The sequence below is a fragment of the Oryctolagus cuniculus genome, chromosome 4 (genome assembly GCF_964237555.1).
Source record: "Oryctolagus cuniculus chromosome 4, mOryCun1.1, whole genome shotgun sequence".
In the NCBI taxonomy this organism is placed as follows: domain Eukaryota; kingdom Metazoa; phylum Chordata; class Mammalia; order Lagomorpha; family Leporidae; genus Oryctolagus; species Oryctolagus cuniculus.
In genome coordinates, this window is record NC_091435.1 from 10,634,500 (window position 1) to 10,704,402 (window position 69,903).

The 69,903-nt window shown below is 52.2% G+C and overlaps 3 protein-coding genes across 5 annotated transcripts; 1 reads left to right on the forward strand and 2 right to left on the reverse strand.

Moving 5' to 3' along the window:
• The first annotated feature begins 4,296 nt into the window (after positions 1-4,296).
• C4H21orf140 (chromosome 4 C21orf140 homolog) lies at positions 4,297-5,267 on the forward strand. Its single transcript, XM_002721298.5, has one exon. It carries the CDS (start codon positions 4,369-4,371, stop codon positions 5,128-5,130), a length of 762 nt encoding a protein of 253 aa, XP_002721344.2. The 5' UTR covers positions 4,297-4,368; the 3' UTR covers positions 5,131-5,267.
• A 9,467-nt stretch (positions 5,268-14,734) lies between these two features.
• Positions 14,735-26,276, reverse strand: SMIM11 (small integral membrane protein 11). 2 transcript variants are annotated; one of them, XM_008274943.4, is made up of 5 exons: positions 26,163-26,276; positions 22,584-22,649; positions 21,890-21,969; positions 17,409-17,603; positions 14,735-14,909 (listed from the first exon to the last, which is right to left on the reverse strand). In XM_008274943.4, the coding sequence occupies exons 3-4, from the start codon at positions 21,899-21,901 to the stop codon at positions 17,439-17,441; spliced, it is 177 nt and encodes a 58-aa protein (XP_008273165.1). In that variant the 5' UTR covers positions 21,902-21,969; positions 22,584-22,649; positions 26,163-26,276; the 3' UTR covers positions 14,735-14,909; positions 17,409-17,438. The 2 variants fall into 2 exon arrangements, with proteins under 2 accessions (XP_008273165.1, XP_002721334.1); XM_002721288.5 differs by lacking the exon at positions 22,584-22,649 and having other exon boundaries at positions 26,163-26,258.
• A 3,849-nt stretch (positions 26,277-30,125) lies between these two features.
• On the reverse strand, positions 30,126-37,225 carry KCNE2 (potassium voltage-gated channel subfamily E regulatory subunit 2). Of its 2 annotated transcripts, XM_008274920.4 has the most exons (2): positions 36,943-37,225; positions 30,126-31,337 (listed from the first exon to the last, which is right to left on the reverse strand). In XM_008274920.4, the coding sequence occupies exon 2, from the start codon at positions 31,323-31,325 to the stop codon at positions 30,954-30,956; it is 372 nt and encodes a 123-aa protein (XP_008273142.1). In that variant the 5' UTR covers positions 31,326-31,337; positions 36,943-37,225; the 3' UTR covers positions 30,126-30,953. The 2 variants fall into 2 exon arrangements, with proteins under 2 accessions (XP_008273142.1, NP_001185866.1); NM_001198937.2 differs by lacking the exon at positions 36,943-37,225 and having other exon boundaries at positions 30,954-31,325.
• Positions 37,226-69,903: the final 32,678 nt, after the last annotated feature.

Genomic DNA, 69,903 nt, shown 5'->3' on the forward strand with positions numbered 1-69,903 from the left:
ATACAACCCCAAGGGTGGTTCCGGTGAAGCGCCCATCACTCCTGCCCCATCACCAACAGAGAATCCTAGTGGAATCGTCGAAAGTCAGGGCCAAGTAGTGGATGGGTTCAAGTGGACAGTTAGGGGTCAGTTTGGTGTTTTCTTATTGGTTAAGCTCGAGTTTTCTTTTACCGTCTACACTGAGGGTCAATTTCTTTACGTAGAAGCCCAAGGCACTGGAGCTCCTAACACTAAACTAAAATACCAGGAAGTCGCCTCACCCCACACAGGTCTCAAGAGGCTTAACGAGCAGAGCGTGTAGCAGACCGGAAGTGTGTGACCTCATGTAAGCACAGAGGCTGCCCAGTGCCTCCCTCTCAAATGCCCTTCCTCTCTCACAGCCACTGCAGCCACATCTTTGTATCTGAGCTCAGCCCGTGCACCCCCTCCACGGAGAACGAAGCCTTCTGGTTTGCCGACGGTGAGCACTTCTGAAAAGACCCTCAGCTGTGTTCTCACACTAGCGCAAGGTCACTCAAGGGCACTTGGAAAGCACCGGAAGGAAGGCTTTATGCAAAGGGAGCATAGAGGGGTAGGCATGGGGCCTCTGAGTGGGCTCTGTGCAGTGCAGACACGGAATGGAACTCTGAATACAGCGTGGGCAAGGGGGATGCATAGCAAGCATCAGGGGAGGGCACCTGTGGATGGGAAATTTCTGCGAGGAACATCATGGGTAGGAAGGTAAGTGTCCCAGTGGGTTCTTCCTGAGACAGCCTGGGGCCATCAGGCATCCCCTGGGGGACCAAGGAGGAACCCAATCACCCAGTGGACTTGTCAGCGTTCTTTGCTCAACCTGAATTTTTACCAGGAAGTGCCCGGGCAGGCCAGGAGAATCTTCGAGAATCTCACTATGAGTTTGTTCTGGCCAGACTCCTGGCCAGCAGCTCACCCTTCCTGTGCCAGGCCTTGAAGGGTGAGCAGGGGAACCACCCTGGAGGATTTGTCTCAGCTGAGAAACCGGCGGCTCTTCACCGCTCTCCCAGCTCCAGGCATTTCCTCCAGGGCCCACACGGCCTCCATCCCATGGTTTGCTCTGGTTTCTTGCTCTTCTGTCCTACGACTTTTCTATTTCTCTCCCAAGTCACTTGCTTGTTAGCAATGACAGCAGCCCTTTGAGCCCCATGCAGGCAGCTCGGGCACGCCACCTCGGTCATCCTCACCCTGGGACTTCACGTATACTATTCCTAGTATTCGACGGAACGCGAGCTGCAGAGGCCTGGGCATGAGATTCGGCCCTGCCTTGGTCTGTGCCAGGGCCTCTGCACACGGCCCCACTGCCCCGACCTCCTCTGCTCCACTCCATGGCCCAGCGGGTCACCTGCACGTCCCCCACCTTGACCTGCCATTGGCTTGGACGCTCCATTCTGGCATTTTCTGCTCTGACATCGAATCCATGAGAAGAAAGGCAAATAAGCGTTTGCTCCTCCTATTTCTTAATTGGTAAAGCGACAGTGTCTTCCAAAGGCAATTAGTGATTGCTTCTTTGATACAGTTTGTTTAGATCATGATGGACCCACAGACTTTTGTACATTGGTTCTGCATGGGTGATTACGGTCACTATGTATTTATTTGTTGCCCCTCAAACGCTTCCATCTCTGGCCAACAGGGGTCCCTTCTCATTGGCTCGTGGGGCCTCTGGTGGGATCAGGGGTCTTTGCCTTGAGCTCCTCTCCTCTCCTCCCCTTCCCAGATCCAGAACCAAAGGAGCCCCAGCTCCCTTAGTGGGAAATGCCAGTCCAACAGCGTGGTCTGGGGGAGGAGTCTGCATCACCCTTGGGTTGTGGGTGTTTCTAGATGTTTTCAGCAGTCCAAGGTATGAAATAGGTCATTTTTAAAAAGAGAAAACTAAACCATTTATGCACACGGATATCTTCAAATCCTTTATATTTGCATTTTACACTGAAAATCTTGGCTACTAGCAATATTAACATACTTGTCGTAAGTAATTTCCTTTATCATAAAATGGACATGAGTTTCAAAATAATGATACCAATATTATTGGTAACAGTAAGGGTTCCTGTGTTTTTCTTTGTCCTCAGAGTCTCTAGGGAATATACATGTGAAAGCCTGAGTTGTAGGTTGTTTGAAATAAATTCACGTCTCTGCAATTTTGTTACTGACACAATAACCAGCTGTGCTCGTTGGTTCCTGCCTTGTTTGTACTTTTTAAAAAAGATGTATTGACTTGAAATGCACAGTGTCAGAGAGAGAGAGAGAGGCTCTTCCATCTGCTGGCTCACTCCCCAGATGACCACAATGGCCAGGTTTGGGCAAAGAGGAAACCAGGAGCCGGGAACGCCATCCGGGTCTCCCACGTGGGTAGCAGGGGCCCAAGCTCTTGGACTGTTGTCCACTGCCTCCCCAGGCTCATTATCAGGAAGCTGGATTGGAAGCAGAGCACCAAGGACTCAAACTGGCGCTCCAGTATAGGGTGCCCGTGTCACAAACGGTGCCTCCACCTGCTGTGGCCAGCCCTTGCTTGTATTTTTGAGAGATCATTTTATTTTTCTGCTAATTTTCTTTTTCACATGAAAAATGTCTACATTTTTCTGAGTTCAAACTCTAAAACAAACTACATTCAGAGAAGTCTAGAGTTCTTGGTTCTTGCCTCTCGCACCCATACTACCCCAGCCCCCCCCCCCCCATTCTCTCTCTTCTTACAAGGAAGCTTTTTTTTTTTTTTTTATTTTTTGACAGGCAGAGTGGACAGTGAGAGAGAGAGACAGAGAGAAAGGTCTTCCTTTTGCTGTTGGTTCACCCTCCCATGGCCGCCACGGCCGGCGCGCTGCAGCCAGTGCTGATCCGAAGCCAGGAGCCAGGTGCTTCTCCTGGTCTCCCATGCAGGTGCAGGGTCCAAGCACTCAGGCCATCCTCCACTGCACTCCCTGGCCACAGCAGAGAGCTGACCTGGAAGAGGGGCAACCGGGACAGAATCCGGTGCCCCGACCGGGACTAGAACCCGGTGTGCCGGCGCCACAGGCGGAGGATTAGCCTAGTGAGCCGCGGCGCCGGCCTATAAGGAAGCTTTTAAAATTAGTGTTTGGCTTATTTTATTTAATCTAAATGAAACTGTAAGCAAATACACGTACACATCATATTTACGCATGCGTGTATAGAGGCTTCCTTTGCATGTTCCTCTACACTGCTGGGCACGTTTCTCATGCCTGCACTGGAACACTGGATGAGAAAGGCAAGGATAGGGGTTCAGGACACGGCACTGCCCACTGGCACGCCAGGCCATGGGGGAGGGAGGGAGTGGGTGAGCAGGGGATGCTAGGACCACCACCCCACTGCACTACAGTGGCCATTCTTCCGTTCTATGTGCCCGGCATCCACATCTAACTCGGTCTGAAAAATGGTTTCTACCACTAAAAAAAAAAAAAAAAAAAAAAAAAAATCTAAGAGAAAGTGACCAGGAGCCAATCATCCCCCAGAGCTGGGCCCTGGCCTTTGGTGAGGCCTGCGTGGTGACCCGGTGACACACGCTGACTTTTCTACGATGGCTGTCTGTCTGAAGTCGAGCTCCAAGGAGACCCCGGGATGGGGGATGGGGACCCACATCTTTTCTCAACAGTAGAGCAAAGCAACGGAGCACTCTGTCCGTGTCTTCGTATGCACATTTCTAAAACATCTGTAGCTCTGATTAAGGGGCTCTAAGAATTTTAAGATGGGCCAGCACTGTGGCATAGTAGGTAGAGCCACTGCCTGCAGTGCCGGCATCCCATATGGGTGCCGGTTCAAGTCCTGGCTGCTCCACTTCCAATCCAGCTCCCTGCTATGGCCTGGGAAAGCAGTAGAAGATGGCCAAAGTCCTTGGGTCCCCGCACCTGCATGGGAGACCAGGAGGAGGCTCCTGGCTCCTGCCTTCAGATCAGCCGTTGCGGCCAACTGGGGAGTGAACCATCAGATGGAAGACTCTCTCTCCCTCTCTCTCTCTCTCTCTGCATCTCCTTCTCCCTGTGTATCTCTGACTTTCAAATAAATTAATAAATAAATCTTTTTAAAAAAAGAATTTTAAGAAAATACAGACGAAGGAAGTCGCAGAGGCTGCCGGAGACGGAAGGAAAGTGTCATTGTTCCCGGATCTATAAAATTGGAAGCACTTTCCTGATGGGCTGGTGCATCCGCTCCAGAGCTGGCCACCCCCAGATTCCCCACATCGGCCGCAGGGAGCTGTCCCGAGCTTGCATTGCATGGTGCTTTGAAATCTGAGGGTATCTATGGCACTGGCTCACTGCAAGAAAGCCCTTTATGAGGTCATCATCCCACACCCGCCATCTCTCCCCAGAAGGAGACATGTGAGCCTTCAAACACGCTGGAGACGCCACCATGCGCCACTTTGCAAACCCTCTTTTAAAAACCATCATCGCCAGGAGCCCGTTTGATAGCATCAGGAGGAAGCAGTGTCTCCAGTATCTGAAAGCCCTGCGGCTGCTGCAGTGCGATGGATTTAGGACTGTGTACTTTGGGGAGACTGATATTCCGGAAAGCCTGGTCACTGGCGAAGACTTCAGCGACGGTTACTTCATGCAAACTCCGACTTGGTGCATTGTGCATGCCGGTGGCGGTCAAGGCTGGGTGCCCTGGAGGTACCGGATGTTCCTGAGAGACGAGCTGTGTGTCAAACAGGAAGACAGCGTCTTCTTTGAGTTCTGTGACATGCTGAAGAAGGCCTATGGGAAGTGTGCCATCGTGGTCAAAGAGAGAAGGCAGCAGGATGAGCTGAGGCCACAGGGCAGCAGAGACGCCGAGGTTCAGACTCACGTGCCCAAAGCCAGCCACCTAACGAGCATCGCTTGTTGCCCCAACGTGGCCAAGTCCTGTGGCCATGAGCTGCTCTCTCTGCCCTCTCCTTACAATTACCTGAACCCTCTGGACTCAGCCTGGTCTTCTCTGAAATGGTTCATCATCAATAACAGGAAAGAGTTTTGTCTGGAGTCCAATGACCATGTCTATTCTTACCAGTATATACTGTTCAGTGACTTAATCAGCAAAGGGATCGAAAGGATGAGCCCAAGCAAATGGAAAACACTAACTACCAAAGTACGGAGGTGGGAAAACTACTACCTGGGGAAATATTCCCAAGGGTGATTCCCCCAGCAAGCAGCGAGACCCTGCTCCACGCATGGTCCTTACCGCTAACCTTGTCGGGCTCCGTTCTGAGCCACTGCCACCAAAGGTACCGCAATAGGGACCTCGCAGGGATGCTGTGAGGACGGGGAGGGGCCTCAGGATGTCAACAAGGTACTTGGAATCTACCTGAGGTTTCATTAAAGCTTCTTGGTAAAATAGGGGTCTTGGATCTCATTAAGGCCGTGCTGAAGACTGGGTGGGCTATGTCAACAAGAGGAGCAGGGCTAACCCAGTCTACACGAGGATGGTGAGGAGCAAGGGTGAGCAGACTGAATGGCTGTGTGGGCAAACCTAGGTCCCGGGCAGGCGTCATGGTGCAGCAGGTTAAGCTGCTCTTGTCACGCCACCATCCCATATGGAAGTGATGGCTCAAGTCCTTTCTGCTCCGCTTCCAATCCAGCTCCCTGCTAATGCACCCGGGAAAGCAGCGGAGGATGGCCCAAGCACCCAGCACCCATGTGGGAGACCTGGAAGAAGCTCCTGGCTCCTGGCTTTGGAGTAGCCCAGCTCCAGCCGTTGTGGCCATTTGAGGAGCGAACCAGCATATGGAAGGCGCGCGCTCTCTCTCTCGCTCGCTCTCTCTCTCTCTCTCTCTGCCTCTCTGTAACTCTGCCTTTCAAATAAATAAATAAATAAATCTTTAAAAAAATAAAAGACTAGGTCTGAGAAGAAAAACGAAATTTTAGTGCCCACACAGAAAAAGTTAAAATTCAGCGGTGTGTCCATGAGTTTCAGCCCGCCAGACTGACCCCAAGGGAGCCACTGCCGTCAAGAAGAGACAGCGCCTGGTCACAGGCCAAGCCCGACGCTCTCCTACTCATTCTCCTGCACTTGGCGTCAGTGACGAGGTGGCGAGAGAGCACCAGGCATCCAGACAAACCCTCCAAGACAAGCTGGCGCTCCTATAAGGGGCCCAGGGAGCTGTCAGTGACGGGTTCAAGGGCAACTTGGGACAGCAGATGGCAGGAAGGGGACCTGCAGAGCCCCGCCTTCCAAGAACCCCAAGCAGAGGCCAGGGAGCCCCTTGTGCCGCCTGCCGCCGCTCCACGCCCTATGCAAGCTAGGGCCGCTGCTGGCATCGGCTGCAGGGATTTGTGTTGGACCTTTGCACTCTCAGAGCAAAAGGGCTGGTGCCTGTTAAGCGTGTCACACACTGGCTCTGGCTTCTGTATGTTAGGCATGGCTTTGCAATTACAAGTCATCATTCGGAGGTGTGGAAAAAATAACTTAAGATATTGGCAGTGAGGGAGGCTGGTGGGGAGGGGATGTGTGGGAACGCTGTAGTTTTTGATCAGCTTTGCTGTGACCCTGTGGCTCAGCGGGCTAAGCTGCCACGTGCCACCCTGGCCCCCCATATCAGAGCCGCCGGTCCCAGCCCTGGCTACTCTGCTACCCAGCGTCCTGGGAAAACAACAGCAGGTGATCCAAGGACCTGGGTTCCCGACACCCACACGGGAGAGCTCAATGGGCTCTGGGACCCTGACTTCAGGCTCAACCAGCCCCAACACTTGTCTCTCCTTCTTGCTCTCTGCCTTTCAAATCAATCAATCAATGGATATTTATTTTAAAAATAAAGCTTCTTTAAATAACATAATCCTCACAACACCCAAATTTCTACCCAACTCTTTTTTTTTTTTGGACAGGCAGAGTTAGGCAGTGAGAGACAGAGAGAAAGGTCTTCCTTCCGTTGGTTCACCCCCCAAATGGCCACTAAGGCTGGCGCGCTGCGCCGATCCGAAGCCAGGAGCCAGGTGCTTCTCCTGGTCTCCCAAGCGGGTGCAGGGCCCAAGCACTTGGGCCATCCTCCACTGCACTCCTGGGCCACAGCAGAGAGCTGGCCTGGAAGAGGAGCGACCAGGACAGAACCCGGCGCCCCGACCGGGACTAGAACCCAGTGTGCCGGCGCCACAGGCGGAGGATTAGCCTAGTGAGCCGCAGTGCAGGCTCTACCCAACTCTTGACAGACTGGACTGTGCAGACAGGGTCCTAACAGCCAAAGGCAGACACCAGCATCATCATCTGGACTTTCCTTCCAGAACTTTCTATTCAGACAGACTCGGTCGGGGGAGACTGGGTGCTCTGTGCTCCTCAGTGAGTAGGATGCAGCATGCTGTCATTGCTGCAGGATTCCTGGTGTGCATCTCACCTGGGCGTGAACCGCCCGCTCAGCACCAGGAGTACCGGCTGCTGTAGATGGCCCTGGCTCTGCCTTCCCTTCCTGTGGCTGCTGCGGCAGATTACCAGAGACTTCGCGGCTTGGAGCAGCAGGTCCTCGTTCTGGAGTTCTTGTTTCTTGGAGGCTGAAGCCAGTCCTCAGTTCCCAGGGGCAAGATCGGGGGTTGGCTGTGGTGCTCCCCCTGGAGGCGCTGGGGGGAACTGCTCTCTGACTCTCCCAGCAAGCTCTTTGGTTTGGGGCGGCATCACTTCCTCCCCTCTTCCTCCCTCTTATAACGACGCTTGCGACCACCAGGGTGATCAAGAATCCCATCACATTTCAAAATACTCAACTTGATCGTGTCCGAAATGATTCTTCTTTTCCCATATAAAATCACATTCACCCAGGTCCCAGGGGGTGGGACCTGGGTACCTCTGGGGACCGTTATTCAGTCAACCACGGGTGCCACGTAAGCTGGCTCAGCCGACTGAAACATGGCGCTTTCCAGTGAACCCGGCGAGACAACTCAGACTGTAGTAAACACCCTGGGGTGCTCTTCTGCCCTATCTCACGTGTTTTAGGATCTCAGTTCCTTGAGAGTAAGCACGGAGCTTCAAGCATCCTTGGTCACTTCAATGTGTTGTCACAGTGCGGGCACAGGTGCACAGGAGTCTTGGGATGTGAGCGGGTTTTGCCCGCACATCACACTTACTACACACCCACTTGGGGTTCAGGAGGAACAAGCACTTATAGCCACAGAGGCGTAACTCAGTTAGTCCTCATAACACCCAGTGCTGTAGGACCTGTGGTCTCCATTTTACAGATGGGAAAGACTGAGGCAGATCATGTGAGTCGCTCTTATTTGGAAGAGCGAAGACTCCAATCCAGGGACCCATTTCATGCCCTGTATTCGCAGCCGCCTCTCGACCAGCCAGAGCGTGTGCAATCTTCAAGCAGCCATATCAGGAAAGTGCAGAGAGTTGGGACATCACTAGGGCATCAGACTCTTTTTTTGCTTGTTTTTTTTAAAAAAAAACTTTATTTTATTGATCTGAGAGGCAGAGTGGCAGGGAGGAGGACAAAGAGAGAAAGAGATCTTTCATCCACTGGTTCACTCCTCAAAAGGCCTCAACAGCCAGGGCTGGGCCAGGCTAAAGTCAGGAGCCAGGAACTCCATCCAGGTCTCCCACATGGATGGCAGGGATGAAATACACCATGTGTGTGGCAGGTGGCGGGGCACAGCAGGTTAAGCCACTGCCTGCGCGAGGCTGGCATCCCGTATGTGAGCACTGGTTCTAGTCCCAGCTGCTCTACTTCCAATCTGGCTCCCTGCTAATGAGCCGGGGAAAGCAGCAGAGGAAGGCCCAAATACTGGGGCCCTGCCACCAGCGGACGAGACCTGGATGGAATTCTAGGTTCCTGGCTTCAACCTGGCTGTTGTGGCCATTTGGGGAATGATGGAAGCTCGCTCTCTCTCTCTCACTGCCTTTCAAGTAAACAGGAAGGAAGGAAGGAAGGAAGGAAGGAAGGAAGGAAGGAAGGAAGGAAGGAAGGAAGGAAGGGAGAGAGGGAAGGAGGGAGGGAGGCCCTCTTTCTTCCGGTGGCCCAGGGAGGTGACGTGCTAGAGAATGGCACTGCCCCCAGACTGAGCCACGAGGGGAAGACACAGATGGAGCTCAAGCCCATGGGAGGGGTGGCATGCCCCACCTGCGCCAGCCGGGGGCGTGGCCCACCCATGGGTCACAGTCCTTCCACTCGTGATTGCTCTGCGTTGTGCGTGCCATTCTTCCATTGACCTCACTGGGTGCAGAGAGCCAATTGCCTGGGAGCAGGGCAGCGGTCAGCAAGCTCGGCTTACAATGGAAATTGAGATGAGGCCGGTGACTAACTCACCAGACACACGCACTACTAGTGATGGCAGGGCTGGGACCAGAACCCAGGTCTGCCTACTGGGAAGCCCCGAGGCCGTCTCCAGGCAGCTCCACAGAAATGGCCACAAATAGAAGGCTCACCACACCCACCCCCTAAAATGCCAGGTGTGCCAGGGCAGCAGGTTGGGGGTGACAGGATGCACTCCTGGACAGCAGGAGCCCAGGGCCCTGTCTGTTTAGCTCCATTATCCTAGACTTGGTTCAGGCTTCACAGTGCCTTCCTGGTCCAAAAGGGCTGCTGAACAAGCCATTACATGAACATCCCAGATAGCAAAGATGGAGAGAGGGAGGAAAGGAGCTGGTGTTGTGGCACCATGGGTTAAGCCATGGCCTGCAGTGCTGGCAGCCCATATGGCTGCTGGTTTGTGTCCTGGCTGCTCCACTTCCCATCCAGCCTCTTGCTAATGCGCCTGGGAAAGCAGCAGAAGACGGCCCAAGTGCCTGGGCCCCTGCAGCCACATGGGAAACTCAGGTGAAGCTCCTGGCTCCTGGCTTTAGCCTGGCCCAGCTGCAGCTGTTTCGGCCATTTGGGGAGTGAACCAGCAGATGGAAGATTCTCTCTCTCTGTCTCTCTGTAACTCTACCTTTCAAATAAATAAATAAACAAATCTTTAAAAATAGAGAATGAGAGAGAGAGAGAGAGAGAGAATGTTTCATCCCCTCCCTTTGAAGGAGACTTCCATGGAGTTCCAGCATAACTCTTCCCTTAAATCTGGTTAGCTGACTTGGTCTGGGAACTGTGGTCTTTGATTCTGGGTGGCAACAGGGCCAGATTGAAGAGAGGATTCTACCAGTATGGAGACGCAGACCACTCACGGTCTCGGCTGCTGGCTCCCCTTCCTGTGCAGTTACCAGCCACACCCTCACCAAGCATCGCAGACCCCCCACGCAGCCGGCAGTGTGTGCCAGTGAGCCTGCACACCGAGGTGTGGACGGGGCCTCTGGGCAGCGAGGGCTCAGGGGCGGTGCTGCTGTGTTATGGACAGAGGAGGAGTGGGGGATTCATCGTAGGACAGAGGGGGACAGAGAGGAAAGCCAGCCCCAGGCAGAATGCCATGTGTACCATGCCCACGGCCGACCCCGTGTGAAACAAAAGCCAAGCAAGGCTGCTGTTTAGACCGCGCTCTTGCACGAGGCCCCAACAGAGCAGACTGAACCAAAATGGAGTCACTCATGCTAAACACCCCCTCCCCAAATTGGAACTTTTGGGAAGCAGGTGGAGCCCTGCATCAGGCACCTGCTTGTTACTTTTAAATCCCCCAGAGGCGCTTCTAGGGAGGGACACCACCCCTTTGTGGTTTGCAGTCTGGAGTTCACAGTTCAGGACAGGACAGCCCCATTAGTCTGGCGTCTGGTGGAAGCTGGCCGTGGCTGAGCAGGTGCAGAGGAACCGTCACGTGGCGAGCCAGGAGGCAGCAAGAGGGAGGCCGGCCGAAGCTGGCTGTGAATAGCCCACGTTCTCCAAAGAACCACCTTCTGCAGGCAGCCCCCTTCCCCCCACCTCTGGGCCTACCTCCCGGCCACCGCAATCAGATCCGGTCTCCACCCCAACCCTCAAGCAATAAACAAGACTTTGAGGTTTAAGCCTCTGCATGGGGTTTCCTGTCCAATGCATACACAGCAAGCTCCAAACCAACCAGTTTTTCCTGCAAACAGAAGGAAAGAAGTCCCTCTGTCTGACCCGCTCAGAAAGTAGCCCGGCCCTCACCAGTCGGCTGTTCCCTGTTGTTCTGCTTCCTTGTCCCCAGGTGGCGCCCCCACCCTACTATTCAGGAATTGCACCTGCACTCACAAGCCAATGTGACTGGAACGAAACTAAACAGCTTATCTTTGTTTCAACACTGGACATAGGGTATGTGAGTGGGGTGTGTGTGCGTGTGTGTGTGTGTGTGTGTGTGAGAGAGAGAGAGAGAGAGAGAGAGAGAGAGAGAGAGAGAGAAGAGAGAGAAAGGGAGGTTGTAGGAGCTAGGGCTGTGGTGTAGCAGGTTAAGCCTCCACCTGTGGCGCTGGCATCCCATATGGGCTGGATTAGAACTAGTGGGATTGGATCAGTACTAGTTGTGGGACTGGATTAGAACCAGTTGTGGGATTGGATTAATCCAAGTTGTGGGACTAAGTTAGTACTAGTTGTAGGACTGGATTACTAGTTGCAGGACCGGATTAGTACCAGTAGAACTGAACTAGTACTAGTTGTGGGGCTGGATTAGTGCCAGTAAGAGTAGGATGCTATATGCCAGCACCTCCCCTTGACGCCCCTCCCGCTACATGACATCTGCCATTGTCGCAGCACAAGGCCCCTGATCTTGGACTTTTGGCTTCCACAGCTGTAAGCTAAATTAAACTCCTCTTTTGATAAAGCCAGTCTCCAGTGTTTTGCTATTGCCACAGAAGACAAACAGCTGGTGCCGGCGCTGTAGTGTAGCAGGCAAAGCTGCCCCCTTTGATGCTGGCATCCCAAATGGGCACTGGTTTGTGTCCCAGCTGCTGTTTTCAGTCCAGCTCCCTGCTAATGGCCTGGGAAAGCAGTGGAAGATGGTCCAGGTGTTTGGGCCCCTGTACCCACGTGGGAGACCTAGAGGAGGCTCCAGGCTCCTGGCTCCTGGCTTTGGCCTCGCCCAGCCATGGCCAGTGTGGCCATCTGGGGAGTGATCCAGTGGAGAAAGGCCTCTCTCTCTCTGTCTATCCCTCTCTATGTATCACTTTGACTTTAAAATGAATAAATAAAACTTTTTAAAAAAGACACGTGGCTGAGAACTTTGTCTCCTGCCTCTGTAGATGCCTCTCTCTCCCTCTCCCTCTCCCTCTCTCTCTCACATACACACACACACCCCACATATGGGCCCCCTTTAGTAACTCGGACCCCACAGCACAGCAGGGAACATGCAGACCCCTGAGGTGGACCACGGGGGGTCTAACTCCTGTCTCTCCTTCCCTCTAGCTGGGGAGCCTTAGAAAAGGAGACTTACCTCTCTGTGCCCCACTTTGCTGATCTGTGCAATGGGCACGATGCAAAGCTCGCCCTCCAGGGGCTGTTGTAACAGAAAGTGCTTGGAAACGGAGGGCTCAATCCCCTGCTGCTCACCCTCCCTCTGCTGCTGGCCCATCCCCCTCCACCCAGGGTTTCAAGCAAAGAAGGGCCCAGGCCTGCCTGGCGAGACTCCCCTGGGGACATTCAAATCCCAAACTCCCCGGCTCTCTCCCACACGTCTGTGCAGTGGATCTGGAACGCAGCCCAGGAGTGGGGGTGCCCAGAGCAGTGGGTGTGCTGGCTGGTGCACTGGGAGCAGTGCCTGATCCTAAGAGCAGCGGCAGGCAGACCCAGCCCCTAGCGTGGGCTCAGACATCAGAGCACGCAGGAGGCCCAGCAGCCCATGGAATGCAAGGGTCTTGCACCTCTGCTCTGCTCATCTGTTCATGCTCCAGCAGGACCCCAGGCCACAGTGGGGCTCCCAGGCAAAGGTGGGGTGGGGGTGGGTGGGAGGCCCAGCCCTCTCCAGGGACTGAGGTAAGAACTGAACTATTTTGAAATCTGTAGCTGGTAGGGGCCGGTCTGTCTTGGTTCTGTTCCTATAACCGAATACTTGAGGCTGGGTAACATACAAAGAAAAGAGGTGTATTGAGCTCACAGTTTGGGGGTGAAGTCCCTGGACATGACAGCTGCACTGGGGAGGGCCTCGTGGTGGACAGCATCACAGTGGGGAGGGAGCGCCCATGACAGACAGGAAGAGGAGGCAGGCTTCAGGTGGCTCCTCCCACTCCTCTGGATCCTTTGAAGGGCGGCACTCCCACTTCCCCACTTCCTGTGCACTAAGCTCCGCCTCTTACAGGCTCCACCACCTCCCTCACATCACCACACTGGGGACCCAGCTTCTAGTACCTGAAACCTTGGGGGGCAAATCACATCCATCCCAGAGCAGGGTCTACTCTGTGCTTTGACTTTGGTCCTATATTCCTTCCTCTTCCTAGATCGTGATTCACAGCATCCCGCAGACACAGAAATATTTAATCCTTTACTCCTCACATGGAAACCGCAAGGACCTACCAGCCTGGGCCAGTGTAGGCCAGACATCTGTTAGAAACTTGCCGTGTGGCCATCGGCAATGAGACCAAGCACTCCCCCATATTTAAAGCCCTGGTTACTACTTCCTGACTCCCCACCCACTCTGGTAACTTGAGAAAAGTGACAGGACAGAACTGCTTCCTTATATTTATTTTTATTTGAGAGACAGAGACAGAGAAAGAGGACGTGCTTCCATCTGCTGGCTCAACTCCCGAATGCCTGCAACCCGGACGGGCTGAGGTGGGCACAAGAACACAACCCCAGTCTCCCACGTGGGTGGCAGGGACCCAAGTACTCGAGTCATCATCTGCTGCCCCCACCCCACCCCCAACCCCCATGTGCACATCAGCAGGAAGCTGGAATCTGGAACAGAGTCAAACTCAAATCCAGGCAACCCAACACGGACCTGGGGCTCCCAAGCAGCAGCCTCTACACGGCCAGATCGCGTGCCTGCCCTACCAATCTTATTTTAACAGAGAACCCAAACTGCCAGGTTCTGAGACTCTCCCCGCTGCCCTCACACACCTGACAGTCTCCCGGCATGCCCCGCCGCATCCCAGACCAGTGAACTCAGCAAGCAGACTGTTCAGAAAAGCACAACGTATGCCTCCCCGTGTTCTCTCGGGGCGGGAGTCCACGGAGCGAGCTCTGCCCAGACTTGGTGCGCATGCGGTCAACGGCTCTCATCCTGCAATTCCTCCCTCTGAGGGCCCTCCCGGCTGAGCTGGGAAGCCAGCTCTCATGCACAGCCCCTGGCTGAGCGTACAGCCTCTCTCTTCCCCAACAATGAAAACACACACACACTTGTAGGAAAGTGGGGGAGGGCTGCAGGGGTGGGGGAGGGGAGTGGCTCTGGCTTCCACTGCTTAGGATCCCATGTGTCCCGCAGATGCTACGTGTGTGGACCAACTTCAGTGGACATGGACCTACTACCTGGGCCCCACAGCTAGGAAGGGCTGGGTGAGGAGAAGGGTGAGGAGAGACGTTACGTTATTGCTTGAATATGATTGGTCTACTCCAAAACTCACGTTGAAAGTGGGTTCCCAGGGATCGGCAGTGGGAGTGGGTGGGCCCTTTCAAAGGTGATTAAGGTCAAGAGGGCTCAGTGCCCTTCTCCTGGGAGTGGGTACGTCTCGTGACAGCAGTTGTGACAGAGCAAGGCCGCCCTCTTGTTTCACTCTGCACACGCCCACCTCTCCTTCCCTTTCCCCGCCACGAGTGGAAGCAGCACGTGGCCCTCACCAGACCCAGATGCCTAGTCTTGCACTTTCCCACTTCCACCACTGTGAGCCAAACTACACCACCTTTCTTTGTAAGTCACCGGGTCACGCGTGCTGTTACAGCAGTAAGCAGTAAGCAGACCATGGCAGGGCAAGACACACTCGCTTAGATCCGTCCAAAGACCAGAGACGCCCCTGTTACGAAGGTACTTTATTTAGTAAACAAAATACTAGCTCCTTTTTAAGAGCGTATAAAAGTCCGCATTATTTAAAGCTGCAGGTGTGGGCTGGCAGCCATCCTCTGACACGTGATTGAACGTCCTTCTTCTGCTTCTCGGCTGGAATCCGTTCAAGCTGAGCGACACAGCACGCTAGAAAGGAAGACCAAAGGGGTAAGAAGGAAACTTTGATGAAACAGGAGCCAGGCTTTCACCTGCTCAGCGTTAACCTTCGCGTCCAGTCACTCAGACTTAAAGCGGAAACCACCGAACTTTTTCTATTAGTGATGGTATTCTTGGCCTCACAATTTCCCTTCTGTCTGAAAACTGCTTCTGTTTAAAACAAGGCTCCCATCCCTGATCAGCCGCCACCACACACAAGAAGATGGATCCGCGCAGTCAAGCCTCCATCCCTTAATTATGACACGTGTCTGCGGTTGCCTGTGGCAGGGAACAAGCACTTACGGCCCACATCCAGTCTTCCCTTCTTCTCAGCTTAAAACACAAAACACTGACTCTGCCTGGGATATATACATGCAGCCAACAGCACTTCAATTAAAATGGCCTCCGTCACCCTCTGTAATTTCTAAGTGCCCCCTCTCCCATCCTAATTCCTACCCTGAGTGTTTGTTAGTCAATAATATAGCTTAAAAGAAAAAACGACACAGCTTTGATGCAGGAACTCTGCGGGCAAAAGGCTACAGCCCACGGATGACCAGCTAGTGGTGGGCGGATGCCAGGGGGTGCAGCAGAGAGAGAAGTGCGCGCTTCTGCGAGCTCACTCACACACTGGGGAAGCGGCACAGCCCAGGGCTGGGCACAGTGGCCGCATGTGTCTGGCCTGGGTGCGGATCCTGGTTCTGATTTGCACCACACGCAGCGTGAGCCACTCGTCCACTGGAACATACCTCAGAGAGCTGGCAGAGGACTGAGTAAGACAGTGTGTATGCAAAGCTTAGCAAAATGCCTGGCATGGAGGAAGCACTCAGTAAGCATCGCTGCATGTCTCCAACACCAACAAGGCTGGCATCGCTGGGAGGGAGTCCCTACTGACCGAAGCACGCAGTGCCAGACGGGCGGGCTTTGGAAGTCACCCAGCCCTGGGGGTCCCACAGTGACCTGCTGTGAGGACCACAGAACAATCACTTCTGGGATTTTTGTTCTTAAATTTTCATTTTATTTGAAAGGCAGAGGGGCTGGTGTTGTGGTGCAGCAGGAGAAACCACCCCCTGTGACACTGGCATCCTGTAAGAGTGATGGTTTGAGTCCCAGCTGCTCCAATTCTGATCCAGCTTCCTGCTAATGCGGGGGGGGGGGGGGGGAGGGAGAAAATGGAAGAGAGAGAGAGAGAGAGGGAGGGAAGGAGGGAAGGAGGGAGGGAAGGAAGGTGAGAGGAAGGGAGGGAGGGAGGAAGGGAGGGAGGAAGGGAGGGGGAGAGAGACAGAGAGAGAGGTTTCCACTCACTGGATTCCTCCCCAAATGCTCACAAGAGCTGAGGCTGGGGCAGGGTGAAGCCCAGAGCCTGGATCTCCATCCAAGTCTCCCACGTGGGTGGCAGACACTCCAGTACTTGGGCCATCACGTGCTGCCTCCTGTGCGTTAGCAGGAAGCTAGAATCGGGAGCGGAGCTGGGACTTGGACCCAGGCGGTCTGATAGGTGACTTGGGCATCCTAAGCAGCATCTTAACTACTGTGCCAAATGCCCACCCTCGCCTCCGGAACTTTCAGAAGAGCAGATGCCCAGACCCAACCACAGCCTAACAGACTGCCCACGGCTGGGCCTGGAAGGCTGTGTTGTCAACCAGCACCCCTGACAACTATGGTCCTTTGCCAGGTTTTGGAACCACAGACCCAGACTCTCCTGCCACCATATTGGAATCTGCTGTGTTTCAGAGAAGCACACAGTCAACAAGATAAATGGAAACACTGGACCGACACACCAGAATCAAGGAGGCTGCTCATCATCCTGTGTTCAATCTGTGACAGGCTTAACACCAGCTCCCTGCACAGAACCCCACGCCATCTCCTGGACCCGGGCTGCTCCTCGTCATATGTTATCTGTGACAGGCTTAGTGCCAGCTTCCTGCATGGAACCCCACACCATCTCCTGGACCCTCCTATGTGCACAGTGATGGTGACAGGGGCACGGAGCACCAAGAGTGAGGGGTGTGAGTCTACTGTCACCCAGAAGGGCCTGCAGGAGCACCGGCAGTGTGCAGGGGACTGAGCGGGTTCGGGACAGACTGGGACAGGACTGACACACCATGTCAGGGAGCCACACTCTCGAAGATAACAGGGTCTCTTCTTAACCTCGAGGTTTCAGATGACACGGACTCCTCACTTCCTCCTCACTTCCTCCTTCCCCTCCCAGGTCTCCGAGCTGAGACACAACTGCAGGTGCTCCTCCGGGGAGAAAGGCCACAGCTGTGGTTACACCCTCTAGAGTCCTGGGACCCGACACCTGCGAGGAGCCACGGCGGGGTCAGGGCAGGCAGGACCGAGGACCAGGAGCTGCACACTCTGCCCCACACAGGGCTGCTCTGCGAAGGCCGGGTGGGGCCGTGTGCCCTCATGCAGCCCTTCAGACGGAGGGACGCGGAATTCCCAGCACTCCCACGGTCAGGCCGCCCCCGCGCGTCCAACCCGGTGCACCTGCAAAGCCTGAGTCCCTGCGGCCTCCCTTCAGTCATCCTTCTTCTCTGATGGCTTCCTCTTCTCAGCCTCCAGCCTCTGCTGCTTTGCTTCCAGCCTCTTCCTCTGGTATACTTTCACCCCAGCAAACGCCAGGCAGAGAATCAACGTTTTGGCTGCCAAGATATACAGCAGGAGGGGCACGTGCTCGAGAACCTTAGAGAGAACAGAAACCGCTCCAGTCGCTCCGTCGGTGATACGGCATGCCTCTTTAATGTTCCCTCGCCTGGCAAATATTTACTGAGCGCCTACTGTATAGCAGGCACGAGGCTGGGTTCTGGGGTTGCACAGGAGACCAAGCAGACAAGGTCCCTGGGCCGGGTCACCCGTCACCAGCAGTGCTGTTACAGCTCCGTCCTTCTTCAGTCCCTTGCTACTGGCCTCACAGAGAGGAGAGGAACCCCGGTCAGCTACAGATGTAGTACCCAGGGGACTGGCTGCTCACCCAAGCCCCCTGCTGCTTTTTATTCCATTATTTATTTATTTGAGAGGCAGAGACAGACAGAGGAGGTTTCCATTTGTTGGTTCCCTCCCCAAATGTCCACAATATTTGGGGCCAGGCTGAAGCCACAGCCAGGAGCCAAGAACTCAATCCTGGTCTTCCACATCGTCAGCAGTTACGTGCTAGTCCACCAGCGCTGTTGCATTCTCAAGGGCCCTGTGACCCGCTGCCTGCTATGTTCCGGGCAGGGGGAACTTTCCGTCCGCTGCCTCCCTGAGTCTGCACTGTCAGCATGCAGAGTCAAGAGCTGCCACCAGGAAAGGAGCCCAGCTGCTCCGACGCGGGCTGCCAGGGCCCACTCTCTCCCCTGCTCCTGACGAAGCGTCACGGGCCAGCGCGAGGGAGGAGCTGGGCCGGGAAGCCTGGGTTCCGCCTCTGTACTGCCACTCGCGTGACCTGGACATTCCTGAGCTTCTGCCTCCCTAGTGATTTCATGGGGCACACGTCACAGAGCGTGCTTCCGCGTGGTTACAACATCCCTGGCGACAGCGCCTCTGGGGCCCGCCACCGACTGTGTGATCCCCCAGTGCATAACTGCACGATACACACGAGGCTCACACAACCCTCCTCCGTTTCACCGTTAAGTTACGCAAACACACGACAGCTGGGCGGTTGACTGAACTGACCAAAGGCACCCGGACTCCGTGCCTCTGAAATGCGGCTGGCGACATACAGCTACATGGGGAGACAACGGTGCCCCGGGACCAGCGGGACTCCACTCTGTTTTAATTTAAATAAAACAGCAAGAACACATGACTGCTTGGTAACTGGGTTAAGTTTGGTAATCACGAAGTCATTTTAACAATAAAAAATAAGTAAAACACAATATCACTTTATGGAAAGTATAGAAGACTAAAAAAGCTATACAGTAAAGCTGTAACTTTTCAGGCTGATAAACAAGCAGCTTAGACTACTGATTTCCTGGCTCTCCCTCCCTGGGATGATGGCTACCCCCCCCCCCCATAACGATCCTCTACTTGGACTACCCTGCAGGCTCACATCCCAGGCAGGGGAAGGTCTGACTCCCTGCCCCGCACCCCGCCTGGCCGAGCCCCGGCTCCCGCGATGACCGGGCCTGTGTGACGGCCCATGGTTCTCCGTGAGCTCACACACTTCGCCACAGTGGCGCAGGCACATGTATCTCAAGCAGCAGGCAGACACCCCGTTGAAACGGAAGCCATCACGGGACAAACCCAGCCGAGTGGTTTCGGAAGCCGCTCTCCCGTCACAGGTGGCAGAGGGAGGAGGCAGTTTCAGGACTGAGAGGCAGGTGCAGGGAGGGAACCAGGGCTCAAGGACACTCGTGGGCTGACCTGAAGAGCTCGGGGCCCCTTGGCTGGCGCTCTGCAGGGTACTGAGATCCCACTGTGCTAACTCTCTTCCTCTAATTTCTTCCTAACAAACCCTTCCTCTCTCTCAACTGGACTGTCTCTACCCTGATTTTTAAAAATAAAATCCCAATCCCTGTGAAATGGCAGTGGCTAATTTTTTAAATGACGAGGCCGTACTTGTTCCTAACCACAGGGTGGCGCTGACTGTGGTCCCTGCCAGCCAGGGGGGCTGGGTGGGGTGCTCTATAACTCCTGCAATCTCCCGGGGCTCTCCCAGCCGGCCGGAGGAGCGAACGTTCCTTTCCGATGCCACGTGGAAGGGGCCCGTGCTAAATGTGAGGCTGCCCCCGGGAGCCAGGGCGCTGTGGCTGCCTGGAGCCAGGAAGGCCTGGGCAGAATTTGCCCCCGACATAGAAACCGACTCCCTTCCTCGCAAGCAGGCCTGGTGTGCCAGGCCCACCGCACGATGAGGCAGCAACAGCCGCCCACGCCTCCGCTAGGGCAGCAGCAGCAGCAGCGGTGAACCTGTTAGAAACGCTCACTCGGGCCCCCTGCCAGACCAACACCACCAGAACTGGGGGCGAGGCGGGCAGTCCACGCTGGAACTGGTCCTCAAGGTGACTGTGCCACCGCCTTGGAGCGCTGAACGCAACGCCTAGAGCTTGTTGACAAGGCCTCTGGTGCCAGTCACCGCCTCTCGCCCCACCGACTTAGCCACTGCGGCAGGTAAAGTCCTTCCCAGCCCCCACCCACTCCGCCTGGCATCTCCACCCCCTCTCTCCTCCTCAGCTCTCCACTGTGAGCTCCGGCCCCCACGCACACTAAACAAACCCTCCTGCCTCTTCAGCCCTTCCCAGAGTCCTCATTCCACTTCCTCCACTTCAGCCAGCGCTTCTGGAGAGGAGAACCCTGGCCTCCTGCAGGGCCCCCGGGCTCAGGACCCACAGAGCTGGGGAGGCAGAGGCCAGCCTGTGCGCTCCCCTCCTGCTCCCACAGCCTTCCAAGCCCTGGAGGTCGCAAACAAGCCAATGCTTCCAGCAACTGAACGAATCCCAGGATCCTACGTTTGAAAATAAACACACTGGCCGGCGCCGCGGCTCACTAGGCTAATCCTCCGCCTTGCGGCGCCGGCACACCGGGTTCTAGTCCCTGTCGGGGCGCCGGATTCTGTCCCGGTTGCCCCTCTTCCAGGCCAGCTCTCTGCTGTGGCCGGGGAGTGCAGTGGAGGATGGCCCAAGTGCTTGGGCCCTGCACCCCATGGGAGACCAGGATAAGTACCTGGCTCCTGCCATCGGATCAGCGCGGTGCGCCGCCTGCAGCACGCCGGCCGCGGCAGCCATTGGAGGGTGAACCAACGGCAAAAGGAAGACCTTTCTCTCTGTCTCTCTCTCTCTCTCACTGTCCACTCTGCCTGTCAAAAAAATAAAACTTATCTCTCTCTCTCTCTCTGCCTCTGGCTCTCTGTAACTCTGCCTTTCAAAATAAATAAATAAATCTTTTAAAAAAATAAAATGACATTTAAGAAACATGATGTGTAAAGAAAAAGTTTAGGTTATTCCCACACAAACTAAGTGAATGCTTTTTCAAAGACTCAAGTTTGATTTAGAAAAAGCAAAGCTGTTGACAACTGTGAAAGGTGAGAGAAGGGGCGCGTATCTGGAGTAAGGGTTAAAGTGCCGCAGCCCATCTCCAGGTGGCTGAGTTCAAGTCCTGGCTCCCCTGCTAACTCCAGCTCCCGGCTCCTGCAGACCCCAGGAAGCAGCAGCTGACGGCTCAAGCAGCTGGGTCCCTGCCACCCACTTGGGAGACCCCAAGAGGGTCCTGGGCTCCTGGCTTCGGCCTGGCCCACCCCCAGCTATGTGGGCATCTGGCGAGTGAACAAGAGGATGGCAGTAAATGCTCCTTGCTCTCTCCCTCTGCTTTTTAAGTCCATTTTTAAAATTAAACAAAAAAAACAGAGAAGAAAAGCACAGAAACCTGGGAAGATTTTCTGCGTAGCCTGCTCCACAAGATCTCAGTTTATCACAAGGCACCATGCACAGGGCCACTTAGCTACAACAGGCGTGCGTTCTCACTGCAGTCCAAGATCAGAGTGAGCACAGCTCGGTTCTGGCAGGGGCTCTCCTCCAGGTTCCAGCCACTGACTCAGTGGATCCTCAGAAAGCAGAAAGCAGGTGAGAGCCCTCCGGGGTCCCCTCTGCTCGGGCACTAATCCCATTCACAGGGCTCGGCCTTCGTGACCTCACCTCCCACAAGTTCCACCCCCATCCAGGGTTGCACCGTATGGACGTGAGCAGGGTACAGACATTCAGTCCACTACATCGACCTTCAAAAAAACAAATGCACAACCGTAGGACAAGCTTTAAAGGCCTGTGTTTTTCAAGTGGGGCAAATCTGAGTTAGTGGACGCATACTCAAAGTAAAGGCCTGGCCTTCTTCCAGAAGTCGAGAATAAATGCACATTTATGTTTTAACATGAATGTTAATGCATGAAATGTCATTCTGCTGTCATTTCACTTTTTTTTCTTGTAGTCAGCCTATGTATGTCCCATTTTTACAATCAGAAGAAAAGCAAAACCCAAGTGGTAACCGTTTATAACTCTCCTCACCTTCCAGTTCATGGTGGGCCAACAGTGAACGCACTCCTGACCAAGGCAGGGCCCCCACACAAGCACATGAGGTAAGGGAGCTGGAATGAAAAAAAAAAAAAAAAACAAAACAAAACAGGGTCAGTTCGTGGCTTCCAGGGCAGCGCTGGGAGCAGACGTGTGAGCAGAGACAGCAAGCTCTTCAGAGGCGGGCGAACTTCCTGAATGAGGCAACCTTGGGCCTGGGGGGAGCAGACGGCCGGGGGTGGCTGGGACTCGCCTGGCTTTGTGGAGTGGAAAGCACCCCTCAGCACACCCCGCAGCCCCCAGCACAGGTGGCCTTGCCACTCCAAGGGGCCACGGGCTCCCATTCACTCCATCTGTGGACCCAAGAGCCTGAGACCAAAAGCTGTCCCTCCAGCCCCCTCGTGCCCTGGAACGGGCTGGTTTAGGGAGGGGCGTTGTTTGGTTTCCCAGGTCTCCTGAGTAGCAACTGAGTTAATCTTGGTTTTTAAACGTTTTCTGGAGGGAAAGGAGTAAATGACAGGGGGGTACAACTGTCCAAAGAAAGCAACGGATAGGTGGAATCCCCTCTTGGACCCAAGGGAGAGCCAGTGGGAGGTGGGGCGCGGAGTGACAAGGCAGGGACCCCGTGGGGGCACAGACCTTGCCCCAGAGCCCCCCCGCCTCACTACTGTTAGACTACGACACATACCCCAGGGGCAGCAGACGGAGCTCTGGCTGAAGGACTGCGACTTCCCTCTCAGGGCCTTGGTCCCATCTGTGAGTGAAGAAAGGCCGTGTCAACCCCAAGGTCTTGTTCTGAAGGTCAGTGCCTCACGGCACAGCAACCGTAGCTGAACCCTACTGTGCCGGCCCGCGCTCCGGAGCCTGGGTGCACGGACTCAGCCCTCGCAACTGTCCCAGCAGGTGTGGTTTCTTATGTCCACTTCAGAGGTGGAGAAGCTAAGTTTAAGTCAAGCACCCGGGCTCTCAGGCAGGACTGCGATGCAAACCCACGAAGTCTGCCTCGGAGCCTGACCTTTAGGGGCCTTCGAAAAGTTCATGGAAAATGTGTCTGAAGAAAAAAAAGATTATGCAGAGATTCCAAAAATTTTTGGATCCAAATATGACTTCCAATTCCATCTCCCACATACTTTTTGAAGTACCATTGTATGCTAAGAGTGCCTCTCTAGCTTTGCAGTAAAAAAAAATCACAGGAAAAGTTTTCTTTTAATGAATTTAGAATCAAGAAAAGCAGCAGAAAATGTCGCGGGCCCTTACCATGGGGATAAGATGAACTTCAGGAGGATGTTTTCGAGAACTTTTCAACTATAAAAGCATCTAGATTGAAAAAGTTCACGCTTCTCTATCCAAGACCATAACAGCTTGCAAACAAGCTGGCAGTTGGCACAAGATAGGCCGCTTTTCCCCACGATAAAAGGCAGATAAGCTAATGCTAACAACTTCAGCAGCAAATCTGTTTAAATGGGTAGCGGTGACTGAAGGTGCTCACTACCCTTGGGTAGAAATGACTCGCTTCTCTTAAGTAGCAGCGGATTCTGATCCGCAGTGGAGAAATCCGACCCTACCTGTTACAACCTGTCTCTAGGATTTCCACTCCCAAGTCATCTCCAGTAATCGGAGGGATTAGCCATGTTGCATATTTTAGAAATGTTTCAGGCTTTTTGAGATGATTGTATTCAACCTTTGTCTATAGTCTTGAGGAACAGCGGTTTTTCTACTTACTACTTGTTGAATTCTATATTTGTGGAGGGTTAAGCTTGTGATCATAAGATAAATTGAGAGTATATCACTGTACAAATTAGAAGAAAAAATAGGAAAGGAAGGAGGCGGGGGGATGGACCGTGGGTGGGAGGGAGGATAGGGCGGGGAGTATCATTATGCTCTTAAAACCTGTATAGATGAAATACAGAAATTTGTTCACATTATGTCAATTTTAAAGTCCATGATTTAAAAAAATGTAAATTTTACTTTCACAATCCCTGCTTTAACTGAGTCACGTACAAATACAGCAGAGGAGTTTGATTCCGTACAAATTTTCTAAGACCTGATGACATACCCACTGGTATAAAAAATATTGATTCCGGCCAGCGCCGCGGCTCACTAGGCTAATCCTTGGCCTGTGGCACCGGCATCCCAGGTTCTAGTCCCAGTCAGGGCACTGGATTCTGTCCCAGTTGCTCCTCTTCCAGGCCAGCTCTCTGCTGTGGCCCGGGAGTGCAGTGGAGGATGGCCCAAGTGCTTGGGCCCTGCACCTGCATGGGAGACCAGGAGGAAGCACCTGGCTCCTGGCTTCGGATCGGCGCAATGTGATGGTCGCAGTGCGCCAGCCGTAGCGGCCATTTTGGGGGTGAACCAACGGAAGGAAGACCTTTCTCTCTCTCTCTCTCTCTCTCACTGTCTAACTCTGCCTGTCAAAAATATATATATATTGATTCCCAAACTTAAGGACAACAAACAGATGCAAAAAGCCTGCAGCTGGAAACAAATGAAAACGTGCATTGCTATTCTGCCCTCTGGCAGTCACACTGCGGCCGCGAGCAGAGTGACCCTGGACAGGCACTTGGCCTCCCTAAGCCTCAACTCCCATCTGTCCATTCTCCTCCAGAGGGTGCACTGTAAAACACTATGCCCTACATGAGCACACAGAAAGCAGAGATAAAAGGCAACCGCTACTGTAACAATAAACCTCTCTCCTTCGGCTGGTGGCCGTGTCAAGTTGAAAGTCATAAACAACGGCAGCCAAGACAAGAGCAGTCATTGCCGGAGAGCAATGCGTGGAACAGAGAACCCCAACCTGGAGGCCACGCTCTACTCCTGGTGGCACCCACGGCCGAGCACAGGGCCCCGGGGTACATCATCAACCCTCTGAACCCAAGCGCTCTCCTTTTTCAAATCAGAACCCCAAGACAATTCTACAGCTCTGGAACCCCCAACCTTCCACCCGATCTGCCACAACACCAGGAGGGGTGGGGTGAGGGTGGGAGACAGGAGGGAGAGCAGCTCCGTCATTCCCACCCAAGGCCTCTGAGTTACAACTTTCCCACCTCCCTCCAATCCCGGGACCCAAGTCAGCCATTTGCAAGCACTCTGCAGGCCTGTGGCAAAGGAGAACTCAGACAGCTAAAAATACCAGCAAGCCATTTGCAACTCTATCAAATGCACCTCTGATGCAACATTGAAACAAGCGGCAGCCGGGGGCCCTGAGGGCTGACCTGCAGAAGCCACGGAGACAGAAACAACTTTGAGGGGCGCAAAACCCAGGGGCAGCTGGGAATTCTAACCCCCTCTGGAACTACCCGCAGTCTCTGCGCTTTGGCCTCAGAAGCAGCAAACGGCTTAGATGCAGCTGCAAATACTGGTATTTTCTCCTTTGCCAGTTTTTCCTGGAAACAAAAACCCTACGCGTTTGCATTGGTTTTGCCAATGAAAGCAGTAGGGACGACGCACTGTCCACAGCGACGCTTCCTTTTGGGCGCATCTAGCCAGCTCAGCCTATCTCTCTCATTCCAGCCACTAAACAGCCCATGTCCTTTGTCCGAACTTCCCAAAGGAAGCTAATCCAGGTCTGGTCTCTTCCTTTACTGCTCCCGGCCATTTGTGGCGGGGGGAGGTCCGGGCAGGGGGCTCCCGGGGGAACCCTGGGCATCACGTGGCCCTCCCTCTTCCTCCTGGACTCAGACTTTAAACAAAACCAGCCCACGCCACCCCGGTGGGGCCGGCTCCCACCCCCACCGCTGATGGGCGGTCGAGGAGCGACGGCGGGGGCTTTGGGTGCCCCCATCTCGGTGGCTTCTGCAGTTCAGCCCCCTGTACCCGCTGGAACCCCACGCCCTGAGGGGCAAAGCTGGGGCCAAGGCGAGCGCGGGACCCCCCGCCTCTGGGCCTCAGCGCCTTGGGCACAGGGGGCCAGACCCTGTTCCCCTCCACAAGTGTTCGGCCCCCGACACCTGCTCACTCAGACCCGAGGACCAGGGCCAGGGACTGTCACAGCTTCCCCCGCTCGCCCATCTGTCCCGAACCAGCCCTGGGCACCCCCTCCCCCGGGAGCGCGCGCCACCCTGGACGCGCGGGTCCGCGAGCTTCGCAGCGCCTGGGCGGCCAGACCAGAGGTGGACGTGCGCGGGTGGGGACCGGAGGCCGGACACCCGCTGGCGCTCATCCCGGAAGGGAAACGCGAACACAGAGCCGGCAGCCAGATCTCCCTGTGCCCCAGGGCTTTCGGCTTTCGAGTCAGGCTTCCGTCACCGACCCGGCGGCCCACACTTACACCTCCGTGCCGCGGAGCCCCGGGTCTGGGGGTCGGTGCACAAACCACGACTCTCACAGTCCCGCCGGAAAACTACGCGTCCCGAAATGCACCGCTCAGCGCGCAGGCGCAGTCGGCCCCGGGGCCAGTCCATGCGCAGGCGCAATAGCCCCTCGCCGAGGCGAGCCATGTTCTATCTCTGAGCGTGCAGGAGCTGAATTGGGAGTGAGGAGGGACCAGATGTGGCGAAGCTTCCTCGCTCTCAGATTCTTGATTTTTAGTGTGATTGACAACCCTATCTTGGTTAAACCTGACTCAGCGCATGCACTCTCTCTGTAAGAAAAGTATGAACCCTGTAACCAGGCGGGAGCTGGGGGAGGCAGCCAATTCATTCTCCCTCTGTCCGGGCTTAAATCCTCCATCTACAGGCTCCGAACTCCCAACGGTGATTCTCCAGCCAGACTGGGATTATCTCAGTGGAGGGTTGTCCTCTGGGTGACAGAGGATGGCCGGTACTGGGTTCCCGGATTCCTCCAGAGTTGTTGGGCCCTTTTAGGGACAGAGTTGGGCCACGTGGGGAGGCACAAACTGAACACTCATAGGAGCGGGCCTGCAGAAGTTCGTGGAAAATGGGATTAAAGGTTAATTAGAAGAAAAGTCTATTGCTTGTTATAGCTAATCTCTTCATGCCATTGTTTTTATGGACTTTTTGAAGTCCCCTGGTATAAGGATAAGGAGATGGAATGTCCATAGCGTTTTCTTTTTCTTTTTTTTAAAGATTTATTTACTTGAAAGAGAGAAAGGTCTTCCACCCGCTGGTTCACTCCCCAGATGGCCACACGGCCGGAGCTGCGCTGATCCAAAGCCAGGAGCTTCTTCCAGGTCTCCCACATGGGTGCAGGGGCCCAAGGTCTCGGGCCACCCTCTACTGCTTTCCCAGGCCACAGCAGAGAGCTGGATCGGAAGTGGAGCAGCTGGGACTCAAACCGGCGGCCATATGGGATGCTGGTGCTTCAAGCCAGGGCTTCAACCTGCTGCGCTACGCCACGGCGCCGGCCCCCTATAGCGTTTTCCCCATGTACTCAGCTCACCCTCCTGGGGACAAGGAAATAGAGGCCGGGGGAGATGGAGTGGCTGGTGCTAGACCATGAGCAAATGGCCATGCAGAATGGAGATTTGCATCCAGGTAATCTAACTGCAAACCCCATTTCGACTCTGGCAGTGAAGTATAAAATATTAGGGAAGGCAGAGAGAACAGACTTAGGGGTATGGGGGGTTGTTTTGTTAACAAAGGAAGGCAAGTAATTAAAGTGCCTTTGTTCTAAGTACTTTGAGGCTGTTTTAAGTACCATAACAAGCCAATAAAGGACATACTATAATTATAATCATTGCACTAATGCAATGGTAACACAAAGAGATTAATTTGTTTTTCTTTAAGCCTTAAAGACGTTCATAAATTTTCTCAGCGATTTATAAAATTCATTTTATAATGCTCTGGTTTAATCCTAAATGCCTGCAAGAGCTGAGATTGGGCCAAGCCAGAGCTGGGAGCTGGGAGCTGAGAACTCAACCCAGGTCTCCCATGTGGGTGGTAGGGGTTCGATTATTTGAGCCATCACCACTGACTCCCAGAGTCTGCGTTAGCAAGAAGCTAGCGTTAGGGACCAGAGCAGGGTATTGAACTCCAGCATGATACACAGGAGTCTAAATGCCTGCCCCTGCTTAGAGCTTTAAATCCAGCAAGTGTCAGAGCTGGGACGTGGCCCTGGGTAATGTGGATCAACGTGGCTCCCTTCTTAATTAACTTCCGAGCTACACGATAACAAGTGGGGGGCCAGCACTGTGGCCTAGTAGGTTAGGCATCGCCTACAGCACCAGCAGCCCATATGGGTGCCCGTTTGAATCCTGGCTGTTCCACTTCCAATCCAGTCCTTTGCTGATGACCTGGGAAAGCAGTGGAAGATGGCCCAAGTCCTTGGGCCCCTGCACCCACGTGGGAGACCTGGAAGAAGCTCCTGGCTCCTGGCTTGGGATCAACCCAGCTGCGGCCTTTGCAGCCATTTGGAGAGTGAACTAGGGGATGGAAGACTTCTCTGTCTCTCCCTCTCTCTGTCTCTAACTCTGCCTCTTAAGTAAATAAATCTTAAAAAAAAAAAAAAAAAAAGGAAAGAAAAAAAGAAACAAGTGGTACTCAGGCCATGTGGAACCAGGAGACACAGCAGAGGGAACTTGAAAAGCCTGTTTGAATTGGCATTTTCAGTTGTGGGAGTGGAAGTGGAAAGCCCGGGTCTCGTGGGTGGTGATACTGAAATGGCAAATTAGGGTGAATGATTTTGGCAGCTGTGTATCGAACATGGGTATAAAGAGGTGGCGTTCCTCCAGTGCCCCAAGGGGAAGCTGACCGGGTGAGGTGAGGCCTCACCCTGCCCCACACTTGACAAAGCAGCGAGCAGCAAAGGAGAGTGTAACGGAAGAGAGGAGGGGGCAGTGAAGGCCAGAGGGAGACTTCACCCATGCCCGAGGGAGCTCACCTCTTGAGAAAGACACCAAACCCTCTTCGTGGCACCACCCTTCTGCCCTGTTGCATTGCAACCAAATTCCACCATACATTCGGCAGGAGCCAACCACGTGCAAACCACAGCAGTCCTGGCCCCTTCATGCAAGCTGTTTTTAACATTTTACTTAAACTGATGTTTTGGAATATATAGCGTGGAATGGCTAAATCTACCCAGTCAGCTTGTGGATTCCCTTGGTCATCATTTTGAGGGGGAGAAGACTTCACATCCACTGTCTTAGCATTTTTTCAAGAATATGTATAATATATGGTTATTAACAAAGTTACCTTATGGTACAATAGATCTCTTGAGTTTATTTCTGTTATCTGAAATTTTGCATCTATTACCAATATTTCCCCAAAGTATAAAATATTAACCAGTTACTGTCTAGTTTTTCTCTTTCTCTCTCTCTCTCTCTTAAGAATTATTTGTTTATTTGGAAGGCGGAATCATGAAGAAAGAGTGGGAGAAAGGGAGATCTTCCACCTGCTGGTTCACTCCCCAAATGGCTGCAATGGCTGAGGCTGGGCCAGGCTGAAGCCAAGAGGCAGGAACTCCATCTGGGTCTCCCACATGGGTGCAGGGGCCCAAGCACTTGGGCCATCTTCTGCTGCCTTCCCAGATGCATTAGCAGGGAGCTGGATTAGAAGCAGAGCAGCTAGGACTCAATCCAGCACTCATATGAGATGCCGGGTTCTTAAGCGGTGACTTAATCCACTGTGTCAAAATTCCAGCCCTGTTGTGTAGCTTTTCAACATACAGCATCATTTTGAACGCTTTCTGTACCTTTGATCTTTTCTTTTTTGTTAAAGATTTATTTATTTATTTGAAAGGCAGAGTTACAGAGTGGCAGACACACATACACACACACACAGAGGGAGAGAGAGAGAGAGAGAAGAGCTATTCCATCTGCTGGTTCACTCCCCAAATGAACACAATGGCTGGAGCTGCAGCAATCCAAAGCCAGGAGCCAGGAGCCTCTTCCAGGTCTCCCACACGGGTGCAGGGGCCCAAGGACTTGGGCCATCTTCTACTGCTTTCCCAGGCCACAGCAGAGCTGGATCGGAAGTGGAGCAGCTGAGACTGGAGCTGGTGCCCATGTGGGATGCCGGCGCTGCAGGCAGCAGCTTTACCCACTATGCCACAGTGCCAGCCCCTCTGTAGTCTTTTCAAACAAGAAAATCAGTAATTAGAACGAGAAGAAAATAAATTTGAGTGAAAGAAAGTAAGATGTTTGCAAAGCAATGTTTTTTTTCTTTTTCTTAAAGCAAACAGATCTTTTAAAGGTTATTTTTCTGTGTAACTTAAACTATCAGCTAAAAAATATGGAAGTTGCAGCAGACAGTTCTAAAATATTCTACTTATCTAGTATGATTATTTTGAAATATTCTTCTTAAACTCTTTTTTAAAAGATTTATTTATTATTTTTATGTACATGAAAGGCAGATTTACTGAGAGAGGAGAGACAAAGAGAGAGAGAGAGAGAGAGAGAGAGAGAGAGAGAGAGAGGTCTTCCATCTGCTGATTCACTCCCAAAATGGCCACAACAGCTGGGGCTGGGCAAGACCAAAACTGGGATTCCAGAGCTTCTTCCTGAACTGCCAGGTGGATTCAGGGCCCAAGGACTTGGACCACCCTCCACTGCTTTCCCAGGCGCATTAGCAAGGAAACGGATTGGAAGCGGAGCAGCCGGGCCTTGAACTGGCACCCATACAGGGTGCCAGCTTTGCAAGCGGAGTCTTAACCAGCTATGCTACGATGCCAGCCCCTGTTCTTCAGGCTTTCCAAGAAGCGAACTGCACGACAGTGCCATGGCTTTGCTCTTCGTCACTTCAGACTCCGCACACGTGAATTAATAAATAAACACTCCTATCTCAATGGGTGCACAAGGGGTAGGTTTTGAACCTCGGCTGGTCCATAACATTCGGACTATTTACACATTGAGCCAGTCACGTGCAAATGATGTTCTGTGAGAGAGAAGATTCAGTCATTCATAAATCTCTCCCTTTTTCCACTGCCACTGCCCAGGCACTATATGTTCAATTTGGCGTTCATTTGCGGTTGACATGGACTAACATGGCATTTCCACTGGACAGAAAGTAAGAGATCTTTGGCACAAAACACTGCTCTGATAGGCAAACACAAGTCACTTAGATTGAAATGTCGTCTGTCTCGGTTGTCGAACCAACCGAGACTTGCTGGACGGCACTGGTCTGTCTTCACGTCTGCATGCCAGGCCCTGTGCCTTTCTCCCCGGTCAGGCGGACGCTTTGAACCCCTCCGCGCCCGTATTCTCGTGGATGGTGGCCTTGGCTTCTTCGAAATGCAAAATCTGGCTTTTGTACTTTTCCTGCCAGTCCTCCACGATGTACTGGTGGTAGGGGTCGTTGGAGTGTTCCCGCCTCTTGGACTTCACCGTGCTCACCAGGATGGCCACGATGATGAAGGAGAACATGCCAATCATCACCATGAGGTAGAGGATGACGTAGTAGAAGTTCTCGGCGTCCACCTCGGCCTGCAGCGCCTCTTCCTCGGCCGTCGTGTTCCTGCGCCAGTTGTCCATGTAGGTGACAAAAATCCTTTTGAAGACATTTTCCAGTGTCTCTGTCCAGTTGGATAGAGCAGACATGTTTCCCTCCTTCTGTAATATAAATTATGATGTCCGTGAACAAAGCTCCGTCATTACAAGGGAGGGCTGGGGGAAGGGTAGCAGTACATTCCTTCTTAACCTGCCTAGTGATTGAGTAAATGCATATTTTGTAAGTCTTTGAGTTGAGCACACACATTTCATTCATTTCTTGCATGCATAATTATTTTATAATAAAATTTTGATGGCAGACATAAAATTATACTTGTATTATATGTGCATTTTATGTACATATATGTGGGCTTCTAAAAGTTCAAAGAACATGCATATTATGGGAAAGCTATGCATAGATTTCAAAAATTTTGCATCAAAGTAGACATCTTTTTGTTAAAAAAGATTTCTTTATTTATGTGAAAGGCGGAGTTGCAGAGGCAGAGAGAGAGAGAGAGAGAGAGGTCTTCCAACAGCTGGTTCTCTTCCCAAATGGCCGAAACAGCCAGAGCTGGGCTGATCTGAAGCCAAGAGCCAGGAGCTTCTTCCAGGTCTCCCATGTAGATGCAGGGGCCCAAGGTCTTGGGCCATCTTCTACTGCTTTCCCAGCCCATAGCAGGGAGCTGGATCAGAAACAGAGCAGCCGGACTTGAACCAGCACCCTTATGGGATGCTGGTACTGCAGGCAGCGGCTTTACTCACTATGCCACAGCGCTGGCCCCTAAACTTATCTTTTAATTCCATTTCCCACAAACTTATTGAAGTACCCTCATATGTTTGATATGTACATATATATAAATAAATATTTACATATTTAAGAAAATGAGAAAGACTGGAAGTAAATAGATCAAAGTGCTAATGGTAGGTAGTGTACTTAAAAGTATATCTTTTCTTCTGGGGCCAGAGCTGTGGTATAGAGGTAAAGCCACTGCCTATGACACCAGTATTCCATGTGGGCGACGGTTCGAGTCCCGGCTGCTCCACTTACAATCCAGCTCTCTGCTAATGCACCTGGGAAAGCAGTGGAGGGTGGCACAAGTGCTTCGGCCCCTGCACCCATGTGGGAAACCTGGAAGAAACTCCTGGCTCCTGACCAGCCCAGTCCAGGACATTGCAGTCACCTGGGGAGTGCACCAGCAAATGGAAGATCTCTCTCTTTCTCTCTGTCACTTCCTCTCTCTCTGTAGCTCTGACTTTCAAAAAATAAAAAAAAAAAAATTAAAGTCAGAAAGCAACTTCCATTTTGGACAAGGTTTTTTCCTCCTCTAAGAATAACAAGTAATTACGCATAAATTATATGCCAAAAACAAGGCATCTTAAACAGTACATGGTAGTAGGAGTAAGCAGACTATTTTAATAATAGTATTATCTGTTTGTACAACAAGGAAAAAAGCCCTCAGATCATGTTTCATTTTTAAAGAACAACAGGACTTTTTTCATAATTATTACCATGTATTTGAAGGTTAAATACTGGAAGTTGATATTTTGATATAACATGGTGTGAAAATTATCCATCTCTCTCTCAAACGTTGATTTATTTTAAATCCATCTCTGGAAGTTGTTCATCATCCCAGACTAAAATTCTGCACCCATTAAACACTAACTCCCTCACTGAGAATTCCTGTAACCAGTACACTTTGCTTGCTCTGCTGTTTTAAGATCTATTTTTCTAAAGGCCCTGAGATCGTTCCCTCCCTCTCATTGCCACACACAGCTTAGGAGTTGGAAAGAAACTCAACAGAGAAGTTTGCACTGGATGCACGTTGCCCAATCACACGCCCATCTGCCTCTTCTCCCTTGCAATAGCGCAGGTCACAGCAGAAGAGAGCAGAGGAGTCAGCTTTCAGCCCTCAAGACCTCCCCCTGGCTCTTCCACCCCCGAAAAAGACAAGGTCTCTTCGTGGCTGAGTCCACACTTCCGCCAAGTGTCGCGTGGCAGCCCATCCCCACGCGCGCCCCCGCCCTCTGTACTGTCAGGGTTCATCTTGGAAACGCGACGGGGCAGGAGTTCTACCCCACGAGCCTTTCACCCTGTGTTTCTGCCAACCCCACCCCACCCCACCCACAGCTTTGGGGGAAGAAATGTCCAAGGGCTGGGCGTAGGGAAGCTTTGTGCGAGGATCCTTAGAGGAGAAAGCCTGGGGCAGAAGGGCGGCGGCTCGCGGGCTCTGAAGGAACCCCACGTGTGTCCTGGGCCACGTGAGGCCCTCCCTCGTACGTGGGGTCCCTTTGCAGGAGCAACATGACAAGCAGCTGAGGGGTTTGAGCTCCTCTGTCCTGCCCCGCTTCCCCACTCCCAGCTGAGCAGCCCTAATCTGAAAATCCAAAATCCGAAATGCTCTCAAATCTGACTTTTTGCATCCTGCTCTGACGCCACGGGTAGGAAATTCCACACCTGACCTCATGTGACAGGTTGTGGGTCACGGTCAAAATGCAGTTGAAACTGGCAGGCTGTGTAAAGTGTCCATGAAACATGAATGAATCTTATGGCTAGACCTGGGTCCCATCCCCACGATCAATGTCTCATATAGACATGAGCCTATTCCGAATTTTTTTTTTTTTCACAGGCAGAGTGGACAGTGAGAGAGAGAGAGACAGAGAGAAAGGTCTTCCTTTGCCGTTGGTTCACCCTCCAATGGCCGCTGCGGCCGGCGCGCTGAGGCCGGTGGACCGCGCTGATCTGAAGCCAGGAGTCAGGTGCTTTTCCTGGTCTCCCATGGGGTGCAGGGCCCAAGCACTTGGGCCATCCTCCACTGCACTCCCTGGCCACAGCAGAGAGCTGGCCTGGCTATTCCGAAATTTGAAGAGATCCCAAGTGCCAAACACTTCTGGACCCCAGCACTGTAAGTAAGCAATGCTCAACCTGTGTGGCCCTGACGCGTGGTCCCGCCGTGGGCTGTGAGTTCCACCAGTGACTCCTGCCAGTGAAAGAAGCAGAAGTCCCAGTATTCTACAGGGGGGGGTGGCGAGAAGGGCCGCGCCCTCCCAGTGCCCTTCTGTAAATGTTTTCGCCAAAGTCACTCATTAGCTTCGCACCACGTGAAACACCCAGGCAAGTACTTGAGTTGTCTGAGGGACCAGGGCGTGGCAGAGGGAGGTTTGGATGTGGACTTGGGCCACCTGGAACCTGGCTGCCTCAAGCGGAACCCCCAGATTGCAGAGCTAGGCTAGGAATGGGTCACTTGAAGTAGTTGTGGAGGGGGCAGCTGGCGTGGATGGGAAGAGGAAGGACCAGTGCGGGGATCGGGGTTTTCCATGTGATTTTTTCCTGCCTTGTCCTGTGTTGAACACCATGAGAGGCCATTGTTTTGGCTAAAAATCAAAATGGAGTCACTCGTGCTAAGGTTCTATCTATGTCACCAAATCAAAACTACTTGCTCATCTGACCTTCCTGAGAAGTCAAGAGAGAGAGATGTAATAATTGATCCTCCCTCCCCCAACAGGTTTCAACTAGCGTAAGGAAGTTCCCTTTGTTTTAACTCCACGGTCACCAATAAGCTGTTTTCCCACCTTCCAAGCCAAGTAACTTTGCCATGACCACTCCACTTTCCCTGGTTGGGGCTTTCTTCGGCTCTTCTGCGTCTCGTCTATAACACTGACTTTCTGCTGAGCCCGTTGGAACACTCACTGTGTCTTACAGAATGAAATGTGCCTGATTCTAGAATTGGAAGTAAAGCCAATTAAGATCTTGGAACCGGATTGCGATGATTTGTCCTTCAACATCGCAGAAGAAAGAAACACCATGTGTGCTTTCTGTTTCTCCTGTAGTTAGGAGCCCAGGGGTTGCCTGATCTCCCCCCCGCCCCCCAGTCTGCTCCTCCTGCAAACTGCCATACTGGTTTTATCTCTTTTTTAAATTACCTCTTTACTGCTCACAACTACTCCATGAAACTGGTATTTCTTATCCTGATTGTACAAAGGAAGGCACAGAGAGATGACGTCACTGGAAGCACCCGGCTGAGGGTCAGAGCCCTGGATTACAGGAAGTGTTCTATCCGTGTTGAACCCACACAGCATTGGCACAAAGCGGATCTCACTAACTGTTTGCAGAAGAACGAATGATCGAATGAATGATTTTCTTTCTCTGTGGAATTCTCTGGAAACTACCAGAGCAGTGAGTCTTAACATATTTACAGGTGGGTGAATGCTGTAGATCTTCAGAAAAATTAAACTGTTTGGTTTTAATTTCCCCAGAAATGCACACATAGGCACATTGGAAACTCTCTGTTTGGTTTCAGGGGACCCCCGGGCCCCCTTTAGCTGCTCTAAGGATTTCTGTGACGAAATCTTTGAGAGGAGTGACCCAGGGCTGAATTCCACTGGGGTCATCTGGGTTCCTTGCAGGTGCGGGCGGGCAGCCCCCACCGCCCTTGAGAGCTAGCGGCCATCGGTGCTGATTGTTTATTCAGCTCTTTGATCAGCACTGAGGCCCAGTGTTAAGCAGATCAGAAGGTGCGTTTGATAAGACCTAATCACGCAGCCTGTGGGGATTAAATAGCTAAAGTGCTGACCCCTGGCCAGGCTGAAAAAGTCGAGTCGGGGGGAGAAGGTGGCGGGGGTGGTGGGGGTCACATTTTTACTGCTGAGGCGTGGCTAGAGAGGAGATATTCAAGTCATTGTCTATGTCACGACCGACTGCAGGAAAAACACTGAGTCCCAGCGTCTGAAAGCAATCTCACTGAGGGACTTCATAGTAGGACATGCAAACTGTGAGTTGATTTTAATGGTTGATTCTCACAACGACATTTAATTCATAATCACCTGGTATATTTCGTATATAGACTTATCTCTGCCGTAGAGCACCGTGAGGCATTTACTTTACTAATGCCAAGACAACTATTACTTATGGTCTTTTGAAGCCTATGCACTAACTACTTATGTAAGTTAAGAAAGGTCAGATATTGGCAATTTCTTAGGATTTAGCCCAACAGGATCTACATCTCCAATAAATGGTTCTTGCTGAGTAATAGAACAGGGTGGTCCCCTAGAGATGGAGAAGACTGGTTTACTCCTTGGACGGTGGAACAGCTACAGCCCAGAGAGCTTAGATCATCTGTCCAAGGTCACCTGGCACTCAGGTTGGCCACCACGCCTGGATTCGAACCCAAGTCACCCAGGCCAGTGGTCAGCGCACCCTCCATCCCAGCCAAGGTCCGCTTTGCAACATCAGTCAGTGTGTCCTGTCTCCAGGCTACAGGCTGAGCCCCTGAGTCCAGTGGTCCCTGGTACAAATGTGTGGTTTGTGGCACGGGCAACCTGGACGCACAAGGCAAGTACCAGCCATTTCACCCCAAAGGCCACAGTTCTCATTTCTGAAAGATAATAAGTTACAGGCATCGCCTGGACCCTCCAAAGGCAGCAGACCTACTTGTTCATATCAACAACAGAGAAGACATGATTATGTCTTCATCACAAAGCCCCGCAAAAAAAATAAACTTCACATTTTTCATCCAAAAGAAATCCCTGGAAAGATAAGTAAGGAAATCACAAGGAAATAAGCAAGGAAGGAAAGGAAGGAAGAAGGGAGGGAGGGAGGAAAGGGGGAGGGAGGACAAGCCAGGCCACATGCTAGGAAAGCCATTGCTTTGAGTTTCCTGGAAAAGCAAGACCGACGATTTTGTGGCATAACTCCACAAGAAATAAAGACTGTGTAGTAAAAGTTACCCACCTGTGCAGTGTGTGAGCGGCAGGAAATGGCTTCACAGAGCCCGGCTGGCCTGAACCTGCCTGTTGGTGTTAGCGAGCCCTACAGGCTCGCACCTAATTCTCCGCCCGCTGAGTACCTGCAGCTTGGAGCCAGCTAAGTCCTCGCCAACTGTGCTGCAACCCGAGGCTTTTGTGGACCCGAATGTTTAATCTAATCTTCTGTGGAAAGTTAAATACTGACTGCCGGTGGGTGTTAACCTTGGTGCCTCATGGGATGTGCCCTCGGGGAGTCTGGCCGTGGGCAGAGGAGCCCAGGTGCCCGCTTTGCGCTCTGCGATGCTAGCTCCAGCCCGGGTAACAGCTGGGCACAGGGGGCGTCTCTCTCCAGCAAGGAAGCTGTGCACCACTGCTGGCCAAATGTATGCAGAACGGTGGGTCCTGGGAGAGGAGTAAACATAGCCATCTCCTGATGGCTGGTGATGGGGGGGGGGGGCAGTATGATTGCAGTCAACTGCCCCGTGCTAGACCTCTGCGTGAGGAAGTTCTGATTAAATGCACCTCTGTAGGTCAATTTCTAAAGGACTCTATTATGGCACTGTTGTTTGGTGGAATAGCAGCCGGCCACAGAGATGCTAGGCAGAGGACATGGTAGCACGTCCAGCAAACAACCACAAAGAGCTAAAGAAACTCCACTTATCAAAATGCCCTTTTCTAACAGGGAAGGGGTCCTTGAGATGGGGTGCAGTGGGGCTTCCTTAGAGCTGCCACTCATGAGTACGTACAGCACTCTGGACTCCAGGTGTTTATTGTGTTCCTCTCATGTAATCATTTTGGCCACAACCCAACGTGGAAGGTTCTGTGAATTTGCAATCAAGGAGTCCAGGTCGAGAGAGGTCAAAACATCAGGACGACACAGAGGTGTAGCCAGGATTTGAATCCAACCCAAATGGTGGCCCTTCACCCCAAATCGCTTGAAGGTTATGATACGGTTGGTCACTACTAGTATTCTACGTGTGTAAGGGAAGGTCAACTTGGCTTTGCAGTAGGTCTTCTCACTTAATGGTAGTCTGAGCCACTCGTGTGCCCCCACAGGCACACTGTGGGGCACAAGGAAGATGCCCAGGATCTAACATTCACTGTACAGGACAGGTGTTTGACAGAAGATACTGCTCACGATGCCGGCATCCCAAGTCAGAGTGCTTGGGTTTCAGTCCTGGCTCGACTTTCAGTTCCAGCTTCCTCCTAGTGTGCAATCCCAGAGTGCACTCGGGTGACAGCCCAGCACCTGAGTCCCGGCCATGCATGTGGAGACCTGGATTGAGTTCCCGGCTCCTGGCTTTGGTCTGGCCTTGCCCCTGCCGTTGCAGTCATTTGGAGAGTGAACCAACGACTGGAAACTCTGTGTGTGTGTGTCTGTCTGTCTCTTTTCTCTGTCTTTCAAATAGTCAATAAATTCATTAAACTTTTAAAAAGAAAATAACCTACAAGTTACTGTAAGTGAACGCATTACGGGTGAACACAAAGATCTCTATGGTATCAGCTTCTCATGACAAATGAGAAGTCCACCTGGTGACTGTGCCACCTGGTGGTGGAAACAGGGAATAGCGGCCAGTCTTCCTTACCCTCGGAGCAGCTCGGGCTGGTGAACTTCACTCTTGAATTCTATTGCTAAGATAAGGGGGATGAGAGCAGTGTGCAAATCTACATTTTGGTAATTAAAGGCATCGCGGCTCACTAGGCTAATCCTCCGCCTTGCGGCGCCGGCACAGCGGGTTCTAGTCCCGGTCGGGGCGCCGGATTCTGTCCCGGTTGCCCCTCTTCCAGTCCAGCTCTCTGCTGTGGCCAGGGAGTGCAGTGGAGGATGGCCCAAGTGCTTGGGCCCTGCACCCGCATGGGAGACCAGGAGGAAGCACCTGGCTCCTGCCTTCAGATCAGCGCAGTATGATGGCTGCAGCGCGCTGGCCACAGCGGCCATTGGAGGGTGAACCAATGGCAAAGGAAGACCCACTAAGTTAGGCTAAAGTTAAGTGATATCACTGACATACAAAGCACTTAGAACAGAACCTGCCATGTGGCAGAATAATAAGTGACTGTTCTTAGCGCTTAGCTTTTTTTTTCTTTTTACGAGAAATAAGCTAAGACACACCAGTGAAGAATAGACAGGACCAGACCTCCCCAGGGAAGGAATGTCCCAGCATGGAGCGGAGAGTGGCTCCTTAGTGTTTGTCTGTGCCTGGTTCTCCCCACAGCTCACTGCTCCATTCACAAAACTGAGATGGAACCCTGGAAGGAATGCGAGAGGAGCAGAGCTGGAGCCTGCGCCAAGGGTGGGCTGCAGGTGGAGGCAGGACCTGGAGGAGGTGGTGCTGTTCCATGCTTCTCCCCGATGGCTGGACGCCTGCAGCGGCTCTCAGGAGATCAGCAGCGTCCCGTCAGGAGAGCCCAGTGGTCTCTGCGCAGAAAACCAGGTACGTGAAAGCAAACGCGCTCTCTGAAAATCAGCTTGCAGCCTCCACCTTTGCCGAACTGCTTTGCCTACACAAGGCACGTGTTTTTTGTTTTGTTTTTGTTTGTTTTTGTTTTTGTTTGTTTTTGTTTTTGTTTTTTTTTTTTTTTTGACAGGCAGAGTGGACAGTGAGAGAAAGAGACAGAGAGAAAGGTCTTCCTTTTGCTGTTGGTTCACCCTCCAATGGCCGCCGCGGCCAGCGCGCTGCGGCCGGCGCACCACACTGATCTGATGGCAGGAGCCAGGTGCTTCTCCTGGTCTCCCACGGGGTGCAGGGCCCAAGCACTTGGGCCATCCTCCACTGCACTCCCTGGCCACAGCAGAGAGCTGGACTGGAAGAGGGGCAACCGGGACAGAATCCGGCGCCCCGACAGGGACTAGAACCCGCTGTGCCGGCGCCGCAAGGCGGAGGATTAGCCTAGTGAGCCGCGATGCCTTTAATTACCAAAATGTAGATTTGCACACTGCTCTCATCCCCCTTACCTTAGCAATAGAATTCAAGAGTGAAGTTCACCAGCACGGCACATGTTTTTAAAACCCAGGGAGTTGGGGTTGACACTGTGGCATACTGCCAGTTCAAGTGCCAGTTCAAGTCAAGGCTGCTCTTCTTCCAATCCAGCTCTCTGCTATGGCCTGGGAAAGCAGTAGAAGATGACCCAAGTCCTTGGGCCCCTGCACCCTCAAGGGAGACCTGAAAGAATCTCCTGGCTCCTGGCTCCTGGCTCCTGGCTTCGGATCAGCTCAGCTCCCCTTATTGTGGCCATTTAGGGAGTGAGCCAGCAGATGGAAGACCTTTCTTTGTCTCTCTAACTCTACCTCTCAAATAAATAAAAATAAAATAAAATAAAAACACCAGGGAGTTGAGTCTGCTTTTGGATTTACAATGGAACATCTGGCAATAACTAAAACCAAAATTCCCTCTAAAGAGAACTGTCAGGGGACTTGTTCCTCATGGAACCCTGGTTCAAGCTGCCAGCCCCGGGCCCAGGGCACCACCGCGTGCAGACCGACAGGTGCTGGCTGGTCTCTAAACAGACCTGACTGCAACCCTCTGTAACAGGGACCGCAGCCAGGTGGGTGATCCTCTGGGAACCTTTCAAAGTGAGCGCCTGATCCTCCTGTGGCTCTATTCACGATCCCCACAGTGATGAACTATAATTGTATGGATTTACAATGTGCAACATGGAGTAAACTAAGCTAATTAGCCATTCACCACAAATAGTTGACATTTTTTTGTGATGAGTATATTTGAGATTTACTCTCCAAGAAATGAAAATGTACAGAGCTCATCATAGCTGTTTTCGCAGTACTCTGCCATAGATGTGTGTATGTGTATACATATATATATATTAAAGATTTACCCATTTTTTACTTGAGAGTCAGAGTTACACAGAGAGAGGAGAGGCAGAGAGAGAGAGAGAGAGACAGAGAGAGACAGAGAGAGAGAAAGAGGTCTTCCATCCGCTGGTTCACTCCCCAATTGGCCGCAATGGCCAGAACTGCACCAATCTGAAGCCAGGAGCCAGGAGCTTCTTCCAGATCTCCCACGTGGGTGCAGGGACCCAAGGACTTGGGCCATCCTCTACTGCTTTCTCAGGCCATGGTATAGAGCTGAATCGGAAGTGGAGCAGCTGGGACTCTAACTGGTGCCATATGGGATGCCAGCACTTCAGGCCAGGGCATTAACCCACTGCACCACAACACTGGCCCCGGGTGTGTATATTTTTTAAATCACTGGTTCCTCCCGCCTCCCTGGGGCTTTGTGTCCCGAGTAGCATCTCCTGTTCCCCCTCACTCCTCGGGAAACCACCAGTCTGCTCTCCGCTTCTGTGAGTTCTGTTCTGTTGACTTCCTGTTCTGCCAGGGGAGGGTGTTGCCTCACCGCCATGCCCCTTTCCCTCCAAGACTCCCAGCATCGTCACACCACAGACTAGGGTTAAATTCAGCATTAGAGTCTGCATTGCTATGATATGACTATTATTATTTGATGAACCAAATAAAATAATGAACTCTAATTTCCTCTCTCCTGGACAAGTTTATTTTTTTCTTTGAGTTAATAAATATTTACTTTTTAAAAGCATAACTTTAATTTATTATTTTACTTATTGGAAAAGCAGAGAGAAAGAGAGATCTCCCATCTGCTGGTTCACTCTCCAAATGCCCGCAGCTCAGGAGCCCACAACTCAGTCCAGGTCTCACACACGGGTGCCAGCACCCACATGCTTCAGCCATCACCTGCTGCCTCCAAGGGTGCACATTAGCAGGAAGCTAGAATCAGACGCAGAGCCAGGACTCAAACCCAAGCACTCTGATACGGGCTGTGGGCTCCCCACGTGGTATCTAAATCGCTGCCCCAAATGTCCACCAAATAAGTTTTTCACTTTTATTTGGCTGTCTTTGCATTTCTTCCTATAGCTCTCAGTGGCTGGGTAACATGCTTTCAATGGAGCTTTCTATGTAGTGCAACCTGCAGGTAACCCATCGGGGCCATCTTGTCCCTAGAGACATCCCAGAGGCACCTCCCGTCTGCTCCACCCTGGAGTCAGTGCCTCTATCCTGAGAATTTGGCACCCCTCATTCTCTTCCTCTGTCTTGAGGAGCAGGGCCCCCCGATATCCGCCACGGGGAAACCAGATGTTGAGCAGTCCTAGAAGAAGTTTTTCAGGATTGCCTGACAGGGCAAAGCTGCCCAGTAGAAGCCGTTTACAGCGCGGGTCCCTCAAGTCCGACATAATCCAAACACCGAGAATACAGTACAGCAGCACTGCCCATCACGTTCAGGGGGAGGCTGATGCATGATCCTGGAAACAAGGGCTCCAGAATCAAATGAACTCGAGTGACTTTGGTTCAACGAGATTAGAGATTTCACCAGGAGTTCCCGGAGTCCTTACATGATCCAAGCATTGCAAATCCCCAGGAGGAGTGCGTCCCAGGCGGCATTTCCCAAACGTATCTGCCAACGATGGGAGCTCTTTTTGGTTCCCAAAGCCTCTTTCCCAGCAGGTGTGCGGGGCCCCAGTGCTACCCAGACACAGCTCTGAACCAGCGATTCTGCACCATGGTGACGGTGTGAATTCTGAGAACCAGACGCTTGTTCGCCAACATAGCATCCATGCAATTCTCTACTCAGTTTCACTTCATTACATGCTTCCTATGTTTATCTTACAGAAGTATAACATAAAATAATCTTGGTGTGTTCATACAGTAAGGAAAAGAGGTGCAGATTGGTGCCTCCTCACACGTGGGACCAAATGGAAAGAAAAGAGACACAGAATAGAGGAAGACGAACTCACAGCCAGACCGAATTTATACGGAGGAAATAAACTCACAGAGGTCGACCAATGCCATCATGACCAAGAATGAACATGTGGCAGAGGCCTGGACCCCAGCAGGCTGGGCCCTCTTGTGTCTTAGGTGGGCTAGGGGTGGGGTGGGGGGGTAGTAGGCAGAGAGGAGCATCTCCATATCGTTCTTCAAGTTTGGCCCTCTGGCTTCCAAACCCGGGGAAGCATGAGGAATGGGGGGTGGGGAACAGGAACTGGTCTCTTGGAAGAAGGCAGGGGTGGGGCTGGCGCTGTGGTGTAGTGGGTAAGGCTGCCACCTGCAGTGCTGGCATCCCATAGGGGTGCCAGTTGGAGTCCTGGCTGCTCCCCTTCCGATCCAACTCTCTGCTATGGCCTGGGAAAGCAGTAGAAGATGGCCCACGTCCTTGGGCCCCTGCACCCATGTGGGAGACCCAGAGAAGCTCCTGGCTCCTGGCTTCGGATCATTGCACCTCCAGCTGTTAGGGTCATCTGGGGAGTGAACCAGCAGGTGGAAGACCTCTCTGTCTCCCTGCCTCTATTTCTCTGTAACTCTGCCTTTCAGATAAATATTAAATCTTGAAAAAGAAAGAAAGAAAGAAAGAAAGAAAGAAAGAAAGAAAGAAAGAAAGAAAGAAAGAAAGAAAGAAAGAAAGAGGGAAGGAAGGAAGGAAGGAAGGAAGGAAGGAAGGAAGGAGAGAGAGAGAGAGAGAGAGAGAGAGAGGGAAGGAGGGAGGGAGGGAAGAAGGAAAAGGAAAGAAAAAAGCAAAGCAAAGCAAAGCAAACAGGGGTAACAAGAACCTAAAATGGTTGAGGCTTTTGTCCTTGTTCCATCACGTGCAAAATGTAATGTTCCCTTAAAATGAGTTAGAGAAATAAAATTGTGCAAATAGTACAAGTAAACTTTCTTTGCCCAAAACTCAGTTTCAGAGACACCTCTGTCCTTTTGCTTGAACAGGCCATTCTGACACAGTGTCTAACTAACAGTTACACATGTGCAGCTAACAATGAAAGAAAATAACACCTGTCAATTGGAATGCAGCAAAATTAATTCTCTAAATTAAGTAAAGGTAGACGTAGAATGTTTTATCAAACCGATGGAGAACATGGTGGAAAAACGACTTTGAGGAAAATAAAAAAAAACACAACTATTTAGAAAAAGCTTGGCAGTTTCTTAAAAAGCAGCAGCCATTGGGGGATGAACCAACAGAAAAGGAAGACCTTTCTCTCTGTCTCTCTCTCCCTGTCCACTCTGCCTGTAAAAAAAAAAAAGTTACCATATGACCCCAACAATCCCACTTCTAGATATTTACCCAAAAGAAGTTTAAAAAAATTACGACCACGCAGGACTTAACATGAGTGTTCATAGCAGCTTTATTTGTAAGAGCTAAAAAGTAGGACTAACGGGCCGGCGCCGCGGCTCACTAGGCTAATCCTCTGCCTAGCGGCGCCGGCACACCAGGTTCTAGTCCCGGTCAGGGCGCCAGATTCTGTCCCGGTTGCCCCTCTTCCAGGCCAGCCCTCTGCTGTGGCCAGGGAGTGCAGTGGAGGATGGCCCAGGTGCTTGGGTCCTGCACCCCATAGGAGACCAGGAAAAGCACCTGGCTCCTGGCTCCTGCCATCGGATCAGCGCGGTGCGCCGGCCACAGCGCGCCGGCCGCGGCGGCCATTGGAGGGTGAACCAACGGCAAAGGAAGACCTTTCTCTCTGTCTCTCTCTCTCACTGTCCACTCTGCCTGTCAAAAAAAAAAAAAAAAAAAAAAAAGTAGGACTAACGAAAACATCCCTCAACAGATAACAGGGTGAACAAATTTGTGGTACATCTATTCAGTTAAATATTTCTCAACAACACAATAGAACAAGCTCAGAAACAAGAGTGGACATGTGGTGCATTGGGCCACCACTTGGGATGCCTGCGTCCTGTGGAGTCCTAGCTCCACTGCTGAGCCATATTCCTGCTAAGGTGCACCCTAGGAGGCAGCAGATAACCACTCGAGTACATAGGACCTTGCCCCCTGCAGAAGCAATGGGCCCACTTTGCAACGCAAAGCCAACATCCACCTCAACTTCGCTGTGTCTACTGCCTCGACATTATTCAACTCCAGCAAGGGCCATGGCAAGCACAGACAGGTGTCCTGGCCTTAATGGCAGGGCATGGTTCTGAATTTCTTTCTTTTTTTTTTTTTAAAGATTTATTTATTTTACTTGAAAGAGTTACACAGAGAGAGGAGAGGCAGAGACAGAGTGGTCTTCCATCCAATGTTTCACTCCCCAGTTGGCCACAATGGCCGGAACTGCACCGATCCAAAGCCAGGAGCCAGGAGCTTCTTCCGGGTCTCCCACATGGGTGCAGAGGCCCAAGCACGTGGGCCATCTTCCATTGCTATCCCAGGCCATAGCAGAGAGCGGGATCGGAAGTGGAGCAGCTGGGACTCGAACCAGTGCCCATAAGGAATGCCGGCGCTTCAGGCCGGGGTGTTAACCCGCTGTGCCACAGCGCCGGCCCCTGGTTCTGAATTTCTGTAGTGGACATTTTGTCTCTCCCTGTGATCTGAAGTGAAATTATACTTTACCTTTCTATGGCCGTCCCCTCCTGTCCACGGCCATGTGTCCTGAGATCCCCAGTGGACACCTAAAACTGGTGATAGCTGCAAACCCGATGTGTTTCACACAAAAGAAGCACTTTACAGCTTTTCTTCAGCTTTTAGCATCTCTGAATTGCCAACATCACTACTCTTGGGGAGATTAAGTGAAATTTTTGAGATTATTTGAAACCTAGGCACTGAGGTCCTCACCAGGATGCTTACTAAAGGAGTGTTGGGCGGGCAGCATGTATGGCACAGACACGCTGGAAAAAGGACTTCATGTTCCAAGTGGGACACAAAGTGGGATGGCCTGAGACCCCACGTGACTCAGAAAGGCGTGACTTAAAGCTTAAGGCTGTGGCCTGGTGGATTAGATACTTGGATCCCATATCAAAGTGTCTGTGCCTGACACCCGCCTTCAGCTCCTGGCTCTGGCTTCCTGCTAAGGCTGACCCCAGGAGGCACCCATGATGGCTCAAGTGACTGGGTCCCTGCCACCCATGTGGGAGGCTTGGCTTCAGCCTGACCCAGCCCCGGCTGTTGTGGGCATTTGGGGAGTGAACCAGCAGATGGCAGTATGCTCGCTCTCACGCTCTCACTCTATTTTTCTGGCTCTCTGCTTCTCAAATAAATAAGTTAAAATAAAATAAAAACTGGGAATTACTGATTTCTGAAATTTTCCTTAACTGCTCAACAGGAAACCATGGATAAAGGAGATCTACTGGATTAGACTTATTATATAAAGATGAATTTTTCAAAGAGGAAAAAAATCAAAACAGAAAGAATCTCAGGTGTGCAGGCCACAGGTACATAAGGTTCATAAGATTGAAACTGGATGGAAAGGTGAGGGGAGAGGCTAGGACCGGAGGGACAGCGGGGAGCTACGAGAAGGCAGCGGACTGTCGTATGAAAAAGTGGGTCAGCACAGACAGGGAGCAGAGGAAGGACACGGAAGCAAACTTTGCCAGCTTCCCAGTTTGGCCAAGAATCAGGCCTGTGATTTTTCTGATCTCCAGCAAAACCCTTTGCAGTTGAGTTTTTTGTTTGATTAAGAAAAAATTTGGTATACTGAAAATGTGCTAAAAGAGTATATTTTAAATGCTCTTACCACACCCCCATCTCTCTCTCTCTCTCTCTCTCTCTCTCTCTCTCTCTCTCTGCTGTTGGACAGAGCATCCCCTAGGCCTGGCTTCCCCAGATCAGCAGCAATGGGGTCATCTGGGAGTTGGCCAGACATGCAGGATTCTCATGCTTCTCCTCCTACCTATTGAATCCTACTCTAAATTTTAGTAGGACTCCCCAGGAGACTTGTGTGCATGCCGGAGCTTGAGACGCGCGTCTTCTAGAGCAGGTGTCCTCAGCTTGTGAGCCTTAGGTCAGGAACAGCAGCAGCTGCGTCACTTGGCAAGTTCTTGAGCTTCACCACGGACATACTGAACAGGAACTCCAGGACCAGACACTGAGGTTCTCACAGGCCGTCCAGCTGGTTCTGAAGCAGGTTCAAGTTTGTGAACCCCTGTTCCACACCCTCTTTCTCTAGCAGGTGTATCATTGAAGTTTTTGCCCATGGACTTAGTATTTAACAGATTTTCTTCTCTAACAGATTCCATTTCTTAAGTAGCCAGGACGGTTTCTCACTATTGTTTCTCAGGAAACAATATATCTTCATTGATAGCACAGGAAGGGGATTGGAACTCTATGTATTATCTGATTAAGTCTATATTGAAACATACATATATTTACTGAGATATCTTTAAATAAGAACTTCTGATCAATATGCAGTAAAAACAGTAGTTTGCTAATGTCCTCACGTCTTTAGGCTCTATACTGAATATTTCACACATGCTTCTTCTGAACCACTTCTCATTTTTCAAAGATTTATTTATTTATTTGAAAGGGATAGGCCAGCGCCATGGCTCACTAGGCTAATCCTCTGCCTGCGGCGCCGGCACCCGGGGTTCTAGTCCCGGTTGGGGCGCCGGATTCTGTCCTGGTTGCCCCTCTTCCAGCCCAGCTCTCTGCTGTGGCCCGGGAAGGCAGTGGAGGATGGCCCATGTGCTTGGGCCCTGTACCCGCATGGGAGACCAGGATAAGTACCTGGCTCCTGCCTTCGGATTGGTGCAGCGCGCCGGCCATGGCGGCTATTTGGGGTTGAACCAACAGAAAAAGGAAGACCTTTCTCTCTGTCTCTCTCTCACTGTCTAACTCTGCCTGTCAAAAAAAAGGGGCAGGGGGAGTGACAGAGCAAGATACAGAGAATAAGAGTGAGAACAAGAATGAGAGATCTTCTGTTTGCTGGCTCACTCGCAAGAGCCAGGCCTAGGCGAGGCTGAAGCCAGGAGCCAAGAGTTCTATCCAGGTCTCCCACATGGGTGGCAGGAACCCAGGTCCTTGAGCCATCATCTACTGCCTTCCAGGCACACTAGCAGCAGGAAGCTGGATCAGAAGTGGAGTACCTGGATCTTGAATGAGCACTTTGATATCAGGAAGAGGTATCTCAAGTAGCATCTTAACCCACTGGGCCATAAGCCCCGCCAACCTCCCTTGAATTCTTTACAAGGTAATCAAGAACATCCATATTGCAAAGTTGTGTGCTCTCATCTCCCAGGACCTGCATCTGCTTACCCAACTCAGGTCAGATGGCCGAAGTTTCTATACACATGACTCATCCTAAGTTTAAATAATTTACGCTAAAAGCAGAAGCATTTGTGATTATAGTCAGTGTGCACTGAATGTATGATGGTATTTGCAACACTAAAATTAGCTCTCAGGTTAACTATGAACTGTTCTCTTTCTGTCTGTTTCTCTCTCCATACATAGCACGCACACACACACAAACACACACACAGGGATAGCTTAGCAGAATGATGGCACCATGAGCACATCCATCAAGACCTCAGCGCTATGCTGGGGCTGTGTCTGAGTGTGTTCCCGGGGCTTCCCAGGTTCAAACTGAACCCCCAACCTGATGATCTGTGTTTAGAGCTGGAGGCTTTGGGAAGTGACCAGGATCAGGGAGGGTCCCTGGGATGGAGCCTCCTGGGCTGAGTCCCGGTTGATCTACAAGAGGGAGAGACAGGAAGGAGAAGCAGGTGCATGTGTGCATGCCCCATCTCTCTCCATGCGGTGCTGCTCCTTGCTGCCTGGCGCTCTGCCAGCAAGACCTGCACCACACCTAGCCTTGGACAGAGCCATGAGCCAAAACACGCCCCCATCTGGGCAGTGTGCTAGTGATAACTGAGAAGGGACTAATACAATCCCATTCTATACCTCAACTATAGACACATTAGCAAATCAAAAGAGAAAGGTTGAGGAACCATGGAAGCCTATGCATTATAGAAATTATTTCAGTTTAATGTAGAGATAAACTATCTTATTGGTTTGGAAATGCAAATGTTTAGTGTTTTGATTCGACGTCTATCGTATCTGATTTTAGGCAGACGTGCGTCCTGGAACGCCTCTCTCCTCTTTCCCAGAGCCCTCAGTTTGGGCTGAGCTCTGAGTGGGTTTTCTTGAACTTCTGAATCTGGTTCAAAGCTTGAGTCTGGCCCAGGGTGGAGAAGGCCCGGGATAGGTAACGTGTTCTCAGCTGCCCCCGGGACACACCTGTCCTGTGGATTCCTGTCCACCCACTTTCCTGGTGCACTCAGGTTTGTGCTCCGTGAGGACATCCGGCAACCACAGCGAAGCACCTGCTTCCGTAAGAAATCTGAGCGCTTGCTCCCGACACCCAGCCTTCAGGCGACAGCATGGCTTCTCTGGGTGTCTGGAAAGGGGACAGCCCATCTAGAGGATTCCTGGTGGCCACAGCCTCCTTCATTGTCTTCCAAGCCAGAGGAGGGAGGTGTTTCTCTTGGGTTCGCCTCTACTAGCGCTCAAGAGAAAGAAAATCCAAACGCAGAGGCTGTAGAGCTCAAAACGACCACACTGTGTCCCCACAGGGCTGTCAAGTGCGCACAGCTCCCAAGACCACAAAGCCCAGAGGGTTCTGCCTCGGCACGGCACAGTGCTCCCTTCTGCTGACAGCCCGCAGCAAGCCTCCCGGGCTGGACTTCCTTTCTCCATTTTTGTTTTTAATGTTAGAGAGAGCGATGGATAGAACCATCTATATGTTTCTTTAAAAATGTTTTTTGGGGTGCCCGTGCTGTGGTGTAGTAGGTCAAGCCTCCACCTGCAGCACCAGCATCCTATTTGGGCACCAGTTTGAGATCCGGCTACTCCAAATCCAACCCAGTCCCCTGTTAATGGCCTGGGAAAGCAGCGGAATATGGCTCAGGTGGGAGACCCAGAGGAAGCTCCTGGCTCCTGGCTTCGGATTGGCCCAGCTCTGATCTTGTAGCTTTGGGGAGTGAACCAGCAGGTGGAAGCTCTTTCTCTCTCTCTCTCTCTCTCTCTCTCTGCCTCTCCATCTCTCTGTCTGTAACTCTGCCTCTCAAATAATCTTTTTTAAAACCCACATTTTATTTAAGTCATCCTAGACTTACAGGAACTTGCAAAACTGCTGAGTCGCATGTGGCCTTCACTCAGCTTTCCCCAACAGTAGACAACAAGACAAAACTAACATAAAAGATCAAAAGTAGGAAACCCACATTGATACAGGACTGTCAGCTAGACCACAGACCATATTCACTCCTGTTTTCATATGTGCTCTCTGTATGTGTGTAATTCCATGCAATTTTTTTAAAGATTTATTTTTATTTATTTGAAAGACAGAGTTACAGAGAGAGGTAGAGACAGAGAGGTCTTCCAGCTGCTGGTTCACTACCCAGATGTCCACAACAGCTGGAGCTGAGCTGATCCGAAGCCAGGAGCCAGGAACTTCTTTCGGGTCTCTCACATAGGTACAGGGGCCCAAGGACCTGGGCCATCCTCTACTGCTTTCCCAGGCCATGGCAGAGAGCTGGATGGGAAGAGGAGCAACCAGGACTAGAACCAGTGCCCACATGGGATGCCAGTGCTTCAGACAAGGGCTTTAACCTGCTGCACCACAGCACCGGCCCCAATCCATGCAGTTTTATTTGATGCATGGATTTGGGGAACCACCACTACAATCACCTTTAAGAAGCTCCCTGTGCCACCCCCTTCAAGTTGACTCCTCTCCCATGCTGTTGCCCTGCTAACCAGACACCAGGTATCTCTATACACACGCTTCACTTTGAGAATGTTATAGAAATAAGAACACTCTCCATGTACCTTTTAGAGGTTGGCTTTTTCCCCCACTCATAATACCCTTAAGCTCCATCCCGCTTGTGGTGTGCATGGATAGCCAGATTCTTTTTATTGCTGAATTGTATTCCATCCCACAGAAATGTAACCATTCACCCTTGAAGGTCAGGGCTGAGTCACTCCCAGCATTTTTGCTGTTGCAGATAGAGCTGCTGTGAACGGTCTCGTACAGGTGTTGGTGTGAACACAAATGCTCACTTCTCTGGGATGAATGCTCAAGAGTATAATTGCCGGGTTACCCAGCAGGTGCGCACTGAAAGGTCAAATTCATTTCCAGCGTCACTTTGCAATTTGTTCTTTGCCATGAAAATGCTGGCGCCCCCGAATGCTTACCGGCAAGGCTGTATTTTTTGTGCCCCTTGATCATGAACCTGCAGGATTCTGGGAGGTTAGGAGTCCATGAAGCTTTGAAGGTGATCTTGCCCCCAGCCCATGGTGTTTTCCCACATGCCCAGTCTCCAGCAGAGCTGCCTCCTCTTCCTCACATCCCTGGAAACGTGTCGTCACCTAGGCAGAACCTGTGAGCCTGTTCAAGCCGCTGGGAAAAGTCTTACCCGGGAACTCTGACCTTGGGTGTTGCTGTCGTTAGACACCCGGCTCCAGTGCACCTTTGGATTCTTGGGCAGCTTTAAGCACCACTGCGTTCTCTGCTCACCACTAACAGCACCAAAGTTCAAATGCAATCTGTACTTAACAGCCCACAGCTGGCTGTCTCAGGTTCACGGCGCCCCACCTGTCCATAACAGCAGCAGCCATTGCCCTCGCTCAGCCACTCCCATTTATTGAGCCTCTCCTGAGTGCCAGGCAAGGTGTGAGGCTCTTGACAACAGCCCTGGTCTCTGTGTCAACTCTGCAAGATGGTTACACGGAGCTCCATCTGACATGGGGGGGAAGTAGCTACAACACGTCAGGAGCTCTGACTCCAGAGTTTTGAAGTAAAGGAACCAGGATTAGATCCTTTTTTGCACCACTCTTCACAGTACAAAAGGCAGGAAATGTTGTCTTTGGTGATCCGAGTGGCTTTTTCTGTCACTTCTCTGAGCTTCAGTGTGCACCTCTGCCCGGACTTTATTCCTGAAACCTGCGTAGCTGCCACTAGGTGGTGCCAAAGCAGAGCTCTGTGCGTCTGTGGACCAGCGAGATTTTCCAGGAGCCTTCAACTGGCTCCGTCAGAGCAGGCTTCCCACCCAACTCCCGCATTTATAGCTCATTAAGCCCCTTATCAAAGCAGCCTACCCCTACTTCCTTAGCAATCGCTGTTAGCATCTGCACATCCTTCTAAAAGGGATACGCTTGACAGCACACAGACACAGAACATCTCGCTGTGATCCGGAAACTTCCACCAGCTGTTTGAAACTGCTTAGTCTAACTTCAGCTTTTCTGAACACAGGTTTGCTCCTGCAAAAGAGATAAGTGTTCCAAGCTCTTATGCATTTTGAGGGATTAAGAGGCCTGCATTTCTATGTGCAGAGGAAGTAGAGACATATCAGTAGCTTTGTTTAACATTGAGTTTGTTTGAAGAACCGAGACCCTCTTGTTTTTGCTCGTCGGTGCCCACTTTCTCATAACCTATTCGTGCCCCGTTTCTTTCCTCATGGGCAGACGCCTTCCTGCTTCTTCAGTCTCTGATGCTAAAATACGGCAGGAGAAGCACACAAGCTTCATGTGTGCTGTGTGCCCAACATCCTCTCTTTTTTCCCAACTTGGATATTTTCTATACAGGAACTTCGCTGCGTCTTATTTCTATTTTCTTTGCATTTCGAGTAGGGTGACCAAGTCGTTCTGGTTTGTGTGGGAACTTTTCTGTGCTGTGTCCTGGGAACTCCCTTAGTCCCAGGCAAAGGGCGGCGGGGGGGGGGGGGGGTGACCTGTAATCTTGGCTCGACGTTTCAGAAAACTTCAGTGAACCTGCACTAAATTTAAGGTTGAGATTCAGCTGCAGCCGCTACAACAGGCTCCACACTCAGTCACAGACCATCCAGTCGTCCATTTGGTGAGCATATAGAAGGAACTCCATCAAGTTCACAGGAAAAGCATATCATGGAAGAAGTATGTGTGGATTTATGAACTTTTTTTTGCACCAACATAAACTTATCTCTGGATTTCATTTTTCCATGAACCTATTGAAGTCCCTGTGCTCAGTGAAGCAGCTCCCTCTGCCATCCCGAAGCCGCTGAAGTGACTCTCACCATTTCCCCCTTTCAGTGCAGCTTCTGACACCAGCGATTTGTGTTTTACAACCTCTAAGGCCTTCGGAGCTGAACACAGACCCCAATTCAAATAGTTGCTTCATTCATGGCTATTAAAGGAAAGGGGACTAGAAATGAATGCCCCTGTTCTCCTCGGAGCTGCCCCAGTCATCGCTCTCGGGAGCTTGTGGGCCCCTGCTTGGAGCTCGGGGAGGCTCCTGGGAGGGAGGAGACAGGAGACGCCACATGACGTCGTGACGTCACAGACAGGCTCGGCTCGGAGAGGGTCAGCAGTGGCCAAGGGTGGTTGGAATCTGCCTCCAGCTTCAGAACTGCCTGGTACCTTTCTGGGAGTCCAGCTCTGCCCACGGCTGTTAGCCTTGAGGTTGACATTCGTGTTTATGAGAAAGTGGAAGTGAGGAGGGATCCACCACTCAGGGGCCATCTCAGCTTGGCCCAGACCTTGAACTCGAGGGCGAGGAGGTGGAAGCGACTGGGGTCAGGGAGAGGAATGTGCCTGGGAGATGGCCCTTCATTCCCTAATAAGTTCTCTCTCTCGGTCCCAGGCAGACTCCCTATAAAAGGGAAAACTGGACAACTGGCAGGGGGCAGGGAGCCTGTCCTGGCAGCTCTCTGTGAAACACGTACACCACGCTGTTTACGAATTCCTGCAGCCAGCCCCGGAATCCAAATGTAGACAACTCTGTTTATGTAACGAAAATAGATGCTTGCCCCGTGTGATTAAGGTGGCTACTGGAGACATTTGTTGCAGCTGAGGCCGGAGAGGAGAGAGCAGGGCATGGCGCCCTCTGGGACCCTGGGCAGGTAGCAAAAGCTCTCAAGACCAGTTTTCTGCTCAGAAATCTCCCAGGATGGGCACATCCAGGGGGCGCGGGAGAGCTGAAAGAAGTCACATCTCCGCATCCTGCCTCTGCTGTCCAGCGAGCAGCTGCCCCGCCCCCGTCCACCTGGGGGCAGTAGGGAGTCCCAACCGGCCTGCTCCGTTCTCAGCTGCGTTTGGAACAAGGCCTCCTACTGCACCCCTTGAAGAAGCCTCGTTCCAACAGATGGTTCCCATCAGCCACCCACTGTCTGGGTCAATAAGGAGGCTCGGATGCTGTAGGGTCGGGAGATGTGCCGCCCAGGGAAACCTTCCCTCTGAACCCTGGTCCCCAGCTCACCATGGCCTTGACACCTCCACCCCCCTGGCCTCATGACTGTCGTGGCCTTTCTCCAAGAAAACTCATGCGGAAGATGCAGCTCCAACGGCATTTCCTCGCCAGACAGTCTCCCACTGGTCTCCATCTGGAGGAAGTCGTAACTCCCTCATCTGGGCAGCACGGCTGCTCATCTGTCGTCCCGTCCACTCCGCTCTTGGTCACCTACGACCCGGGTGTCAGGGACTGGCCCTGGCACCTTCTTCTGTGGCTCAGCCTTCTGAGTCACTGCAACACCGCTTCCAGGGACCAGGAACAGGAGCTGGGGTGCTGGGCCCCAAACTGGGGACGCCTGCATTAGTCCACTTTCCGTCACTATACAAACACCCGAGACGGGGGAACTTGTGTGAAGGAAAGAGGTTTATTTAACGCACAGTTCTGGCTCCTGGATGGCCTGGCACCAGCACCGTCTGGGCTCTGTGAGGGCTTTGTGGCTGGTGGCACCAGAGGGCTGGGAACACACGGGAGAGGGGCAGATCACACCTCTAGGCAGGAAGCCAGGGAGGGACCCGTAATGACCACCTGCTAGGCCCTGCCAATGAGGCTCCCTCCACCTCTCCATGGCCACACTTGGGACCAGGCTTCCAACACACGAACCCTCGGGGGAACAGATCACACCCACACCCTATCAATGCCCGAGTCACTCCGTCATCTCCCTGCATCCTTAGGAAGCAAGCAACGTTAGGACTTCCGCCTTGCACCTGCTGCAGCTCAAACCCTGCTGGACCTCCCCCAGCTCTCTGTGCTGCTCCTGGCTCCTGGGGCTGCTCAGCTGTTGGAAGGACCCACGGTGCCTTGAGGGTCTTAGCTGTTTCCCCTCCTGCCCCGGCTGTGCTACTGCCCCATCTGCATGCCCTGCCTCACCCTATTCACTGTTCACGCTTCCACTTCCTGGAGGCCGACTCCTCCCAGTCTGCATGAAGCGCCCTTCTTATTGGCTGGCACCACAGGCTGGGTGCTGTGCTAAGTCCTCGTGCCCTGCATTGAGGGGCAGCACTTTTGCTGGGGTTGGTCCCTGGGCACCCCTCCCAGCACTCGGCTGTTTGCTACTATCTGCTTTGCCGCCTGATTCCTGCACGGCAGGATGTCCTCCTCCACTGTCTTCCCAGTGCCCAGGAGTGAATGAATTAATGAATGAACTAATGACGCAACCACAGGGAGCCTGGAAGAACACAAGAGAGAAAGCCTCCAGCGACCAGAGTGAATGTCACCTCGCAGCAAGGCCATGCATGAGCTCGGGCCACTGCCAAAGGGGCCTCCAGGGACACAGGGGTGACAGGTCTCCACGTACATCCCTGGGATTTCACAAAGCAGTCGGGTCCCAGGAGAAGAGGCCAGGAAAAAGCCCAGCGCTGTGAGCTGTTCTCTTCCCTGTGAAACAAGACAAGTGGCGATGGCCGCGGCACGGGGCAGGAGGACGGAAAGTTCCCAACGGTGAAAATCTCTGATCGCAGACGAGCAAGGAGCCCCCACGAAAGTCACCCTGGGAAGCCAGACTCCCGGTGCGAGGGAGGGCACCGCGGCCGCCAGGGCCGGCCCAGGCACACACAGAGGCATTCACAGCCCTGTGGCCGCAGCCCCCGCCTGCCCGCCCGCCCCAAGCACCCCCAGCAGCAAACAGAACTCTCTGTCTCGGTTCCCGAGTCAAGTCTGCACAGAATTAACTGTAATAATTGGCAGGTGTGCCGCTGGCTTCTGGCTTTCAATTCACCAGGGGCCCATGAAAAAAACTGCATGTTCCATAGCAGCCGGTGTTTAGCTTGGGCTCTGAGCAGCTTCGGCTTTCCACGACCAGAAACAAACTGTGTCTGCAGCTGCCCAAGAAGAGCTGCAGAACAGCCCAGCTCATGAGCACGTCGCTCCTTGGGGAGAGAGGAGGAAAGAGCCCTTGACCTTCCGCCCTTCTGGGGAGCACAGATAATGGACAGGAGAGGAGCTCTTCCGGAAGCATTTGTGTATTTTTTTCTGGATGGAAGGGACTGGTCATCGCCTCCAGGGATTTTCCAGGCCACAAATGACCTTGTCATCCAGCAGCACCTGTGATAACAGGGATGCTTAGCCCTAAGCAAGTCTCTGTGTTAATCTACTTTCCCTGCTAGGGGAATTAGCCATGCCCACCGCGGGGTCTCCTGACACTGGCCTGTTGCAGGCATCACCAATCAAGAGGAGTTATTTTGAGTTATTTGGCGCTGTGGCGTAGAAGGTTAAGCCTACAGTGCTGGCATCTCATAGGGGCACCGGTTCCTGTCCCGGCTGCTTCACTTCCAATCCAGATCCTTGCTAATGTGCCTGGGAAAACAGCGGAAGATGGCCTAGATCCCTGGGTCCCTGCACCCATGTGGGAGACCTGGAAGAAGCTCCTGGTTCCTGGCTTCTGTTTGGGAAGCGACCAGCAGATGGAAGATATCATTCTCTCTCTCTCTCTCTCTCTCTCTCTCTCTGTATATATATATATATACACACACACACACACACATATATGTATATATTTCTGCATTTCAAATAAATCTTTTTGAAAAATGGAGTTATCTTTTCTACCAAGCCTTAGACATGGACTCTGCACCCGAGGAAGCTATACCACATGGCTGGGAGTCGGCAGGAGAATGAAACAGGTTTGCAGTTTTAATGGAGTGCCATTCACTGGTGCCATTCATGCCCTTCGCGTAGTCACCTCTGCCCTCCGGAGAGTGCGTCTCCTGGAGACCCAGGCACAGAAGTTGACGGCCAAAGCCAGGGACACTTCCTTTCTGCCCACTCACCCCTGCACTTGACACTTGTCCTTCCAGTGGGGTTTTCACCATTGGGACCAAGCCAGCGTCTGGAAGTCAGTTCTGCGAGGCGGCTGTACCCTCCACAACTTGCTTAGCCAGGCAGCTTCCCGCCACTTCACTGGCAGGCCCACGTTTGGGCTCTGTATCGCTGGTCACTAACGTGAAGGGCTGATGTGGGTGGACTCCAGCATCCAGTCCTGGGGTCAGGTTCCCGTCCTCCATGAGGACAAAGCTCTAAGGTCAAGCTCCAACCAGCACCAGCTGTTCCTCCCTGGACGAGTGTCCTTGTGAACTTGGGCTTCTGATGCGCTTGCGATTCCCTTTCCCGCCGGAAGTGGAGGCCATCGCAAGCGTCCCTCCACCTTTGCCGCGCAGTGCTGGAGAGAAACACCCTGTGCCACTCCAAGCTGGGTACAGCGTCCTGAGCTCCCACCTACTGCCCTGGGTGTGAGGCCCTCGTGTCTGTCCTGCGTGGTGTGACGGTCAGGTGTTGGGGTTCTGGAGTCATACTCCCCAAGATGCGGGCTGTGTCCCTTTGACTCTCGGCGTTCCAACCTGAGAAATGAAGGTCACGGTGTCACCTCCTAGGATTGCTGCGAGCATCAGCAGAGATAAGCCACAAGATGCTCGGATACGGAGCGCCCCCTGTGAGTGCGGCTTGATTAACAGAAGGCAGAGATTTCTACTCTGTTGCCCCCCCGTGGGTTCTTTCAACATTGTAGTAACACACACACAACACACATTCGCCATTGGAGCTGCACATTTCAGTAGCACCAAGTGTCTACCCAACCTTAGGCAACCACTCCACTATCTAGTCCTAAAACTTCTTCATCACCCCAAATAGAAACCCCATATCCACCAAGCACTCACTCACCATTTCTTCCCTTCCTCCTAGCCCTCTCCCCCTCCAGCCCCCGGCCACTGCTGGTCCACTTCCTGTGCCTACGATTTTACCTCTCAAGATATTTCACACCAACAGAATCGTACATTATGTGTGCTTCGGTGTCTGGTTTCTTTCATTTAAGTGAAATGAGTCCAAGATTCATCTATGTTGCAATGCATTATCAGCACTTTGTTCCTTTTCGTGGCTAAATAATAACCCACCGTATAGATTGGACATATGACATTTTAACTGTTCACCTGTTGGTGAACATTGGAGTTCTTTCCACCTTTTAGCCATTGTGAGTAGAGATGACCATTTGTGTACAAGGTTTTGTTTGAAGCTCTCTTTTCAATGTGGGGAGACTGGGGTTAATAGTTACCCTAGGTGTGACTTACTGAGAAATCATCATGCCTTCCCAGGGTGGCTCCACTCCTCCGTATTCCCAACTGCAAAGTATCAGGGTTATGATTTTTCCACATCCTTGCCAACGCTGGCTATTTTTCTTATTAAAAAGAATCGTGGTTGTCCTGTGGTACCTCATTGTGATTTTGATTTGCATTGCCCTAATGACGATTGACACTGAGTATCTTGTCACGTGCTTGGTGACCTTGTGTGCAACTTCTTCAGAGAAACATCTGTTCAAGTCTTTTGCTCTCTTTAAAAATTGGATCATTTGCCTCTTTGTGTTTTCTGCTTTGGATTTTAGGTCATTTGCTAGCTATCGGGTCAGGAAAAAGCCATAAAGACCTAAAGCAAGTGTCTCAGTGTGTGTTGGTATGTATATACACTTACATGTGTGTGCATACCTGTGTGTACTTGTGTGATGTGTGCATGTTATGTGTTTGGCATATGCGTGTGTGTGGTGTGTGCACACTCACGTGTGTGTACACGTGCATGTTCACATGTGTGTGTTTGGTGTATGCATGAGTGTGGTATGTGCACACCTGTGTGTACATGTGTGCAATGTGTATAGTGTGTTTGTGTGTGCATCTTCACATGTGTGCACACACCTGTATGTTGCACATGTGTGTTTGATGTATGCATGTGTGTGGTATGTGTGCGTCTGTGTGTACATGTGTGTGATGTGTGTATAGTGTGTTTGTGTGTGCACGCTCACATGTGTGCATACACTTATATGTGACATGTGTGTGTTTGATGTATGCATGTGCGTGGAATATGTGCATCTGTGTGTACATGTGTGTGATGTGTGTATAGTGTGTTTGTGTGTGCACGCTCACGTGTGTGCATACACCTATATGTGCACATGTGTGTGTTTGATGTATGCATGTGTGTGGAATATGTGCATCTGTGTGTACATGTGTGCAATGTGTATAGTGTATGTTTGGTGTGTGCATGTTCACATGTGTGCACACACCTGTATGTGCACATGTGTGTGTTTGATGTATGCATGTGCATGGAATATGTGCGTCTGTGTGTACATGTGTGTGATGTGTGTTTGGTGTGTGCATGCTCACATGTGTGTGCACACCTGTATGTGTGCGTGTGTATATGTTTGGTGTATGCGTGTGTGTGGTGTGTGCACAATTGTGTGTATGCATATGTCTCTGTGTGTGCAAGGCGGGATGTCAGGGTGGAAACTTTAACCTCATAATACAACCCGGGTGTGCAGGGGAAAGTGCCTTCATTTTGTTTACAATATATTTGTCTTTCTTCTGGATCTTTATCTTTGGTTTATAGGGAAAAGATCAATGTGTGGTCCAGTCTGCTTTATGACTTAGATCTAAAATTTCAACAGCCTTCCCAGTTGTGCTCAATCATTTAAGGAAAAGCAGAGCAAATGTAAATTTTGAGTCTCTAAGGTTTCTTTTCCCAGGCCCCAAGGTGGTCACGGCCTCTGGAGTTCTGGAGCGGTGGTGGTTAATGACCCTGGGCAGAGGGGACATCTCAGCCTCCTTGGCACGGTGATCTCTGTCGCCTCTGCACCCTGAGCCGTGCTCCTGGCTGGCGGAGCTTCACCGTGCTGGAGTCATGGCCAAAGGTGGCGACGGCCCGCTCAGCCCTCTCCTGCTCCTAGGGTCATGGCCTCTTCCTAGAGGTCTGACTGTGACTTCCCTGGGCCGTCCTCACAGAGATCCCGCCTACCCCAGCTATAGCCGTGGCTCCTCTGAGTCTCAATGTCATCCCAGATACACCAAGGGCAGCTCAGGCAGCCAAGTGTGGGGGCCCTCCTGCCGAGCCCCCACGTTGGATGGGTGAAGCAGCTGCCACAGCCTTCCAGAGCCCGAAGTGGAAACAAGTGGAGCACTGGCATCCTGCTGGCTCCCACAAGGAAGTGGTAACTGAGTCAGTCCCGGAAGGGCAGGGGGAGCCTGGCGGCTGGTCTCTGACTCTCCTCAGCTCCCCACCACACCTGACGCGGGGCTAGACAAAGAGGAGATGCAGCCTTGTGGCCTGAACCTCTGTCTTCCAGCAATTCTCCAAGATGACGAACACAAGAAGAGGAGAGGTACTGATGCACACTCTTTGGGCCTTGTAGAAAACATGGAGTTGTCCCTTTGGCCACATACAAGCACATCTACAAGAAAGGTGACAATGTAGACATCCAGGGAATGGGCGCTGTTCAAGAAGAAATGCCACACCCACGTTACCACGGCAACACTGGAAGAGTCTACTCCGTTACCCAGCATGCTCTTGACATTGCTCTAAACCAACAAGTTGGGGACGGGATTGTTGACAAGAGAATTAATGTGTACATTGAGCATCTTAAGCCCTCTAAGAGCCAAGACAGCTTCCCGGAACGTGTGAAGGAAAGCCGTCAGAAAAAGAAGGACGCTAAAGAGAAAGGTACCCGGGTTCAGCTGAAGCTCCGTCCAGAGACGCCTGTGCTGTCAGAACCCCGGGAAAGGAGCCTCAGCTGATGGAACCCAGGCCCTGTGAAGCCATGGCGTAAGCGTGAAAAACCAGCCGGAGTTGTGGCACAGCTGGGAAGGCTGCGGCCTGAGACACTGGCATTCCACATGGTTGCTGGTTTGCATCTTGGTGCTCCACTTCCAATCCAGCCTGCTGCTCACGGCCCAGGGGAGCAGTGGGAGATGGCCAAGTGTTTGGGCCCCTGCCATCCACATGGAAGACCTGGATGAAATCCTAGTTCTTGGCTTTGGCCTGGCCATCTGGGGAGTGAACCACAGATGGAAGACCTCTCTCTCTTTCTCTCTCTCCTTCCCCAACTCTGTATTTCAATTGAACAAATAAATCTTTAAAGAAATAAAAATTAAAAAGACCTCTGGATTATTAATTTTTTTAATTAAAAAAGAGATGCTCAAGCAGCCCATGGCTTGAGACAAAAGTCTTGGGAGGTCAAAGGTAACAGCTCAGTGGCTGTTTCTCTTTAAATCGGAGGAAATATTCACATGGTAACTCCATGTGATCTTGATCATTGACCATGAACTTGCCCAACCTGCTGCCCACTAATGAGAAAGGTATCGGGATTGGATTTGAACCTCACCTTCCAGTCCTGCAGGCTCAGAAGAAAGTGCGTTCCACTCCTCTTTGAAGCTATTTCTCCCACCTTGGCTCTGAATTGCCCCCCTTCTGTCTTCTTCGCCATCTAGACCTTGATCCCAGGAAGAGCTCAAAGCAGAGAGGAGGTTCCGCTCAGATCTTCAGAGACGTGGCTGAGCAGTTGGTTGATTTGCTGGCTGCAAAGAGCAGAGACGTCCGTGCCTTCCACTGCCTGCTGGTTTTGCCGCTGTTTGATGAACGCTCACCTCCCCATTCACCTGCCAGAGGACGGCAGCCTCGCGTGCACTCAAAGGTCTCCATACGAGGGGCAGAAGGACCAGGCTCGCAGCCCGGGCAGCCCCCGCTGGAGCAGAACTTGATGAAAGAGACTGGAACAAACAAGTGATGAGAAAACTCAAAACACAAGTGGAATCTGAGAAAAAAGACCTCCTAGAACTAGAAGAAAATTGTTCATTAAATTTTAAATTCTCAGGACCTCATCTGGAAAGAGGGTGATGAGTGTTGAGCAGTGGATTAACAGTCTAGAAGATCAAGTGAATAGTTCCAAAAATGAAAACACAAAGAGTTGGAAACAGAGGGGCATCGTAAGACAGAGGGCAAAACCGGAGACAAGGACATCCTGATAATAAAGGTCCCAAGAGAGATACATGGATGAGAAGGCAGTAGAAACAAACAATAGAAAAATGTCCCCATGACCTGGCACAGGTTTAAGACTGTAGATTGAAAGGCTCAAATCCCTTGGAGCCAGCAATTTAGTGTAGTGGGTAAAGCCACCACCAGCAGTGCCGGCATCCCATATGGACGCTGGTTTGAGTCCTGGCTGCTCCACTTCTGATACAGTTCTCTGCTATGGCCTGGGAGAGCACTAGAAGATGACCCAAGTACTTGGGCCCCTGCACCCATGTGAGAGACCTGGAAGAAGCTCCTGGCTTCAGATCGGCGCAGCTCCAGCCGTTGCAGCCAATTGAGGAGTGACCCAGCGGATGGAAGACCTCTCTCTCTCTCTCTCTCTGTCTCTCTCTCTCTGCCTCTCCTTCTCTCTCTGTGTAACTCTGCCTTTCAAATAAATAAGTAAATCCTAAAAGAAATAAAGGCTCAAATCCCACATAAGATCGTTTCTTAAAGACACACACCTAGGGGCTGGCGTCGTGGCACAGTATGATATGAGCACTGATTTGAGTTCTACTTCCTATCCAGCTCCCTGCTAATGCACTTGGGAAAGCAGCAGAAGATGGTCCAAGTAGTTGGGCCCCTGCCATCCACATGGGAGACCCAAGAATTCAGGCTCCTGGCTTCTTAAGGCCATTTGGAGAGTGAACCAGCAGATGGGATAGCTGTCTCTCCTTCTTTCTCCATAGCTCTGCCTTTCCAATAAATAAGTAAATCTTAAAAAAAAAGGTGCACTTAGACATAGAGAATTCTTCAAATTCTTTTTGCTTTTAAAGATTTATTTATTTATTTGAAAATGAGAGTTGCAGAGAGAGAGAGAGAGAGAGGGAGGGAGAGAGAAGTCTTCCATCTGCTGGTTCACTTCCAAAATGGCTGCAGCAGGCAGAGCTGGGCTGGTCGCGAGCCAGGAGCCAGGAGCCTTATCTGGGTCTCCCATCTGGGTATAGGGGACCAAGCACTAGGACCATCTCCCACTGCTGTCTCAGGCCATTAGCAGGGAGCTGGATTGGAAGTAGAGCAGCCGGGTCTCGAACTGGCGCCCATAGGAGATGCCAGAATTGTAGGTGGCAGCCATAACATTGGCCCCGAAATCTTAGCATTCTAAGGATCCAGAAAATTGTTTACCAGGATAATAGGGAAAAGAAGGGAGGTATTGTTCTGATGAGTACTGTGAAAATGCGTGCTCATTATTTTATAATTAACAGAGAAGCATTTTAATGCCTTTTCACAATTCTCATTTATCTACGGCTGTCTCAGTGCAGTGCCTAAAGACACGTGTGACCCTGGCCCCCATGCCTGACTGCCCCGTCCTGCTCCGCTGGTACCATCCCTCAGCCTGGTCCTCCAGCCCGGCGAGCACCACCTGTGCTGCTCTGTGAAGCTGGAGCCACGCCTGACGCTGAAATGCAGGCACGAACGGGGCAGGTGTCTGGGCTCAGGGGGCTCGCGGGGCCCTCTGCCAGGTCCCACCCTGGGCCTTTCATCTGTTTGCTCCCTGCTGACTCTCAGGGTTAGGAAGTGATGAGATAGGAAAAGATCATGCCCGTTCCTCCACCAGCCCACACAGGCCTCCACTCAACGAGAGATGGCCTGGCTCTGCTGGCCACGGCTTCCGCAACAGCACCAGGCTGGCACTTGCTGCGACCTAGCTGTGCCTTCTGAGACAGGGGGCCTGGCCTAGCCTCCACCCACCAGAACCCAGACTCCTCCTCGGCTCCTAGGGCCACCCTCCCCCCACACACCAGTTCCCATCTCACCGCCAGGCACACTAGGTAGGGATCCCCTGGTTCTCTGGAACATTCTATAGATGATGCTCACCTTACCTCTTGAGCTGACTTTCCAAACAGAATGAAAAACAGGCCCCAAATGGAGGCCACCTTGAAACGGTATCACCCCATGTCCCCCAGGTGTGACAAGGGACCCCTGAAGTTAAGAACCAAAGGGAAAATTAAACGAGAGAATTCCCTTACTTGTGGCGTGGTGGGGGGAGGGGTTGGGGAGAGCTCCTTGTTTTCTGATGCCTTTCTGGAAAGGGGAGAGAGCAGGCAGGTGACACCCGCGGGAGAGCGTGAGGCAGGAAGAGGGAGGCAGACCCTGACACCGCCCCGCAGTGCCAGATCTGCCAGGGGCCAGCTCAGGAGGGTTGCATGTATGGGAGAGGCTGGCATGTCACCTTACTGGACACGAGAGGGCTTCTTTAGTATGTGGCCAGAGCTAATGCATTTGCCCATCTGCAGGCACCTGGCCGGGCACCAGGATTCAATTTCCCAAGGACTCATAGCCAACAAGGGGACAACCACGTGATCCCTGCTAACTGGCTGTCTCCCCTCCTTTCCTCACCATTCCCAAACCCGCCTTCCCGACACACCCTTCCAGTCTGGGCAGAAACTGGCCTGTGCCTGAGCTTCTCCTTAACTCCGGAGCTTCTCCCCGACTCCGGGGGCCCAAGAAATGAGACCAGAGGTTACTTCTGCTTCCTGCCTCTGGAGATACACAGCTGAGCTGGTACAATGCCCCCCACGCCCCAGGCCCAAATGAGGAAATGTCAGGGCACCCTGCAGCAGCTCCAAGCCACACACGTCACCAGCCCCAGCGAAAGGACCCGAGGAGAGCAGCTTTCCGGGGACAGCATCCTCAGGGATGTGCACCCCTGCCCAGTTGACAAAGCCCCAATGTTTAGTCTGGCTCTGACCTCCCAGGACCAGCCAACGGCCCAGTGTGGATTTCAATGCCCACAAGTGCCTGTGTTTATCTTTAGGCTCAGTTCCAGGAGCAAAATAACCATTACAACAATCGTCCATCTTGGGTAAGATGCCCACTCCGGAATCCATGTCAAAGTACAGTAGAACAAAATACTCCGAGAGAGGATGGTTTTGCCAAGTGCACGCTGGTGCTTACAGAATGCAATTCTTTTCCCCCAAGAATCTGCAGACCGCATGTGGGCCCCAGCCGCCCCGCTGAGAATAGGATGTGAAGACGCCCCGGTTGGGAGGAGTAATCAGGGAACTGCCTGGAGCATAATGCTTTCACAATTGGGTGCCTCAGCTGCTTCTGGTCATCGCAGAGCACAAGGCCCAAGACCGTTGGGCCACTCAATCACCTCCTGACACTGGGGGGACTGGCTGGATGGATTCGGTTCCGGAAATGTCCCTAGGAAGCAAGAGAAAAATGGGACAGAGGCTTTGGCAGAGGCCAAGTGATTCTCACAGCTGCAGGACTGAAAGACGAGTCCCAGAGCAGCCCCCAGATGCATCATGGGAATACACGAAGCAGCGCTTAGCAACAGCCTGGCTGGGGTGGGGGAGGCTTGAGGCATCCACAGCCCCCCAGGGAGACCCCTTCCCTCTGTTAGCGAAGGCCACCCCAGCAACACAGCTTCCCTGTCTCTCTAAGCCTCAAAATCCTGAAACACCAAGCACGCAGACTCCCACCTATCTGTGTCCCTGGCTCCCAGTAGGAAAAGGCCAGCTTCCCAACCACACACTGACATTCCTGGCAGAGGCAGCCTTTATTATTCCACCTGAACCAACGAGAAACAAAGCCAGTCGAGAAATTTGCCTACTGGGATTGCAAAGCTTTGAATGCCATCAGTCATGTGGAAAATGTTGAGCCGGGCCTGGCAGAGTTGTCCAAGGCCTTCACGCAGACAACAAAAGGCTGCTGGGGCTTTTGGGGCCCACGTGGAGGAGGCCTGGCTAATCACAAAGCCAGACACTGGCCCCCTCGGATGGCCCTAATGAGGACCAGGTGAGCCCGGATGAATGCGACCACACTGCGTTTGTCGAGCCCAAGATGATTGCCAGCCTGGAGCACACGAGCCCGCAAACAAGCAAATCTGTCTGTCCAGGAGCTGGAAAGAACAGGACACAGAGAAGGCAGGGGGTGCCATCAATTACTTGAAGTTCTCGGAGAGCCAAGGATTGTGCTTGGAAGTACAACTTCGGACCATCTGGAGAAGTCTTTGGTCAGCATCCTGAGTCTTCTGGATAATATCAGAGTCACTGGGACCAGCGAAGCCAGGCCAGTGGAGGCAACACTGGGCAGTGTGCAAACTTGCCCTGGGCTCCTCTCAGCTCTTTCTCCGCCTTTGCCAGCCTTCCTGCTGGCCCAGCACACACACACACACACACACACACACACACAAAGACACACACACCACCACCAAACAGCTTTGATTCTTCCCTTCTCCCCGTCCCAAATCTGTTCCCAGCAAAGGATCAGATACAACAACCCCCGACTGGTGCCAGATCAAATCCTAGTGTATTGATGGTATAACGGGAGGAGAGGCCTCCAGATAAAAGGTTACAAATGACTGTGGCAACTGAGGATAAGCTGGACGTCGAAGGAAGCAAGAGCCACAGCTATGTCTCCACCAACATGGAGGAGCAAGGAGTCCACAGACCTGCCCCACTCTGCTTCTCACTCCTCGTGGGCGCTCGGACATTGGCCTCCGTGTCTTGCTCCCAGGTTGCTCGTGTGTACAAGGGGGGACGGGACTCAGTGGGTTCTAATGTTCTTTCCGTCTCGGTCAGTCCATAAGCAGTAGGCGAGCGGAGCTTCCCATGAGCCCCTGAGAAGTAACGGGCCTGACCGTGGAGGTGGAGAATCCATAGCTACTGGCTTGCTGGCTCTTAAGTGACCTTGCACCCAGGGAGGCTGGCCTTGGCCTTGGGAGTCCGCTGGGCCCTAGGGGACAGGGTGTTGCTCACAGACTGCTGCTGCCATGCTAAGCATTTTAGGGTCACTTGATACGGCGGTGGCACACATGCCGGGGCTGTTCCCAGGTCCCTAGGGAGGCCACTGGGACCCTTGAGCCCCTCTCTCCCCCACAGGGCATCCGAGGTCTCCTCCATGCTTCCAGGACTTGACATCCACGAACCCATTGACTGGCCCAGACTAGAACGCGGGACCACCAGGAACCATTCCTGGTTATTCTCAAGTTTTATGGATTTGGGTTCTTTTTTTTTTTCCCCGCCTAATGAGAGGTATTTGGGTGTCTGGGAAAGAGTTTTTGAAACAACCTTTTACAGCAAATGAAGAATTTTAAAATATCCCCTAGAACAAAAGGCCTCTTTGAAGCCGAGTCCACAGAACACTGCCACAATGGCCACCCTGTTGACACGCTACAAATTGTTTACTTTGCTCCAAATTGAATGCAGAGGGAGGGTTCTCCGGGCTTCGGGTTGCAGCGATCCCAGCCTCCAAAAGAATTCAAGTAACCTCAGCCCCTGCCACAGGCCCCTCCTCAGCTATGCGCTGTGGAATGCTGTTGTGTTTGGAGCAGCCCTGCCTTGGCTCTGCTCCGCGCTGGGCCTGGGGTGGGGCGCCTGGGGCCGACTCTCTCTGTGTTTCAGGTTCTAGAATGGAGGAAAGCAGTGGGACAACTCAATACTCTTGACCCATAGCAAAGATTCGTGATTTCACGAGGGGATGGAGGCACGGAGTGTGGGCGGGGGAGGGCCCTGCTCCTTCTCCTGGGAGCCTGGTGGGAACGGGCTCACTCTTCCGTCTGAGCCTGGCAACACGAAAATGCCCCACCCCTGCCACGGGGAAGGGTCTACGTAGAATAACAGCTCCTCACCGCTCTTAGGGGCTGCATCTCCTCCAAGTTCTAAGCCAATGCCCTAACCCCCAGGCCCTCCGCATGTGGCTATGTTTGGAGATGCGCCCTTTTGAGGGGTGGTTAGGTTTCCAATAGAGGCCACTGGGGCGCCACTGGCACCCAAATGAAGGAGATGAGGACACACAGAGAGCAGGACATGGGTGCAGAGAGGAGCAGCCACAGAGGAGTGGTGAGATGCCGGCACCGGCCAGCCACGGGGAAAGACCTCAGGAGGAACCGGCCCCGCTCACACCTGGCCCTCAGCCTCGGGGCCCCAGGACTGTGGGACAGCCAACGTGTATGCTTGAAGCTGCTCATGTGGTGGCCACCAAAGCGGAACAAGAGGCCAGGGTGAGGCCAGAGATTCTGGAGCCGACTCCAGGCTCGCACTGCCTCGTCCATGGAAGAGGGGTGTCTGTCTCTAACTGCAGGGTTCTGGGAAGGGTTAGGACTACCACAGACCAGGCGCCTGGCATGGGCCCGACACGGAGCAGGCACCGGCTAAATCACTGTGAGTGTTAAAATGGCTGTGACTGCCATTAAAGACCAATCAATGTTTATAGGTTGCCCGTGAGTCTTTGCCAAATATCATTCCGAGAAATTCTCTCATTGACTTGATGATTAAAATGCCAAGGAAGTTAGTGTTTTTGGCAGCTCTGGATATTTCCTGTCTCTAGGCCACCACGCTGCACATCTCTGGGTTGGGGAGGGGGGCACATTCATGGGCTTTGTGGCCTCCACACCAATTGCTTCTTCATGATCTTACATTCTCACTGTTTTCACCAAAAGCCAATATTTCGCACCAGCCATTGACAAGACAGAGCTTTGTTGAAAGTCTACGTCTAAATTATCTCCATTGGAGAACTCCCCAAAACTGGTTGGAGGAATAGAACCCCCAAAACTGGATCCTAATGCCCAACAAGCAGCCAACCACCAGGGTGAAGAAAGTAGGAGAGTTGGCCTTTTGGCGTAGTGGGAGAGCTACCACTGCCTGAATGCCGGCATCCCATGAAGTCCTGGTTCCTGTCCCAGGTGCTCTGTTTCTGATCCAGCTCCCTGTGATGGCCTGGGAAAAGCAGCAGAAGATGGCCCAAGTGTTTGAGCTCCTGCCACCCATGTAGGAGACCCAGATGAAGCTCCTGATTTCAGCCTGGCTCAGCGCCAGGCCATTGCAGCCATCTGGGGAGTGAACCAGCAGATGGAAGACCTCTCTCTCTCTCTCTCTCTCTCTCTCTGTCTTTCCCTCTCCCTCTGTAACTCTGAGTTTCAAATAAACAAGTAAGTCTTTTTAGAGAAGAAAGAGTGTAGGAGAGAATTTGCAGTGCACAGAGCAAGGAGCCAGGCAGCTGTCGCCCAATTCCTGGACTCCATGGGGGTTAAAGGCAGCAAATCTTGTAGTTTAAGGGGTGGTGCGGTGAGCAACGTGTGATCAGCTGGGGGCGTGGGCCCTTGGTTCACAGCACACGTGGCCTTTCTTTGATTGCTCAGGGATAGTTGGGGCCAATGTGTTTCTTTTGGAATGGCAAAAGCGGGCTCAGGACTGTCTGAGTTGTAGGGTAGATGGAGTATTTGATGGGAGCCCGTGGTCTACAAAGCTCTCAGAATAGGGACCGGCATTGAGACGTCTGCTACGTTAACACAAGGCCACTTGAGTCTTTGTGATTGAGGGTCTTGAGCTCTGGTTTTACCCTTGTGTCACTCCACTAATTTAATGAGTTAGTCTTTACAGAGAAACCACAAGTTGAGGGAGACCTGCTGGGCCCTGATAAAGTCGACATTAGGCATTAGGGTTCGGGACTTGCTTAGGGGCTAGGTTAGGGGCTTCATATCCACATGGCTACCCATCTTGTGTCAACCTCTAACAAGAAGGTTCCCAATACTTCATGGAAAAAAATAGAATGAAAACATCAGTTTCTTTTGGGTGCAAACAATTGGAAATCCATGCCTATTTTTTCAAGATATGCATTTTCAAATTTTTTTTTTTGACAGGCAGAGTGAACAGTGAGAGAGACAGAGAGAAAGGTCTTCCTTTGCCGTTGGTTCACCCTCCAGTGGCCGCTGTGGCTGGCACATCGTGCTGATCCAAAGGAGCCAGGTGCTTTTCCTGGTCTCCCATATGGGTGCAGGGCCCAAGCACTTGGGCCATCCTCCACTGCACTCCCTGGCCACAGCAGAGAGCTGGCCTGGAAGAGGGGCAACCGGGACAGAATCCGGTGCCCCGACCGGGACTAGAACCCGGTGTGCCGGCGCCGCAAGGCGGAGGATTAGCCTAGTGAGCCGCGGCGCCGGCCGATATGCATTTTCAAGACCTCTCATATCATCTGTATTCTTTCCCCCAAAGGACTCATTTTTGTTTCAGAGTTTGTTACTCGGTCCTGTCTTGTACCTGTGCCAGGTGACGGGCTGGAGCAGCGGGACTCACACCCACACTGAAACCCCTCTTGTGTGGCAGGGTTTCCAGGGACACCATGACCACAGGTTGATGATGGGTTGGTTGCACCCTTCTCCAACAGTGCTGGCCATTAATCTACATTTAGTCTGCTTATGCTA

Excerpts from the sequence above, each read along its gene's own strand:
- KCNE2 (XM_008274920.4), bottom strand. The coding sequence starts at position 31,325 with ATGTCTGCTCTATCCAACTGGACAGAGACACTGGAAAATGTCTTCAAA.
- C4H21orf140 (XM_002721298.5), top strand. The coding sequence starts at position 4,369 with ATGCGCCACTTTGCAAACCCTCTTTTAAAAACCATCATCGCCAGGAGC.